Genomic DNA, 71,080 nt, shown 5'->3' on the forward strand with positions numbered 1-71,080 from the left:
ATATCAGAAACCATTTCAGCTTTTCTCTCAAGCACGTAGACCAGAGTGAACTTTCTGTCACCCCGTGAGAAGAGGCCTACAGGATGGGCTATTGGAATGTGTTAATTGGGCTGGTTGGGACAGGAGATGTACTCCCTCGTACCTGTCCGCCATCTTGTTGATAAGGCTTTGTTTTTCCAAATTTAATTGAGGATTTCTGTAATTGGATGCCCTGGCGTCAGACTGTTTGGCTAAAGGTATAAAGATACTAGGATTGATTGTATTAGCAGCTTTACTGGGCCCGGCTTTGCTGGGACCACGTTTGGCTCATGCTGTGCTTTATTAATTAATAAAGCTGTTTGTTAGCTGCCTAAACAGAGAGGAGCGTGGTTTTTTTTTTTTTTTTTTTTTTTTTTTTTTTTTTGCTTCAACAAAGTGTCAGCACTCATAGACACCAATGTGTTGAAACCTCTTTTGGCAGACTGTAAGAAAATATGAGGTCCTGAATTCTTAAGTAGGATTTCATTACCAGATGAGTGGGCTGAAACTAACTGTCAATTTTTACTCAGTCAGAGGTTACAGAAAGAAGCTGAAGGGATTGAAGTGGTCTCAAGAGGAAGAAGATCAGTGCAAATTCCACCTGGCACATCCAAAACAGTGCCAGGAATTCTGAAATTTGCTGTGGATAAATTAGAGAATGTTGTAATGCTGGAAGATCTGGTGGGCTAGCAGTTTCCCCTCAATTTTTTCCAGTCACTGGCTCGGATATGAGAATAGGAGTACAGATCAAAAACCTAACAAGGAAGGATGTTATCTTGAAACCTAACACTGTCTTTGCAAAGGGACAGGCAGTGGAGTGTATAAAACCAGTGTCAACCCAGGTTTCAGCAGCAATGACTAAAGAGAGAGACGGTATCATACTGCAACTTGACTTTGAAGGATCCCCTCAGTGCTGTGGAGAAGAAGAGGGTCACTGAAACTATTAGTAAAGATGCTTATAAGGCTTTTGCTGTCCATGACCTAGACTTTGGAAGAGTTTCAGGAGTGACACAGAATTGAGCTTACAAATAATGTACCTTTCAAAGAAAGAACTAGAAGGGTATCACCTTCAGATTTTGAAGATCTACGTCAGCATCTATGTGAGTTGGTGGCCCTTGGAGTGATTGAGAGGACCTGCAACCCATATGCATCACCTGTGTTGCTGGTGCATAAGAAGACAGGTGCTCTTAGGATGGTGGTGGATTATAGGAAACTGAACAGCATTACCAGAAAAGATGCCTATCCATTACCCAGGTTAGAAGAAACCTTTCCTTTATTGGCAGGATCTAAATGGTTTTCTGTATTGGATCCAAAGAGTGGATACTACCAAGTCCCAGTAGAGCCCAGTGACTGTCCGAAGACAGCCTTCACTACACCATTTGGTAACTGGCAATTCAAAATGATGCCTCAAGGTCTGACTAATGCTCCAGCTACCTTCCAACAAATGATGTAATGTGTTATGTCTGGTATGACTCTAACAGAAGTTGTGGCATTCTTGGATGACTTAATAATATTTTCAGCCACTTTGAAAGAACACGAGGAACATCTCCTAAAAGTTTTAAAAAGACTTCAGGAATATGGTTTAAGACTTGCACCATCAAAGTGCAAGTTATTTCAAAATTCAGTGAAATACCTGGGTCATATTATTTCTCAAGATGGGATCTGTCCAGATAAAGGGAAAACTGATACAATCATCAGTTGGCCAGTTCCAACTACTCTCAGAGAACTTCATAGATTCTTAGGATTTGTGGGTTATTACCGAAGATTTGTAGAGAAATATTCTATCATTGCAAAACCTTTGAATTCTCTCCTTGCTGGTGCTCCTAAAGGAAGTTGATGGAATAGAAGTCAGTCACTTGAGAGTAGATGGGATGCAGCTTGTCAAGAGGCCTTTGAAACCTTGAAACAAAAATTGACTACTGCTCCAGTCCTTGAGTTTGCTAATTGGAAGCTACCCTATATTCTTCATACAGATGCCAGTACTACTGGATTAGGTGCAGCGTTGTATCAAATACAGGATGGGAAGGCACAAGTTATTGCTTATGCCAGTAGGGGATTGAGCAATAGTGAACGTAATTATCCAGCTCACAAATTAGAATTTCGAGCCTTGAAGTGGGCAGTCTGTGATCAGTTCCATGATTTCTTGTATGGAGCTCATTGTACGGTGATGACAGATAACAACCCCCCCCCCCCCCACTTACATCCTGAAGATTGCAAAATTGAATGCAACTGGCCATAGATGGGTGGCAGCCTTGTCCTTATATAATTTTGATATAGTTTATAAATCCGGCAAAGCTAATGTTGATACTGATGGTCTTTCTTGGCGGCCACATGGTATCCCAGGGGTAGATAAAGATGACATAGAGCAGACAGCAATAATTGTTAAAATGTTCTCTAAAATTCAATCTAGTTCAGATGAATGGGATGAGTGGGATAAAGAGATCTGCAATGCTGTTATGAGAGTTTACACAGTACTCCACACATCTCATGAGCAATTTGGAAGCCAAAGGAAAAAGATTAGTAATTGTTGCTCCAAATTTTCTAGAAACCTTGCCTAGTACTGCAGAAAGCATACCACCAGAATTTCAGCATCCAGATCCTTGGCCAGGAAGACCAACTGCTTCAGTTCCTATTGACTGGAAACCACTACCGAAGTACCAGTGGAACCTCGCAGGACTAGTAGAATTAAAAATCATCCTGTTAAGTACAATGATTATGTTCTTGACTTCCCCGCTATTCAAAAAACAACAGACTCTCAGTTGATACAAGCCTATTGTACATACCTCTCCTCATTACTTGCCTGTGCAGAACAACAGAGGCAAAATATTTTGGATTGTGACTCAGGTGATTTACAATCCCGGCAGTGATTTAAGCAGGAGAGAATGTAACCCATGCACCTAATATGAAGCTATCTCTTTAAGAGACCCCTGTGTGGGAGGTAGGAGTGAGTTGAGTGTCGCTGTTGCTGGGCAGATTTAGCACTCCACCCAGAAGTTTCAGGAGTTGGGTTTAGTAGTTTAGGGTCAGACGCCATGACTAAGCAGGCAGGGCAGATGCTTCTCTAAGGCCTGTGAGAGCTGGGAGAAGATGAGCCAGGAGCAGAGAGCAAACTGTTGTTCCTCACTCTGCAGCACTTTGCAGCAGGGTTCTTTAAGCCTGTTCACTTGTGAGCTAACTAACTAGTTAATCAGTGAGCTGGCTGCCTAGCAGTGACCCACAACAGAGGAAGAGGCTGCCTGGACTTCAACTGAGTATTCCCTACAAGCAAGTGGAGCGATGGGTCAGACTCAGCAGCTGGTGCAGATTTGATGATCAGAGGCACAAACTGAGGCTTTGGTGAACTGAATCTAAGCTTTTGGGACCTCTGGCTCTTACTGTGCTTGTGTGGACTGAACTATTCAAATTTTACTTTGTTTCCTTTTTTATGTTTACTGTAATTATGGACAGTATCTCTGGGTTATAAAATAGCTGTGCTCTGTTGTAAGAATTAGATTTGGTTCTTCATAAGATTTTATAAAGTTATTTAATTAAATTCATTTCTTTAGTTTCTTTTGGAACATGAATGCAGGGAGGCTGACACTGGGCAATCCTTGCTGAAATTCCTTAGGGTATATCTACACTACCCTCCTAGTTCGAGGAGTAATGGTAGTTCGAACTAGGAAGCCTAGTTCGAACTACCTAGTTCGTGCCCCGTGTAGCCGCGGGGTTTTAAAAATGGCGGCTCCCCGCTTATGCAAATGAAGCCCGGGAAATTCAAATCCTGGGCTTCATTTGCAAGTGTGGTATGCATACATTACCCCGCTAGTTTGAACTAGCGGGGTAGTGTAGACATACCCTTCCAGACTGAACTCTAGGTCTCCAGTACTGCTGTGGGAGTGGGTTTTTTTAAGACACTGGAGAAGGGCAGTGAAGTCTAGCCCACCCAAGGTTACACAGGGTTGCAGGGGGATATGAGACAGATCCAGACCAGCTGGCTGCCACACACTAATGGAGGGAAGACATGCTGGGGCCCTGGGTAAACAATTTTTTCTTCCCTGAGTAACCAGGGCCGAGCCTAGTGCAGCACAATTAGGAAGGCACCTGGAGTTAGTTTCCAGCAAGCTCTAATCAAACACCTGCAGACAATTAAAGCCTGGGGGGCTCCTTTAAAAGGTCCCCCCGCCCCAGGTAAGGAAGGGGGAAGGAAAAGAGTGAAGGACTAGGAGGAGGAAGTGCATTGCTGGAGACATGTGTACAGGCTGTGAGGTATGTAAGAGAGAGATGAGGAATGCCTTGGAAGGGCTCATTTGGGGAAGTGGCCCAGGGAAAAAAGCTGCCAGACTGGGAGTAAAAGTAACCCTGTCTGTTGCTAGTGCCTTAGCGGCCCTGGGCCGGAACCCAGAGTAATGGGAGGGGCTAGGTTCCCCCCAACCCTCCCCATGCCATCATAGAGTCTCCCCCTGAGAGGGGAGACCAGGACTATGGAGGGGTTTTCACCCCAAACTGTGGACTAGCCTATGATGAGTATCAGGGGTAGCCGTGTTAGTCTGAATCTGCATAAACAATGAGAAGTCCTGTGGCACCTTATAGACTAACAGATTTATCGGAGCATAAGCTTTCATGGGCAAAGACCCACCTTGTCAGATGCATGTAGTGGAAATTCCAGAGGCAGGTATAAATATACGGGTACATGAAAAGAAAAGGAGTACCAATAAATCTGTTAGTAAATATGGGTATGTCTACACTACAAAGTTAGTTCGAACTAACGTATGTTAGTTCGAACTAACTTTCATAGGCGCTACACTACCGCTCCACTAGTTCGAACTGAATTCGAACTAACGGAGCGCTTAGTTCGAACTAGGTAATCCTCATTCCACGAGGATTAAGCCTAGTTCGAACTTACTAGTTCAAATTAAGGGCTGTGTAGCCCCTTAATTCGAACTAGTGGGAGGCTAGCCCTTCCCAGGTTTCCCTGGTGGCCACTCTGGCCAGCACCAGGGAAACTCGTCTGCCCCCCTCCCGGCCCCGGCCCCCTTAAAGGGGCACAGGCTGGCTACGGTGCCTGTGCCAGGTGCAAGCCTGCCAGCACCCAGCCAGCAGACCCTGCACCTGGCACGGATCGAGCCACCCACCCGATGCCCCCCAGCCCTCCCCCTCTTCCCGGGACCAGGCTGGCGGCACCCGGGAGCTTGCCCGGGACCGCAAGAGGCGGGCACCCGCCTGGGCTAGTGCGGACATCGTGGACCTCGTCCACGATCTCCGCACTAGGCACAGGAACGTGGCCAGCTAGGGCAGGAGAGCTGCTAGGCTGGCCACCCAGGAGCAGGTGTGCATGAAAATCAAGGGGGTCCACTGAGACCCCCGACCCTGAGCCCTGAGCTTACAATGGCCGTCCTGGGTCAGACCAAAGGTCCATCTAGCCCAGTAGCCTGTCTGCCGACAGCGGCCAACACTAGGGAGCCTGGAGGGGATGGACCAAAGACAGTGACCAAGCCATTTGTCTCGTGCCATCCCTCTCCAGCCTTCCACAAACCTTGGGCAGGGGCACCACTCCTACCCCCTGGCTAATAGCACTCCATGGACCCAACCTCCATGACTTGATCTTACTTCCCTTTAAACTCTGTTCTAGTTGTAGCCTTCACAGCCTCCTGCAGCAAGGAGTTCCACAGGTTGACTCTGTGCTTTGTGAAGAACAACTTTCTGTTACTAGTTTGAAGCCTGTTACCCATTCCAGTCCTTTGGTGTCCTCTAGTCCTTCTTTAGGGGAACTAATGAAGAACATTTCTGTATGCACTGTCTCCACCCAACTCATGCTTTTAGAGACCTCTATCCTATCCCCCCTCCGTCTCCTCTTTTCTAAGCTGAAAAGTCCCAGTCTCTTTAGCCTCTCTTCATATGGGACCTGTTCCCAACCCCTGATCATTTTAGTTGCCCTCCCCTCTCCCAGCCTCTCTTCCTCTCTCACACCTCCTTTTCCCAGTCTCCCCCAGTTTTGTTCAATAAAGACAGATTCAATTTTTGAACACAATTGTCCTTTATTTTGTACATCAAGAAAAGGGGCTAGGGAAGGGTAAGTGGAAGGAGGTGAGGAAGGAATGGGGTACACGCCCCCGATGGGGAGGACTGGGCTGGCTCTGTGGGCTTTTGGGGTGGAAGCTCTCCTGCAGCCCCCCGATTGCCCCCTCTCCCCAGATGGCAGCCTGGGGCAAGTGCAGCCGGTCTGATGGCTGAGTGGTGTGATGTGCCCAGTGTGGGTACTCCGGGCACTCCAAGCCAGGACTGCTTTTTGCAAGCGGGGCACCCCTGAGAACTGTCTGTCCGGGGTGGGGGTCGGGACCCTTTAAGCACAGCCCTTGGCTAGCCTGAGACAGCATCTCCACGCTCTTAAGTCTTCCTCTGATGCCCTGCCGGCACTGCTTCCGGCCATCCTTAAGCCCGGTTCAGGGTCCACTTAATGTGGACATGCTAGTTCGAATTAGCAAAACGCTAATTCGAACTAGTTTTTTAGTCTGGATCTGTTAGTTCGAATTAGCTTAGTTCGACTTAACTAATTCGAATTAAGTTAGTTTGAATTAACGTTGTAGTGTAGACGTACCCTAAGGTACCACAGGACTTCTCTATGATGAGTCTGGCTCAATAGGCTGTGACCCTTTGCCTCTAGAAAAATAAGAGGTCTTGTGGAGGGGCACAGTGTTTCACGAGGCATAAGGGAGCGGTTGACAAAGCGGTTGATATTTAAATCCCGGGCTTCATTTGCAAGTTCGCTTGCCTACATTAGCCACCCTAGTTCGAACTAGGGTGGCAGTGTAGACATACCCTTGCTGATTAATCAAGTGGCCTCTGATCGAGCCCTCATCCATGAAGTGCTGGACCAACTAAAATCTCTTATCCTCTGGTCTCCTGAGCCTGAAGTAATGAAAACCCTGAGGGCTATGGGCTGTCTGCCAAAGATGATGTACAGAGATGATGTTGAGGCTTATCTCCTATCCTTTGAGAGAACCGCTCAGCAAGAGGCATGGTCCGAGGAGCAATGGGCCAACATACTTGCCCCATTTCTATTTTGAGAAGCCCAGAAGGCCTACTATGATTTGCTGGCCGAGGATGCAGCTAATTGTCCTCAGCTGAAGGAGGAGATTGTCAAGGCTGTCACTCTGAATGCAGAAGGTGGGGTCCCACGAGATAGCTTCAAAACCTCACCTCTACAGGCACTGGTTACAAGAACTTCCCCCCAGAATCACAATATGCAGATTTTGGGGAACTTGCTGCCACCATCAAGTGCTTTTTGATCCCTAAAAAAACCAGGGGGTGAACACTTGAAATCACCCCCAGGGTTACTCTAAGCTCTTTTGCCCCCAAAAAGCATGAAAAACAAGCTGCAGTCTCTGGTAGCTGACCCCTCAGTCTGAGGCCTGCAGATACCCACAGACAGACCTTCCAGGACACAAGAATCAAATCATCACCTTAAAAGAAGTGGTTTTTATTACAAAACACAAGCTAAACTTGAGAAAGCAAACTTGGTTGCTAGATGTTACAGAGCAACTAAGGAAAACAAATTTAAAAAATAGAGAAAAGTCTCTGGGCCCAATGCTTAGATGGTAGTAAATGGGGAGGGGGAGACATAGAATCACACAAAGTAGTTCAAACCAAACCACAAAATAAAGAAAAAATACCCTGAATGCGACTGGACTCACATTTCCCTGGTCCTCACTTCTAATTTTCTCTTTGTTCAGTCAGATCCCATGCCCTGAATTTCATGGGGGGCAGGGGGCATGGCAGTGCTGCCTGGGTTTAAATTATTCTGTCTCTCTCAACTCCTGGTTTATTTCTCCCACACAAAGAAAGCAGGCAGGGAACCTATATCCAATTCAAATTTCAATGCTCTTTCTAGTGGCCCAATCCTCCAATTTGTCATTAATAAAGATATTGAACAAAACCGGTCCTAGAACTGAACCTTGGGGCACGCCGCTAGAAACCGACCACCAACTGACATCGAGCCATTGATCACTACCCGTTGGGCCCAGCCTTCTGGCCTTCTAGCCATCTTACCGTCCATTTATCCAATCCACATTCCCTTAACTTGCTGGCAAGAATATTGTGGGAGACCATATCAAAAGCCTTGCTAAAGTCAAGGTATATCAGATCCACTGACTTTCCCATGTCCACAGAGCCAGTTACCTCATCATAGAAGCTAATCAGATTGGTCAGGCACGACTTGCCCTTTGTGAATCCATGCTGACTATTCCAAATCACTTAAAGTCTCTCTTATCCCAATTAAATCATATTTCTTGGACTGGGCCAGGGCCTCCAGTTCTTCCTGTTTGTTGCCCAGGCTTCTCGCATTAGTGTCAAACACTTCAGGTAACCAGTTGATCGCCCTATCTTCTCCATTCGAAACAGGGGTCCTCCTTTCTTGCTCCTTCCTCTCTGCATTTCTTCCCGGTATCCGACTTTCCCACTTCCCTCAGGGTTTTGGTCACCGTCCCCCGACAAACCTAGTTTAAAGCCCTCCTCACTAGGTTTGCAAGCCTGCCCATGAAGATGCTCCTTCCTCTCTTCGTTAGGTGGATCCCATCTCTTCCTAACAATCCTTGTGCCCAGAACAGAGTCCCATGGTCGAAGAAACCAAAGCCCTCTCTCCGACACCACCTGCGCAACAACACATTTACGTCCTCAATTCGACAATCCCTGCCCAGTCCCTTCCCTTCAACAGGGAGGATGGACGAGAACACCACTTGCACTCTGAATTCTTGGATCTTTCTTCCCAGCGCTACATAATCCGCAGTAACCCGCTCAAGGTCATTCTTGGCCGTATCGTTAGTTCCCACGTGGAGAAGCAGGAAGGGGTAGCGATCCGAAGGTTTGATCAGCTTGGTAAGCCTCTCAGTCACATCCTGAATGCGAGCTCCCGGTAAGCAGCATACCTCTCGAGATTCCAGGTCCGGACGGCAGAGGGATGGCTCAGTCCCTCTTAGGAGGGAGTCCCCGACCACCACCACCTGTCGTTTTCTTTTGGGGGTGGTGGCCGTGGAACCCCCATCCCTAGGACTACGCATCCCATGCCTTCCAGTAGATGGTGTTCCCTTCTGGTTTCTTCCTTGTGAGGTCCCTTCCAAAGCTTTCAGCACTGCAGAGCCTGTGGCGAGAGCTTGAAAGCGATTACTTACCTCTATAGCATTGGGGGATTCCCGTGTTGGCCTTTTCCCCTTCTAGAAGTTACATGCTGCCACTTCTCTTCTTGGTCACGTACTGCCCTCACTGGCTCCTCTGCCTGCCATGCTTGAAGGATTAAATGCTGCCTTCTATTGAGGAAGTCTTCATCCTCTCTGATTGAACGTTGGGTCGACACTTGGGCCTCCAGTCCTCTAATTTTTTCTTCCAAAACGTCGACCAGCTTGCACTTAGTGCAGATGAAATCCGTTCTTTCTTCCGGGAGGAAGACAAACATGGCACACGCTGTGCAGGTAACAGCAGCAGACCCATCACCATCCATCGCTGCTGTCCTGGAAAAGGGATTTAAAAAGAAAGGCAAGAGAACCTCCCGCCCTTCCCTCTCCCCTTCCAAACCCGCTCTCTAAACTCCCTGTTAGCACTCACCTGTTCACAAGCTCCTTGATCGCTTGCCCACTGCCTTATAAAGCCCTGGAGTGCCTGAAAGTCCCTCCCCCTACCAAGGCTCAGCCAATCAACAGAGTCTTCTAGAATTCAAACTTTATTTAGAAGCCAACAGTTTCCACCTGCCAATCACAGCACCTACCAATCATAGCCAATCACAGCACAAACTCCATCAAGGGGAGGGGGAGGGCAAAGGGGGGCAAAATGTTCCCATGAAGGTGATGCAGTTTGGCCTATTGATTAGCGAGTTTAATAAGTAAACAGGTAGGGACCATCAAATCGTGAAAGTAAATCCGTGGTTGCGCAGGTGTTATTTGGTTTCTTCAACCATGGGCCTCTGTTCCGGGCAGAAGGATTGCTAGGAAGAGCTGAAATCCACCTAACCAAGAGCGGAAACAGCATCTTTGCGAGCAGGCTTGCAAACTGAGTGAGGAGGGATTGAAACTAGGTTTGTTGCGGCATGGTGACCCCTGAGGTAAGTGGGGCAGTCGGACACCAGGAAGAAAGAAGGAAGGAGTAACAAAGGAGCCCCCCCCCCCCACATTCAACTGCAGAAGGTAGAGCAATCAAATGGTTCTCTAAGGTGCTTGTACACAAATGCAAGCAGCCTGGGTAGCATTAGCAGCCCAGTAAAAGAACTATGATTTAATTGGCATAATGGAGACTTAGTAGAATGACTCGAGCACTGTCATGGAAGGGTAGAACGAGGGGGTGGAGGCGTTGCATTGTATGTAAGTAAGCAGTATGCTTGCTCACAGCTCCAGTATATAGAGAGTCTGCATACAACATTATCCAACAATTATCATAGCTGTCAACACGTTGCATACAGGCAGTCCCCGGGTTACGTACAAGATAGGGACTGTAGGTTTGTTCTTAAGTTGAATCTGTATGTAAGTCGGAACTGGCGTCCAGATTCAGCCGCTGCTGAAACTGACCGCCAGTTCTGACTTACATACAGAATCAACTTAAGAACCCCAAGCGTCCCCAAGTCAGCTGCTGCTGAAACTGATCAGCAGCTGATTCCAGGAAGCCCGGGGCAGAGCAACTCTGCCTCGGGCTTCCTGTAGTCAGCGCAGGTCAGTTTCAGCAGCGGCTAAATCAGGGCGCCTGGGGCAGAGCAGCTGGGGTGCTGCTGGGTTGCTCCAATAGCGCCGCTCCTCGGCACTACTGGACCAACCCAGCAGCACCCCATCTGCTCTGCCCCAGGCGTCCTGATCCAGCCGCTGCTGAAACTGACCAGCAGCGGCTGAATCAGGACCAGAGCAGCTGGGGTGCTCCTGGGTTGGACCAGTAGCGCCCAGAGCGGCACTGCGGGACCAACCAGCAGCACCCCAGCTGCTCTGCCACAGGCGTCCGGAGAAAAGCCTAGTCTGCTGGGGGGGGGAGGCGTACTAGCTGCGCCCCACCCCAGCAGACCAGGAAGACACGGGCGGTGGACCGAGACGCACCGCGGTCCCACCGCCTGGGTCCTCCGCGGCTTTGCTCCCAGTCTCCCTGGTCTGCTGGAGACCAGCAGACCAGGGAGACGAGGACGCCGGCAGCGGGACAGCCGCGGGGCGTCTGGGCTGTCCCGCTGCCCGAGCCCCCCCCCCCCCTCGGCTTTGCAAAGCCGCAGGGAAGCCGGCAGCGGAGCAGTCCAGGCGTGCCTGGGCTGCCTCGCTGCCCGAGCCCCCCCGCAGCTTTGCAAAGCCGCGGGGAAGCCGGCAGCGGAGCCTCGCTGCCCGAGCCCCTCCGCAGCTTTGCTCTGCGTCTTCCTGGTCTGCAGACCAGGGAGACGCAGAGAAAGCCCCAGAGTACACGGGCGGCAGGACTGCGAGATCCCGCAGTCCGTGTACTCTGGGGCAGCCCCATTCGTATCTGCGGATCCGACGTAAGTCGAATCCGCGTAAGTCAGGGACTGCCTGTACTTACTTAGCCGCCGCTTTTGCGCAAGAGACTCTTGCGAAAAAGGAGCTGTGTACACTGCTATGTATACTATTCTTATACTTATGTGATTTTTTTTGCATTTAAAGTTTATATGGGCTCTCTATGGATGCCCCTTGCTTCTAATATATTTATAGAATGTCTTATTGGTTCTGTTGGGATTTTGTGGTTCCCAGAGTGTCAGGTGCTGGGCAGAATCAAGGGTCTTCCATACTTCAATTCAATTCAATTCTTTATTCAATGTGCACAAGGGGAGAGCCCCTGGTACTAAAATCAGCCAGAGCCCCTCGAGCAAGGAGCCCCTCCCCTTGCTGTTTTATAGCACATGGCAGTTACATAACAAGTTATATAACACAAACTGAATATATAACAATCAACTGAAGACCTGTGGCCTAATTTTCAAACCGCCTGATCATCTTTCTTTCTCACGGCACTAAAAGGGAGTTACACATGTTCAACTGCACTGGAAAAAAAAAAGGCTAGTGGAGTGATATATGAGGGTTGCATTCATAGGGATCTGTTACATGGGTGGGGGAAAAGCCTGCTCATTCATCATGGTGAAGAGCTTCAGAACGTTAAAGAGCCAAGAATGTATGTTAGTAGAAGAGAGGCGTTCAAGGAGTTAGTAAAGTGCAACATGTCATAATCAGAGGGTGCATCTTAGTTCAGGTGCAGAACATACATACTAGGAAAGAAATGGAAAGAAAAGCAACAAAGATTAGTTTGTTTAATTAAATTAAGAAATGTGTTAGTATCAGGTGAGCGAGAGCTCTGGTGACTTAAAAAGGAAATGAAAACCTTTTGTTAGTAAAGTCATTCTAGGATCCCTAGTCAGCAACAGAATCCAGATGCGGATTACAGTCAAAAACACCTCTGAAAAATCAGCCCGTCCTCTAGTTACCTGCCAAGACCAGCTGTCAAGGCTGTTCCCCACTCTGGTACGATGAATGCAGAAGTGGGGGCCCGCAAGAGCACTCCAAAGTCTTGTCTCTACAGGCTCTGGTACAAAAACTTCCCCCCAAAATCCTAATACACAGCTTTTGGGGAATCCGCTGCCACCATCAAGGGTTTCACGAGGCATACCTGCGCCAGTCGACAAAGGCTTCCTTGTCGACCGCGGCGCGTCCAGACTGCCCCGATCTGCCGACAAACAGCTGATCATCAGTTGGTCGGCAGAGCGCAGCAGCCATTTAAATTTAAACAAAGCCGCGAGTATTTAAATCGCGGCTTCATTTCTTTCTGCCAATCAGCCTAATCTACATGGCTCCATCGATGGAGCCATGTAGTTTAGACAGAGCCCAAGGGTATTGTATATTGTGCCTATGCTTAGGAATGTATGTGTTTTATGCAAAGGATCATTTAGCCGGTACGTATGTGTGGGGAAACCCGCTGAGCTCAGCGCCCCCCCCCCCCCCCCCCCCGGGTAGTTAATCAATTTCTGGAACATCTTCTCTTTATTCTCGGAGAGTGTCTGAGGGGAGGGTGAGCTCAGCAGATGGAGGGTCAAGGCACAGGTATGTGATAAACAGGTTTATCTATGGGAATGTTAAACTTGATCGGTTAGGCTGAGTGTAAAGAATGTGACGAGACTGGACAAAGGTTCATGTGAAGCAACCACTCTATGCTATAAAATACTGAGGAGGGGACTTGCCCCTCGGAGAGAACCTGTCTGGTTTTGTACTGGGGTGGTCACCCTTTGTGCACATCAAATAAAGCTTTCGACTGAATGCCTCTTGAGTCTGGCAAACACCTGACTCATATGGTTGCCATTGGGTACCACAAAAATCCCAAAATGACCCAACACCTTTGGGACTATACAAGGTGGTGGCTAGGGCCTGAACAAAGGTCTAGTGCACAAATAACTGAGGCGGTAGTAGTGGAACACTTCACTCACATCCTCCCAGCTGGAGGATGTCAGGTAGTGGGCAGGCCACACACTGTGTTTGGGCTGTGGGTGACCCCTACTGGCCTGTATCTGTAAGCACTGAACAGCAGGGGGCACTGCTTGAGGAGCCTAGGGTCACGTAGACAATGACCAAACCGGTTCTTACGTGTTGAGGGCAGAGACTGAACAAAGGCAGTGAGTGTATGGGAAGAGTCAGTTTTGGACTAGGGGAAACCATGAAGGAGCCAGACAAAGCAGGAGGTTGGGAGTCCAGGGGCCTAGGCACCCCCAGCTCAGGACATCCTGGCCCTGACGCCTGTAGCCACATCAGGTTTATGCTGTGTTCTACCCTGAAGACGCAATAAACCCTCTCTATTTTACTGGCTGGAGGAGACTGTTCTGGCTGCTACGGGGGTGCATGATCGGGGGGAACCCCGACACGCCATCACATAAGGAAAGAGTGGGTACGCAGACATCGGCCCACAACCCTTTTAGAAGCAGTGGACCTGATGGAGGATTTTATGGCAGTGGAACCTCTGGACCACCATTCCAGAAAGCCGGAGGAACCAGCAAGGAAGGCCCAGCTCCCCCAGATGCAGCCCCTACTGATTCCTCAAGGAGACTTGCAATTGAGGATTGTTCAGTGTAAGTCAAAAGATTTTTATTATAACTCTCCTACCTTTAGGGGTCCTGCATGGTGAGAGGAGGTTACCCCGCTCCCCCCCATGGGAGCTGAGCGACCTGACCACCAGTGGGGGACAGGATCGTTGTTTCGAGTGTGGTCAGGAAGGACATTTCCTCCAGGCTTGCCCATTTATGGACTGAAGGGGTGGGTAGCGGGATCTCGAGTGTGAAGGAGAGGCCCGGAGGCACTTAGAGTCCCGGTGGTCATGGGGGGGGTGGGGCGGTGTCACCATGACAGCACTCATAGATTCTGGGTGTAGTTAGCCCTTGATCCAGAGTGACTTGATACCTGATTCGACACAAAAAGGAACCCCATTTATGTGCAGTGCATCCATGGGGACCTCCACTGCTAGGGTGAACTGTGTAATGGGGATCCAGCCAGCCTTTCCAGCGGAGTGGCACCCAGGCTGGCTTACCCAGTGACGTGGGGGGGGCGAGATTGGCCCTGGTTCGCTGAACTAGTGTAAAGGGCTGCCCAGGATTTTCAAGCCAGGGAAAGAGGGCAGGCAGTGCAATCAAGGCTGTTGAGGAAAGACCAACGGGCAGAAGACCATGGGGAGGGGACCGCCAGGACAACAGTAATCCCGCCAGACCCTTGGTAGAGGAAGCTCAAAGGGCACTTGAAAGAGAGGGAGGGACTGTGTACGGAAGCAGAGAGAAGAGCCTACCCTCAAACAAACACGCCTGGGAACAAGCCTCGGGGGGCAGGGGAAATCAGGCTGGAGGGAGTAATACTCCAACAACTCAGGGCCCCCACTTTGAAATTTGGAATGACCACCTTGTGGCGGCGCGTCGTAGTTCCCTCGCCTCCTGCACCCCCCCTCCCCCCGTAGTGGCACCAGCCAGTAGAATAGAGGAAGTTTATTGCTTCTCCAGGATACAGCACAGCACAGATGTCATCTGATTGCAGAGCAGGCCTAGGATGCCTCAGCCCCCTTGAGATGGGGGAGACTGGGCCCTTAAATCCTAGGCTGCTTCCTCCATGCTACCAGACAGAAACTAAACACGTCCCTTCCAGCCCTGCCCCCCAGCCAGGGGCTGACCTCCCCTCCTTCCTTTGTTTTGCTCCCTGGGAGGTAACCGGTCGAACAGGTTACCTCCCTGTCCCATCAGCTACTCTGCTGGGCCATGGTAAAGAAAGCAGCCAGTGGGGGGGGGTGGTGGTCACCCACAGCCCACTGCCCAGCATAGCAACCAGCAAGGTACCAACACTACATCACACGCCTCTATTGGGGTACATCTACACTACAACGTTAATTCAAACTAACTTAGTTCGAATTAGTTAATTCGAACTAAGCTAATTCGAACTAACGGATCCAGACTAAAAAACTAGTTTGAATTAGCGTTTTGCTAATTCGAACTAGCGCGTCCACATTAAGTGGACCCTGAACCAGGCTTGAGGATGGCCGGAAGCAGTGCCGGCAGGGCATCAGAGGAGGACTTAGAGCGTGGAGATGCTGTCTCAGGCTAGCCGAGGGCTGCGCTTAAAGGGTCCCGACCCCCACCCCGGACAGACAGTTCTCTGGGTGCCTCGCTTGCAAAGCAGTCCTGGCTTGGAGTGCCCAGAGTACCCACACTGGGTACATCACAGCACTCGGCCCGGCTGCACTTGCCGCAGGCTGCCATCTGGGGAGAGGGGGCAATTGGGGGGCTGCAGGAGAGCTTCCACCCCCAGAAGCCCGCAGAGCCAGCCCAGTCCTCCCCATGGGGGCGCGTACCCCATTCCTCCCTCACCTCCTTCCACTTACCCTTCCCTAGCCCCTCTTCTTGATGTACAAAATAAAGGACAATTGTGTTCAAAAATGGAATCTGTCTTTATTGAACAAAACTGGGGGAGACTGGGAAAAGGAGGTGGGAGAGGGGAAGAGAGAGGGTGGGAGAGGGGAGGGCAACTAAAATGATCAGGGGTTGGGAAGAGGTCCCATATGAAGAGAGGCTAAAGAGACTGGGACTTTTCAGCTTAGAAAAGAGGAGACAGAGGGGGGACAGGATAGAGGTCTCTAAAAGCAGGAGTGGGGTGGAGAGGGTGCATACAGAAAAGTTCTTCATGAGTTCCCATAAAGAAGGACTAGAGGACACCAAAGGAAAGGAATGGGTAGCAGGCTTCAAACTAGTAACAAAAAGTTGTTCTTCACAAAGCAAAGAGTCAACCTGTGGAACTCCTTGCTGCAGGAGGCTGTGAAGGCTAGAACTGGAACAGAGTTTAAAGGGAAGTGAGATCAAGTCATGGAGGTTGGGTCCATGGAGTGCTATTAGCCAGGGGGTAGGAGTGGTGTCCCTGCCCAAGGTTTGTGGAAGGCTGGAGAGGGATGGCACGAGACAAATGGCTTGGTCACTGTCTTTGGTCCATCCCCTCCAGGCTCCCTAGGGTTGGCCGCTGTCGGCAGACAGGCTAGTGGGCTAGATGGACCTTTGGTCTGACCCAGGACGGCCATTGTAAGCTCAGGGCTCAGGGTCGGGGGTCTCAGTGGACCACCTTGATTTTCATGCACACCTGCTCCTGGGTGGCCAGGCTGGCAGCTCTCCTGCCCTAGACGGCCACTTTCCTGTGCCTAGTGCGGAGGTCGTGGACGAGGTCCACGATGTCCGCACTAGCCCAGGCGGGTGCCCGCCTCTTGCGATCCCGGGGAAGCTCCCGGGAGCCGCCAGCCTGGTCCCGGGAAGAGGGGGAGGGCTGGGGGGCATCGGGTGGGTGGCTCGATCCGTGCCAGGTGCAGGGTCTGCTGGCTGGGTGCTGGCAGGCTTGCACCTGGCACAGGCACCGTAGCCAGCCCGTGCCCCTTTAAGGGGTCCGGGGCCAGGAGGGGGGCAGACAAGTTTCCCTGGTGCTGGCCAGAGTGGCCACCAGGGAAAGCTGGGGAGGGCTAGCCTCCCACTAGTTCGAATTAAGGGGCTACATAGCCCTTAATTCGAACTAGTAAGTTCGAACTAGGCTTAATCCTCGTGGAATGAGGATTACCTAGTTCGAACTAAGCGCTCCGTTAGTTCGAATTAAGTTCGAACTAACGGAGCACTAGTGTAGCGCCTATGAAAGTTAGTTCGAACTAACGTCCGTTAGTTCAAACTAACTTTGTAGTGTAGACATACCCTTGTAGAGTCGAGGAGCCCCAGACGCGAGCAGTCCTGCAACAGTTGTTGGTTCCCCAAAGGTTATGCCCAGGACTTCTGCACCTTGCCCATGCGATAGCCTGGGCAGGATACATGGGAAGGACAAAAACACTGCTAGCCAGGGAGTCACCAGGGGTATGTCTACACTACCCTCCTAGTTCGAACTAGCGGGGTAATGTAGGCATACCGCACTTGCAAATGAAGCCCGGGATTTGAATTTCCCGGGCTTCATTTGCATAAGCGGGGCGCCGCCATTTTTAAAACCCCGCTGGTTCGAACCCCGTGCCGCGCAGCTACACGGGGCACGAACTAGGTCGTTCGAACTAGGCTTCCTAGTTCGAACTACCGATACTCCTCATTCCACGAGGAGTAACGGTAGTTTGAACTAGGAAGCCTAGTTCGAACTACCTAGTTCGTGCCCCGTCTAGCCGCGCTGCACGGGGTTCGAACGAGCGGGGTTTTAAAAATGGCGGCTCCCCGCTTATGCAAATGAAGCCCGGGAGATTCAAATCCCGGGCTTCATTTGCAAGTGCGGTATGCCTACATTACCCCGCTAGTTCGAACTAGTGGGGTAGTGTAGACATACCCCAGGAGATGAGGAACTATTGTGCATCGTGCCCAGAATGCCAGCAGGCAGGCCCAAAGGGAGTAGCAAAAGCCCCTGTCATACCCCTCCCGGTGGTTGACACCCCATACGAGCGGATAGGATCCGTTAGAAAAGAGTGCTGCAACACTATAGTAAAGGAGCTAGACTATGAAATTTTGAATCAGGTGACCGTGTCCTGATTCTGTTGCCTTCCACTGAATCTAAACTGTTAGCCAAGTGGCAACGCCCTTTTGAAATTACCCGAACCAGTGGATTACAAGGTTCGGCTACCTGGCTGACGTCACAAGACCCGAACATATCCTGTTAACTTACTTTAACCTTGGAGGAGCCGGGAGGCCTTATTGATTGCAGGTGTCCGGGATAGGGGTGAACCGCGCCAAGTACATGCCCGTGCTCGCGGCTCCATGAAGAAGCCGCCAACTAATGTCCCCAATGGGCCACGGAACTAGGGTTGAATACACGCTGTCCCATCGGGGTTCCCCACCCTCTACAGGTCTTAGATAGTCCCGCTACTTGGTCTTTGGGCAGGACAAGAGGGTGGGGAAGTGTAGGGTGTGGAGCACAAGCATGTACAGATGTTCTCTGGGCGCGGTTCGAAAGCAGACCGGCTGCAGATTTTGCAGCTGGCTGAGGGTCCATGGATGAGGAGGCCAAGGGAGGGGCCACGCAACAGGGGCCCGATAAAAAGAGATGGAGGGTTTGCAGGAGGGGAGGGGCGGGGCGTCCCCTCTCACAGGGCTCTCTGTAGGAAATCGAGAGCAGGCCGCGGCAAAACCACCTTCACCTCCTGGAGTAGGTGCAGGGGAGTTCGGGGGGTGGAGAGCCCCATGCGTTGAGCGAGTGCTCAGGGATCCACCCAGTCCCCCCTGTCGTAGTTCAGGAGGTCTCCGACCTTGGTGGCTTCTGCCAGGATCAGACTCCGGCGCACCGAGGGAGACTCCTCTCTCGGAGGCCACAACAGACCTGGTTGCCGAAAAGAACTTCCAGGTCTGGAGGAGGTCCTCGTAGAATTCCGGCAGCTCTGAGAGGTCTCGCGGAAGACCCCTCGGGTGTATAAAAAAGAGCTGCAGGTCATATCGGAGCCCTTGGAGGTGGCGGAGGATGGCGTACCCCAAAGTGCTCCATGCCGGACTACCTGCACTAAAAAGGAGTCTCTGCAGGGCCTGGACGCAGAAGGTCCAGATGTGGCTGTGCACGCAGACCAGGCCCTGGCCCCCCTCCTCCAGGGGAAGAGACAGAACCTTTGCAGAGACCCAGTGCAGTCCTGGCCAAAAGAACTCCAAAGCTGTCCTCTGCAGCTTGGCCAGGACCTCCGGGGCCGGGCTCAGGGTGTTGAGCCGGTGCCAGAGCATGGACAGGACCAGCTGATTTAATACTAGTGCCCTCCCGCGAAGGGAGAGACACCGGAGCAGTCCTGTCCATCTCCGCAGCCGCTCACCCACCCTGGCCTCCAAACCCTGCCAGTTTTCTGGCAGAGACAGATGCGTGGCGGATAAATAGACGCCCAGATAGAGCAGCGGACCCGCGCTCCACCTGATGGCCTGAAGCGTGGGTGGGAGGGAGCTGGCCCACCACCCGTACCCAACCAGCAGGCCAGAGCTCTTGAACAAGTTGACCCGGGCGGAGGAGGTTGCCGAGTAGACGGCTTGGCAAGCCTCCACCTGCGCCAGGACGCCCGGGTCCTGGACCACGAGGAGCACGTCATCGGCGTACGCCGACAGGACCAGCCGCAGCTCCAGCTCCCGAAGCACCAACCCCGTCAACCTCCTACGGAGGAGACGGAGGACGGGCTCGATCGCCAGAGCGTACAGCTGGCCCGACAGCGGACACCCCTGACGTACCCCCCGTCCGAAGCTGACCGGCTCGGTCAGGGTCCAGTTGAGCCTGACCAAACACTCCGCGAGGGCGTACAGCACCCGGAGAAAACCCACAAACCGGGGCCCGAAGCCGAAGGCCTGCAGGGTGCCCGGGAGATACCCGTGGTCCATCCTGTCAAATGCCTTCTCCTGGTCCAGGGACAGGAGGGCCAACGACAAACCATCCCTACACCCGAGCTCTAAGAGATCCCGGACCAAATACAAGTTATCGAAGATGCTATGGCACGGGACGGTGTAGGTCTAGTCGGGTTGGATCACGTCCGCCAGCACGGACCGCAGTTGCAGCAAGATGGCTTTTGCTACGACCTTGTAGTCTATGCTGAGGAGCGAGACGGGATGCCAGTTCCGAAGGTCGCGTAGGTCCCTCTTCTTCGGTAGCAAAGCGAGCACGGCTCCCCTGCACGACAGAGGGAGGACCCCGCTCTCCAAGGACTCGGCCAAGACGGTGACGAGGTCTGGGCCGCAGACATCCCAGAACACGCGGTAGAACTCCACGGTCAGCCCGTCCATGCCCGGGGTTTTATTGTTGGGCATGAGACGCAGGGCTTCCGAGAACTCGGCCAGAGTGAGAGGCAGCTCCAGCCGGTCCCGGTTGCCTGCGCTGACAGTCAGGAACTCGGTCCAGAGCGCCCTGCAGGCGTCGGCTTCGGTCGGATCCGGGGAGAACAAACTGGCGTAGAAGGCCCTGGCCCTTCCACGCATCTCCGCCGGATCCGTGATGGGGGTGCCGTCCTCTGCCAAAAGGCGGGTGACGTGCTTTTTAGCCCCCCTCTTTTTTCCAGAGCATAGAAGAAGCGGGAGCCGTGATCCATCTCCCGAAGGAGGTGGATGCGAGATCGAACGAACACACCCCGGGCCCTGTAATCTTCCAGGGCCCAGAGCTCCTCCCGCCTCTCCCGGTACGCCTCGCGGAGGGGTGGATCCTCAGGGTCGGATACCAGGCGCCTCTCAAGCTTCAAAACCTCCTGGTCCAGCTGTTCTATCGCCGCATCCCTCCGCCGGCTGGCGCCCTGTGAGTAGTCACGGCAGAAGAGCCGGGCGCGCACCTTCCCCACGTCCCACCATCGCCGCTGCCCCCGCCAGGCCTGCCAGAACTCCCGGAAAGATGCCACGAAGCCCACATCCTCCAGCAGGCTATTGTTAAAGTGCCAATAGGCCGGTCCCAGCCTCTCCGAAGTCAGAGAGGCTTTCACGGCCACCAGATGGTGGTCCGTGAATGGGGCCGGCCGGATGCTGAAGGAGTGGGCTCGTGCCAGATGGAAACGGGAGAGGTAGATGCAGTCCAACCGGGAGTGGCTCGACACCTTCGTCCAGGTAGAGGACGATAGGAAGGTGGTGTTGTCGTCCCGGTGGTGGTCTCGCCAGACGTCCACCAGGGAGTGATGGTCCACGATCTCCCTGAGGACGCCTGCTGCAGCCTGGCAGTTCGCGAGTCCTACACGGTCCCGGTCATCGAGGGTGGTGTTAAAGTCCTCGCCCAGGACCAGGCACTCGCGAGGATCCAGAGTGCCGAGGAAGGTGGCCGCCTGCCGATAAAAGGTGACCTGGTCCGGGCCCGTGTTCGGGGCTTAGACGTTGACCAGGTTCAACGTCAGCCCCTCCACGCCGGCCTGGACGTGCAGCAGGCAGCCCGGGACAACCTCGGCGGTCCCCAGCACCTCGGGCCGTAGGGCAGGAGAGAACAGGGTGGCCACCCCGGCCGAGCGAGCGCCGAGGTGGCTGAAATGCACCCCGTCCCCCCATTCCAGCCGCCAGCCAGCCTCGACAGCTGGAGTCATGTGGGTCTCCTGCAGGAAAACCGAGTACCCCCCCCCCCCGAAGGAAGGAGAGCACCCGGCTCCTGCGGAGACCCGCCCTACAGCCCTGGGCGTTCAACGTTGGTGTAATTCATGATGAGGAGTGGAGTGGTTCCTCACGGGCGGGGTGATCATCAGCCTCCCGCAGGCCCCGCAACAGGCCGCTCCCCGACCCGAAGGCGAGGAGAGCGTCACGGAATTTGCGGTCCCGCCGGTAGGCCGTGATGTCCTGCCTCTTGGTCCCTCTCCCCTCCTGCAAGAGGGCCCTTGTGGCCCCCAAGATGGAATGGCAGTCCCCCCAGCGCTGAAGGGCGAGCTCCACCTTCCCTTTAGCCCCGCGGGTTTCCACAAGGAATTGGCGGAGCTCGGTCCCCAGCGCTGAGGGGATACTGGGCGTTTCCTCCGTCTGGGCCCCCTGAAGGACCTCGCGGGCCACAGAGATGGGCAAACTGGGGTTCGAGCTCCGGCGCGGCGCCAAGAGCGACGGCGCTGCACTGCCCGCTCCTGACCCCGGCAGAGGAAGGGGTGGCGGAGGGAACAGAGCAGCCCCTATGGGACTGGGAATTGGGGACACAAATACCACCCCCTGAGAGGGAGATTGCGGGGGAGCGGCTTCCACAGCAGGGGCGGGAAGAAGGGCGGGCTCAGTGCCGGGCAGTGGGTCAGGGGTAGGAGAGAGAACACCAGTAACGGTTGGGGAAGGATCGGGAACGGTGTGACAGACCAGGCCGTGTCTGGGCACCGCTGAGGGCGTCCGCTCAGGGCGAATTGCTCAAATTCGGGGCTCCTTATAGCCCCCAGACTGGTGACCTCTCCAAACAGGCCACAAACCAGTCCCACAGAGCACTTCAGCAGCCTGCCTGAAGCCTCATGAGCAAAACTCCTCCTACACCCCAGCAATATCCGTGCCCCAGATGGCCCCGGGCCTCATACACAGGTGGGGGGTCCTAGCACCCAATCCCACCTACCCCGAACAAGTCCTGTCCGGTTCCAAGAAACCAGCCACAGATCCCTGGTCAATTTACCCTCTGGATCTTACCCACAAATCACGCTGGGCCAATCCTTTAGCATCTAACAACTAAAGGTTTATTATTCCAATAAAGAAAAGCATGAGAGTAAAGTTGTTAAAGAATAGTACGTTACATGCACCGAATCTCCCAGTTCTCGATGCAGGCTCTAGCAGAGATGTTGCAGCTGCTGGTTTAAAAGTTCTTGTTGCGCATCCTAGGATCAGGATGGGTCCACAGGTCTTTCGCGCTCTTCGATCCCTGCAATGCTGCCTCTGGGATGAAGTGCTGAGCCGAAGACAAGATGGAGACCACCACATGGCCTATTTATCCCTCCTTCCTCGTCTCTTCTTGGCTATCGCAGGTCACCTGGTCCCCGGCTTATTCCTGTGTTCACTGCTGGTAGCCCTTAGGTATGAGTCACCACTCCTTCTTTAGGTGTGTCCTTGGCCCATTGAGTGCCATTGTCCCACAGGGCCTTGCTGATTAGCATGTCCATAGGCCGGTCCCTGCCCAATGCTCAACCACATGCAGGGAAATATTCAGTATCCATACAAGTACATGCTTATAATTGCACACACAGACATTATACAAACACATAAACAGCGTACATAGGATTAGCAGACAGTGAGCTTCTATTCAACATCCCACATGGCCCCCCTTTTATACCATTTTCTGGGGCCAACACCCCCACCTATGGGTGCAGCAGCAATCTGGCTGTTTCCCTCAAAATCCAGTAACGTGACAAACGGGAAGAGACTCGGGGCTGGAAACAGGTTCATAGAGGGCAGTGTTGGGACCAAGGGTGTGAACGGGAGGGAGAGAAGGTTCAGGGCGGGAGGGGGAATGGGCACTTTGGACAGGGTCAGAGGGAAGGTCCCACGAGTGTGGGCCACCGATCTGCGGTGCCTCCCTAGTGGGAACCAGGGGGCCAGGAGCAGGAAAGGTGGATGGTCGTCCTGCCCCATCCGCAGAGGAATGGGTGTCCCCAAGCTTCAGACCCGGCCGCTCGGCACCGGTCGGCACCCCTAAGGGCTCGGCGGTTTCGGCCCCGGTGCTCGAGTCGGCCGGGCTGGTAGGTAGCACCAGGGGCGCCCCGAGTGTGAGGACGGGGTCAACCACCTGGGGCTTAGGGTGAGGATCAGGGTCAGGGAGACGAGGGGGCAGCACCACAGAGGCGCCGCCCAGACCGAGGCCCGCTGGCAGAGGGTCGTCATCCCCCTGGGTAAGCGGGGTCAGACCCAGGGCCTCGATTGCCTCGAAGATGGAGCTCAATTCCATCACCTCGGCCCGGGAGCCTTCCCCGCCGGCCGCCGAGGCAACACTTACCCCTGCGGTGACGGCGGGGGGCTCAGCTGGTACCAGGGCTGGGGGAGCTCCACCCGAGGCCTTCTCAGGAGCAGGCTCCGCAGGGGGGACGATGCCGTCCCCCCTCGCTGCCACGGCATCCTCAGCCGGCACCTCCTGCCAGCACTCGTCGGGGGCGATCTCGGCAGTGCTGGCCCCCTCGGGATCTTACAGAGGGGGGCCTTCCCACCCTCTGCACCTCTCCCCCAGCCCCCTCTTGGTGTCTCAGTCCACCACCACCCTGAGAGCAGATGAAATGCTCAGTCCCAACAAACCAACCCCCTCCACAGTCCAACTAGCAGTCCTCGTCTCCCTTGGTGGGGTGCAGGTGGTAAGGCAGTAGCAGCAGCAGCGGGCGGGCAGCATCCAGGTGGGGAAGCCTCTGGATGGTGGGTGCTGGTGGGGTCCTCTTCCTCCGGAGCAGAGGAAGGGGGGGGCAGCCGGCAGGCCCCCCCTCCCCTCAGACAGTAGGAGCAGCTGGTGGTGGCTGTAGGCGGCAGCAGCAGCGTTGTCCAGGGGGAGCAGCCTAGCAGCGTTGGGTTTTCAGCAGGCAGGCAGGGAGTGACTGGGTGGGGTGGGGTGGGGAGGACTCAGGAGCAAAGGGGAGAAGGAAGAGAGCAGCACCTGCTGCCTCTCCTCCTTCTCTGGAGTGGGCACCCACTGATGTGGAGGTGGAGGAACCCCTCCGGGAGCCATTTTGGGCACAGAGGAGCCCCTCCTCGTCACCGGACCAGAAGTCAGTGGGCGGGGCTTGGACTATAAATAGCCATGCTGCGAGCTCAGTTGGGGCCCAATCTCTGGAGGAGCAAGAAACCTGCATAGAGCTCCCTGCCTAGGAGGCCGAGACCTGGTTGGGGCCTCCAAGTGCCTCTGACTCAGAGGCCTTCTCAGAACTCCCTGCCTGGGAGGCAGAGACTTGGCCCGGGCCTCCGAGAGCAGCTGCCCCGGAGGACTTCCCTGAAACCCGACTGCAGCCTGTATCCCGGAACCGTGGGAGCCCGCAAGGACAGCCAGCTGGACCGGAGCCTGAGGACCAGCAGAGCCCGAGGATGAGCCCACACACCGCCACCTGCTGTGGTCAGAGCACTAGCTGGAGCCTCTGGACCTGAAAGAGTCTGAGAGCTGGGTAGGACTGCCGGGACCCCAGCTGGATGAGACTGACTTTGACTCCCCGAGTGACCTGCTGGAAGTCCAGGTACCTACTGAGGGGGAGAAGGGAAGTGGTCTGGGGGTAGTGAGGGCTGTTAAAGGCCTTAGGCCAGCGAGTTGCGGGCTGGAGCCCCTACTGAGCCTGCAGCTACTTTGCTGCTTCTAGGGCCCTAGGCTGGGGTGCAGTGGAGTGGGTGGGCCTGTGCCGCCCCCCCCCCCCACCTACCGGGTGGCAGTCTCCCCCTCCCCGCTACCACAGGCAAACAGCCTGCCACCCTCCTGAACAAGGAGGCCCCAAACCTGTGTCTGTTTGTTGCCTCACCTTAACCTACGGCCGGGGCTCCCTAGACTGCTAAACTAGGGTATGTCTACACTACAAAGTTAATTCGAACTAACAGACATTACTTTGAATTAACTTTGATAGGCGCTACACATACAAACTTAATTCAAGCTAGCGGAGCGCTTAATTCAAACTAGGTAAACCTCATTCCACGAGGACTAACACCTAGTTTGAATTAAGGGGTGTGTAGCCCCTTAATTCGAACTAGTGGGAGGCTAGCCCTCCCCAGCTTGCCCTGGTGGCCACTCTGGGCCAAGCCAGGGAAACTCTTCTGCCCCCCTCCCGGCCCCAGAGCCCTCAAAGGGGCACAGTCTGGCTACGGTTCTCGTGCCAGGTGCAAGCCTGCCAGCACCCAGCCAGCAGACCCTGCACCTCGCACTGCTCGAGCCAGCCACCTGCTGCCACCCAGCCCTCCACCTTTTCCCAGGACCAGGCTGACAGCTCCCAGGAGCCTGCCCGGGGCCACAAGAGGCGAGCGCCCGCCTGGTCTAGTGCGGAGATCGTGGACTTCATCCTGGTCACGGGGGGAGGCCTCCAACGTCCACAATCTCTGCACTAGGCACAGGAAAGTGGCCATCTAGGGCAGGATAGCTGCCAGCCTGGCCACCAAAGGCCACATGCAAACCCAGGAGCAGGTTTGCATGAAAATCAAGTTGGTCCAGTGAGACCCCCAACCCTGAGCTTAGAACATAAGAACATAAGAATGGCCGTACTGGGTCAGACCAAAGGTCCATCTAGCCCAGTATCCTGTCTGCCGACAGCGGCCAACACCAGGTACCCCGGAGGGGGTGGACCGAAGACAATGACCAAGCCATTTGTCTCGTGTCGTCCATCTCCAGCCTTCCACAAACAGAGGCCAGGGACACCATTCCTACCCCCTGGCTAATAAAGTCATGGAGGTTGGGTCCATGGAGTGCTATCTAACTTCTCTTTAAACTCTGTTCTAGTTGTAGCCTTTACAGCCTCCTGTGGCAAGGAGTTCCACAGGTTAACTATTTGCTTTGTGAGGAAGAACCTTCACTTATTAGTTTGAAGCCTGCTGTCCATTCATTTCATTTGGTGTCCTCTAGTCCTTCTATTATGGGAACTAATGAAGAACTTTTCTTTATGCACCCTCTCCACACCACTCATGATTTTATAGACCTGTATCATATCCCCCCTTAGTCTCCTCTTTTCTAAGCTGAAAAGTCCCAGTCTCTTTAGCCTCTCTTCATATGGGACCTGTTCTAAACCCCTAATCCTTTTAGTTGCCCTTTTCTGAACCCTTTCCAAGGCCAAAATAGCTTTTTTGAGGTGAGGAGACCACGTCTGTACACAGTACTGAAGATATGGCGTACCATAGTTTGATACTTCCCCTCCTCCTTCTTCCCCTGGCTTCCCCCTTCCAGCTCCCTCCTCCCAGGTTTCCCCCTCCCCTCTCCCACCTCCTTTTCCCAGTCTACCCAGAGGTTAATCTCCTCCCCCCCCCCCCAGTTTTGTTAAAGAGAGTTTCTATTTTTGAACACCCGTGTCCTTTATTTTGTACATCAGGAAGGGGGGCTAGGGAGGGGTAAGTGGAAGGAGGTGAGGGAGGAATGGGGTACGACCCCCCGATGGGGAGGACTGGGGTGGCTCTGCGGGCTCCTCGGGGTGGAAGCTCTCCTGCAGGGCCTCCTGGATCCTGACAGCCTCCTGATTGACACCCCCCGCCCCCCGGATGGCAGACTGCGACAAGTGCAGCCGGGCTGATGTACCTCATCAAGGTAGACAAGCAAGCGGAAACCCCTGAGAACTGTCTGTCCGGGGTGGGGGGGTCGGGTCCCTTTAAGCACAGCCCTTGGCTAGCCTGAGACAGCAGCTCCATGCTCTAAGTCCTAATCTGATGCCCTGCCGGCACTGCTTCCGGCCAGCCTTAACTTCGGTTCAGGGTCCACTCAATGTGGACATGCTAGTTCAAATTAGCAAAATGCTAATTCAAATTAGTTTTTAGGTCTAGATGCACTAGTTTGAATTAGCTTAGTTTGAATTAACTAATTTGAATTAAGTTCGAATTAGTGCTGTAGTGTAGACACACTCATATGCACTCACACATGCAGGGTATATGTGAGTGGGGGTATGTCTACACTACCACCCTAGTTCGAACTAGGGAGGTAGTGTAGACCTACCCTGTGAGAGTGAGTGTGAGTTAGTGCCCCTGAGAGAGAGAATGAGTGAGACAGAGAGCAAGTGTGTGAGTGTGTGACGGAGCGTGAGTCAGTGTGAATGTGAGAGAGCATGTGAGTGTGTGTGTGAGTGAGAGCATGAGACTGAGAGCGGGTGTGAGTGAGTTTCAGAGTGAGTATGAGAGTGTCCGTGTGCCTGAGAGTGAAAGTGAGTGAGCGTGAGTGTGTGTGCACGTGAGACAGTGAGAGTGAGACAGAGCGAGTGTGTGTGAGTGCATGTGAGTGTGTTAGAATGAGTGAGTGACAGCGTGATAGTGAGTGTGTGTGTCAGTGTGAGCGTGAGTGTGAATATGTGAGTGAGAGCAAGAGTGAGCGTGTGAATGTGTGAGTTTGAGCATGAGTGAGAGAATGCGACAGAGCGTGAGAGTGAGTGAGCATGAGAGTGTGTGTCAGTGCGAGAGTGTGAATGTGTGGGTGAGCATGAGTGAGCATGTGAGAGAGTGTGGGTGTGAGAGGGAGTGTGTGTGAGACCATGAGAGTGAGTGGGTGTGAGTGAGCGAGAGAACATGAGAATGTGAGTGAGCATGAGAGAGAGCGCATGAGTGTCAGTGTGAGCATGAGTGTGTGACTGTGGGTGAGCATGAGAGTGAGAGGGAGTATGTCAGAGTGAATTTCAGAGTATGAGAGTGAGTGTGAGTGTCACTGTGCCCGTGAGAGTGAGTGAGACAGGGTGAGGGTGAGGGCGTGTGTGAGTGTGCGTGTGAGTGAGACGAGTGCGAGTGTGTGTGAGTGAGTGAGCGTGAGTGTCAGTGTGAGCGTCAGTGTGAATATGTGGGTGAGCGTGAGTGAGCGTGTGAATGTGTGAGTGCAAATGAGCATGAGAGCATGAGTGACCGAGTGTGTGTGACTGTGTGACTGAGCGAGTGTGAGTGAGCGTCAGTGAGTGTGAGTGAGAGCGTGTGTGTGAGTGAGCACATGTGAGTGAGAGCGAGTGTGAGAATGTGTTTGAGAGCGAGAGCAAGTGTGTGTGTGTGTGTGTGTGTGTGAGCGAGAGAATGAGTGAGTTTGAGTGTGTATGAGAGTGAACGTGAGTGAGTGAGAGTCAGCATGAGTGAGCATGAGAATGAGTGACTGCATGCATGTGAAAATGAATGCATGTGAGTGAGCGTGTGAGTGAATGTGTGAGAGGGAGTGTGAGTGAGCGTGGCAACTAAAATCTGTAACAGATGCAGGAGTCAGTGGGAATCAACGCTGTGTTTACAAAACCCCAACTTCTCCATAGTAAGGGACAAAGGCATAAATGTAGCAGAATACCTGAACGTAGATGGAGAAATACACGACTGTCTCATAGACAAGGAAGAGGAGGTGTTAGGAATAGTCTAGGAAGAACCCTTAGAGAATGCAGACATGATTTTGTATATTGATGGGTCGCGGAAGTGTGAAGATGGGGTGCCAGGCAGTGGTAGTCAGTGATGGGATGGTGATAAAGGCTGGATAGCTGGATGGTTCAAGGTCAACTCAGGAGGCAGAATTAACAGCCCTCACTATAGGCTCTAAGGGTGGGAGAAGGCAAACGACTTACAGTGTACACGGACAGCAGGTATACTTTTGGGGTAGTGCACAACTATATGGATGTATGGTCATGCAGAGGTTTTATAACAACTGGCAAGCCCATTAACAATATAAATGCAGTAAAGGAATTGGCAGAAGCGGCCAAATTACCCTCCGAACTAGCAGTAGTCGAAATAAAAGCACATCACAAAATCTCAAGCGAAGAACAAAAAGGAAACTATTGGGCAGACAGATGAGCTAAGGAAGCTGCACAGGCAAAACCAGCAGGGGTCAGCACAGCCTCAGTAGCCGAGGAGGTGGATCTGAAAAGGTTACATGAAACCTTAAGCCCAGAGGAAGAAACTAGGTTAAAAGAGCAAGGCTGTAAATATAAAAATCACCTATGGTACAGGCCAGGGGGTGAGCAGTTAGTGGCCCCCCAATACATACAAACCCTGCTGCTCCATGCCATCCACTCCCCAGCCCACCTAGGATGGAGGCAAATGAAAGCTGCGCTGGAGCAGTGGTGGTGGCCTTCCATGGAAAAGGATGCCCAGCAATTTCTTAAAAGATGTGTAATATGTGCTCAAGTGAATGTAGGAAGGAGGAAGAAAATACCCCTGAACCATCAACCAAGGCCAAAGGACCATGGCAAAATTTTCAGATTGATTTTACTGGACCCCTGTGTAGGCCAGTTAGGCTGCCCGGAGGGGTGCCTTCACCTCTGGGCCAGTGGCTGGCCAGTCGGCCCCACTGCACAAAAACCCTAAATAAACCCTTAAGTCAATAGCTGCAAACACCCGGCCTGGTCCAGGTCGAGGCGAGAGGCAAAGAGTCCTGAGCCCAGCCTTGCTTCAGGCTGGGCGAGAGGCAAAGAGTTCTATAACAGTTTGTCCGGCACAAAGTCCTTGTCCTGGTGCAGGGTGGACAGCAAACAAACATACCCAGTTATCCCACAGTCTAGCAGGCCCAGCCTTACTTCAGGAAGGCCGTACCCAAATGCCCTGGTAAGTAGTCCAGTCCCTGGCTCAGGGCGAATAGTTCACAGCCCCCCGGGTTACCAGTCTTAGGGTATGTCTACACTGCCACCCTAGTTCAAACTAGGGTGGCTAATGTAGGCATTCGAACTTGCAAATGAAGCCCAGGATTTAAATATCCCAGGCTTTATTTGCATGTTCCCGGGCGCCACCATTTTTAAATGCCCGGTAGTTCGGACTCCCTGCCCGTGGCTACACGCAGCATGGACTAGGTAGTTCAAATTAAAGCTCCTAATTCCAACTACCATTACTCCTCCTGCAATGAGGGATATTTAAATCCCGGGTTTCATTTGCAAGTTCGAATGCCTACATTAGCCACCCTAGTTCGAACTAGGGTGACAGTGTAGACATACCCTTAGGAGTCCTGCCTCTGATGCCAGCAGGGCTACAATACACCCAGTTTCAGCGTCCCTGGCCCTAGGTCAGGATGGGCAATAATAAACAGTTTACCAGGTTTCAAAGGTCAAGCCTGATCTCAGGCAGAGCCAATAATCCCTTAATTAGGAAGGTCTAGCCCTGGTTCAGGGCAGGCCACAGGTAACAAGATATAAATTCAATTAGCCCTGGCCCTAGGTCAGGGCGGGGCAGCACACACACAGGTTTACCATTTCAGAGGCCTAGGCCTTGTTCCAGGATGGGCAACAATTAAGCAGTTTAACAGTCTGAAGGGACCTGTTTTAGGGCGTGGTAGCAAACAAACCAGGTTGGGGGGCTCCTTGTTCAGGAGGATGGCAGGCAGTTCGTCTGCAGTAGCAGTGAAAGGGAGACTGCCACCCGGTAGGTGGGTGGCAGGGGGGGCACAGGCCCGCCCACTCCACTGCACCCCAGCCCAGGGCCCCAGAGGCAGCAGAGTAGCTGCTATGGGCTCAGCGGGGGTTCCAGGCCGCAACGCGCTGGCCTCAGGCCTTTAACAGCCCCCACTAACCCCTGGGCCACTTCCCTTCTCCCCCTCAGCTGGTACCTGGACTTCTGGCAGGTCACTCGGGGAGTCAAGGATGGTATCCTCAAGTCCTCCGCTGCTTTCAGCACCGGGTCTGCCCCGTGGAATAATGGCCTCCAAAATGTAAGGCCCTTTACCGGGTCCGCCACCACGGCCGAGGCCCCCACCACCCTCACCAATGCCCGCACGTAGGTTTCGACGTGGGGCGAGGCAGCGACCAGGAGGCAACGGACGCCGTGCCTCCTGGTCACAGTCTGGAAAGGGCCCCGGCCACCAGGGATGGAACCGGAGGCGGCAGTTGGGGCAGATGACACAGCACATGGGGGGGCGACAGCGGCCACCTGGGCATACGCTCTGGGGGCTGTAGGTGGATCACCCCCAGAGCCGGTGGGGGGGAACAGCAGGGGAAGGAGGGGCTGCGGCAGATGGCTGGGCCATAGTGGGCGGGGCGGCCTCGGCCGCGGGAGGTTTGGCCTTCTGGGCTGGGCTTTTGCCCTTCTTCCCACCCCAGCCTTTCTTACCGTCCGAGGTAGAGGGCCCGCCCATATGTCAGTCGATGGTCAGGGCAGTGCGTGCGTGTGTGTGTGTGTGTGTGTGTGTTATACACCCGAGTCTTCAACTGTTGGGACACAAGGTCCTGTCGCAGCGGGTGGCCTTAAGGAAGACCGACGGGTGCCCCGAGAAGTTTAATGTCCGTGTCTTTGACCGCTAGGACCGGGTCCCGTTGCGGCGGGCAGCCAACAGGCTGACAGACGCCCCACAGTTTACAGGGAGAGCTTATTACACCTCAGATTTTTGACTGCTAGGATACATGATCCCTTCGCAGCGGGCAGCCTAGGGAAGGCTGAGAGATGCCCCATGGATCTGTCCTCTGGAAGCGACACGATCCAAATGCCCAGCTCTGCCTGTATCTGTCCCTTATGACCGGCTGAAGTTCTTTTAAATTGTTCTTGGTTCTGATACAGCAACTGAAGGAGTCAGGTTAAAACTTAACCAGTTACAGGTTTATTAAAAGGGCTTATAAAGCATGTGGTTACAATGGCTATTGCTCTACTTCTTAACTGCTAGCAAATATAGATCTTAAAATGGTTACAAAGGAAAAGGAAGATAGGAAATAATGGTACCAAGTGACAGCTTAATCTTTAAAGAGCTCTAACACTATGTATATACTTAAACAAAGGGACACATACAGGTACAATTTTTACCCCCTTCTGTGCCTCTCGACTCCAGCGGGTCAGGCCAGGGCCGGTCCCTCAATTCCTAGGAAAGACGAATACGAGGTGGACGTCCCCATGGAACCTCGGGAGGTCAAACACCTAACCCGACCAGCAGATAGATGGTAGATTGACGCTCAGAGTAAGTGTGCTGCTGGACCTATCTATATACCCCTGGGGGCCCGTATCCTCTTTCTTATCTAAGATGCCAAATTGTGTTGGTCTGTCTTTGTGACGCCAGTTCTTACAAGGGAGTTTCAAATAATTTACACTTGTAAGAGAGAGAACTAAATTAGGAGTACTGGACATTCTTTGCTGGGTGGGAGATTCCTCCCCCCCCGGACAAGTGTGTGATCGTATCAATATAGGTTTCAGTCAAGGGCACTCCTTGGCAGCCTCTTGGTCAGCGATTAGTTTGACCACCCTCTTATCTCTGCTTACAGTTGTCCAGGGTCACTTGTGAGCTGGCATATCTGGGCTGGCATATCTGGGCCTCCTGTCAAGGCTTCAAAGACTATGCTGATTTTACTGCTCTGTGTGCCCTGTATGCTTCCAGGCAAGCAAAGATGGATGTTACAGGGGGGGTTCATGTCTGGCTACGTTCCACCCCCTGATACGACACACCACGTCCCAGGATACAAGATGGCGGTGATGCCAGCACCTTTTGCCCACCTTGGGGGAATCTAAAAGTGCCTGATGGTCTGATTAGGGGGTTCAGGATCGAGGAATTGGCTGGGATCCTTTCCTAGTGCTGTATATCGAATGTGCACAGAAGAGATAGCTACATTGACTAGGCGTTTTACAATACATAAGGTTATGTAGAAAATGATTACAGCAATTACAATAGTTAAAACAGTGGTTATGATGGAATGTAAGAAAGGAGTTAGGGAAAGTCCCAACTGTTGGGCTAACCAATTTAGCCATGAGATTTCCCCATCCTTGGTTACAGCATGTAGCACTTTAACTGCATCCTTTATAGCAGACACGTCTTGTTCAATCTGCCCTGAATGGTTCACATAGAAACAACAAGATTGATTAATCACAGCACATACTCCTCCTTTCTGGGCTAAGATGGCATCTAATGCTAGTCTATTCTGTAGGGCAAAGCGGGCCACTGATTGGATCTGTTTGTTGAGTAGGCCCAGGGCATCTGCAGTGTGGTTAATGCTATTTCTAGTTGCCCTGACACATTTACTATGGCTTGTTCAAGCTCAGCTACTCCAAGCCAGGGCAAGAATGCACGGGTAAATCGATGGAAACCTGTAGGACGTCTCACAAGAGGGTTAATAGTAAATTTCCTCTTGGATCGGTGCAAGAAGCTTCCAAGGTTTGTGATACCTGGAGCTGTAATGTGTGGGTGTACCGTTAATCCTCCAGGCACAGCATGTCCCAGAGAGCACCCAGAGGCTACTGGCAGGTATTTGTAGGCCTTAGTCCCACAGATGAAAAATAATCCAGGCTCTTTGTTAAGGATAGGGGAATATGATCCCTTATACCATCCCCTTCCTGTGTGTCTCTCCTTTGGGGCATGGTACACAGCACAGTAACTACTATTAGTGAAATAGTGATAGAAATGTAGCCGTGTTATTCTGGTGATAGAGCACTGGAGAGCGAACAGCAGATCTTACAGGATCTGGTCTGGTGGCAAGAGGTTTGCCTTAGCACACTGGTCAGGCAGCAGGCTACTGCCATTTACCAGTGTAGGGTTGTAAATGTATCCAGTGCTAGGGACTATAAAGAGGGAATTATTGTACCAGGCCCTGCTTTCCTGGTACTGGCTAAAATTCAAGGGGATAATGACAGCATTGCTAATGCCAAACAGGGGTCTGTGACCAAGGGAGACATTAATAACATTTCCCCAGCAATTTAGTGTTCCCTGATGTGTGTCCTGGTCTGAATAAATATCCCAGGCTCCTAGTTTCTTATTGAAGGTTGCAATGTGGGTACACTGGTGGTCCTCAAAGCTACCCAGCTGTCCACTGCCTTCCTTACTTTCAAAACAAATGGGGTACATTTCTTTGGAGGTTCCAGTTACATATTCTACTGGTTTGCTCCATACCGTCCGTTGCCACGTCCAGTGCCACCCCTTTAACCTCCCCCCAGAGTCATTTTGAGGATTGCGGTGGTCGCTGTCATCGAACCATACCGGTCCCCATCGGAAGATGTCGCGCTTGTTCCACCAGTCGTTTGGGCTGAGAGGGACAAACTCAATTCCCAGTCCGGTAGAGGAATCCAGTAGGGTGCACATCCAGCAATCTGTGGCGGCAGCAGCAGCAGAAACAATGGTTTGAATAGCACCTTTGAGCGGATGTTCTGGTACAGCAGTAGCAGTTGGAATGAAAAGGAGACCTATGGCAAGTGGGAGTGCCACATCTCGCTTCAATAGTCTATGACTAATGATGATTACAAACACTACGACAGCAAGCTGTGTGTGGGGTGTGTGTGTGTATGTATGTATGTGTGTGTATGTATATATATATATATATATATAGTTCATAATGGCTTTCTGACTTCAAACAGGCGTTGGGAGGGATGCACCCTACCGGAGCACTGTTCGGGGCCATTGCCTCAGTTTCCTGTAATAAAACATAAGGTTTGCCGGTCTTGGATACAATCCAAGCCTCAGTAATGGCTATTGGTGTTAGCCCAGCGTCTGCAGTGGTCCAGACTCCTTTTCCCTTGTAGGAGTGCAGTACGTAGGTTTGCATTCCCAAACTGGGGTGTTTGATTACCACAGTGTCTTCAGGTGCATATTTAGAATCTTTAAGTGGTACAGTGGGGCTAGGAGGGGTTCTCCCTGTAGGGAAAAATCCTTTGTTGATCAGTGTAAGGCACCCCAGCGGAGAAGGGGGGGGAACCCCCTCCCCTCGATAACCCTCCTCTCTGGTCGCCCCTCTCGTCCCAATATAACTCCAATTACGCCTGGTATCGTTGCGCCTCTCCAGGCCCAGGCCGCGCACCAACCTACCCGTCTGGTTGGGGGGAAGGGGGTCCGGGCCCGCCCTCGCTCCGGACCCCGACCCAGGGCCCTAGAGTCAGGACGCCTGTCCTCACTCAAAACGGGGGGGGGTCTGGGAACCCTAAACTCCCCCGCTCACGGGTTCCGCGGCCCCGCCCTGGGCCGCTTCTTCCCCCCCCAGCCAGAGTCTACCTCTAGCCCTGACCCCCCGGGTTAAACTGCACCCAGGGCCGCCAGTACCTGGTTCCGTCCGCCTCCGCCGGGGCCGCTCCTCCCTTCCCCAGGCCTTCCCCTTTTCCTGGCCCGGAGTCCATTTTTAAATTCCCCGCTGGGCGCAGGGGAATGACGGGCTGCCCCACGTCATCGGCCTGCGTCCTGCCCCCGGGGCGCGCTGGTGACATCACCCCCGGCACCGTCCCGAATGGGTGCCCGCCCCCCCCGGAGTCCCCGCGTCCAGGTCCGGGTGCCGCTATCGCCCGTCCTGGCTCGGCCGGGGCTTCCTGCCCTGGTACGGCTCCGGCTCCGCACTCGGGTTGCCACGGGCCCGCGGCGGTTTCCGGGGCTGGTGGGGCTACCCCGCCACACACCTTCCCCCTCAAGTCTTGTGCTCTCCTTACCGTATCGCCCCCCGGAGTCTCGGCTATTCGTGACAGGCACTCCGCATTGCCATTCGTGGTTCCTGCCCGATGCGTCACCTGAAATTGGGATGTGTGTAGAGTAGTGGTGGTTGGAGACTCTCTTCTGAGGGGAACGGAGGCACCCATCTGTCGCCCTGACAGCTCATCTCGAGAGGTATGCTGTCTGCCAGGGGCCCGTATCCGAGATGTTACGGAGGCATTGTCGAGGATTATCCGGCCCTCTGACTACTACCCCATGCTACTCATCCACGTGGGCACAAATGATACTGCCAGGTGTGACACTGAGCGGATCAAGTGTGACTACAGGGCTTTGGGAGTACGGGTGAAGGAGTTTGGAGCGCAGGTGGTATTCTCTTCTATCCTTCCTGTCAAAGGTAGGGGCCCGGGCAGAGAGAGGTGCATTCTGGAGGTGAATGCCTGGCTGCGACGATGGTGTCGCCAGGAGGGATTCGGCTTCCTTGATCACGGGGTGCTCTTCCAGGAAGGACTGCTTGGCGGAGATGGAGTTCACCTTTCCAGGAGCGGGAAGGCCTTGTTTGGACACAGACTGGCTAACCTTGTGAGGAGGGCTTTAAACTAGGTTTGTCGGGGGCAGGTGAGCAAAGCCCACAGGTAAGTGCTGAATGTGCGGGACTGGGAGATGGGTTGGAAATAGGGGGGACTACGGCCTATAATGGCAAGGAGAAAGGAGGGTCAGGGCACAACAGGGAGGCAAGATCAAATCAGTATCTTAGATGCCTATATACAAACGCGAGAAGTATGGGTAATTTCAGGTGTAACCCTCTTCAACTCCCCTGTCTGCAGTCCCCTGTCCGCTTCGCTCCCCTGGTCGCACTGCTCTGGCTTTTTAAAGCCTGCTTGCCTAGGTCAGGCCTGCCCCCTTCTGAGTCACACAGGGGAAGGCTGAGCCTGAGGCTAATCAGAGGCAATCAAGGGAACAATGGCAGGCTCTCAGTCCCAACTGCCACAGAAGCTGAAACTGAAACTGCTAGCACTCACCTGGAATCAGACTCAATTCACACCACTTCAAACTGTAAAATTCAAACAGTCAGGCACACACACACACACTCACACCACAGCTTGTACTCTCACCGGGTAGCCTCTTCGGCGGTGGGGTCGCTTTGCTCTCCCTCTTCAACTCCCCTGTCTGCAGTCCCCTGTCCGCTTCGCTCCCCTGGTCGCACTGCTCTGGCTTTTTAAAGCCTGCTTGCCTAGGTCAGGCCTGCCCCCTTCTGAGTCACACAGGGGAAGGCTGAGCCTGAGGCTAATCAGAGGCAATCAAGGGAACAATGGCAGGCTCTCAGTCCCAACTGCCACAGAAGCTGAAACTGAAACTGCTAGCACTCACCTGGAATCAGACTCAATTCACACCACTTCAAACTGTAAAATTCAAACAGTCAGGCACACACACACACACTCACACCACAGCTTGTACTCTCACCGGGTAGCCTCTTCGGCGGTGGGGTCGCTTTGCTCTCCCTCTTCAACTCCCCTGTCTGCAGTCCCCTGTCCGCTTCGCTCCCCTGGTCGCACTGCTCTGGCTTTTTAAAGCCTGCTTGCCTAGGTCAGGCCTGCCCCCTTCTGAGTCACACAGGGGAAGGCTGAGCCTGAGGCTAATCAGAGGCAATCAAGGGAACAATGGCAGGCTCTCAGTCCCAACTGCCACAGAAGCTGAAACTGAAACTGCTAGCACTCACCTGGAATCAGACTCAATTCACACCACTTCAAACTGTAAAATTCAAACAGTCAGGCACACACACACACACTCACACCACAGCTTGTACTCTCACCGGGTAGCCTCTTCGGCGGTGGGGTCGCTTTGCTCTCCCTCTTCAACTCCCCTGTCTGCAGTCCCCTGTCCGCTTCGCTCCCCTGGTCGCACTGCTCTGGCTTTTTAAAGCCTGCTTGCCTAGGTCAGGCCTGCCCCCTTCTGAGTCACACAGGGGAAGGCTGAGCCTGAGGCTAATCAGAGGCAATCAAGGGAACAATGGCAGGCTCTCAGTCCCAACTGCCACAGAAGCTGAAACTGAAACTGCTAGCACTCACCTGGAATCAGACTCAATTCACACCACTTCAAACTGTAAAATTCAAACAGTCAGGCACACACACACACTCACACCACAGCTTGTACTCTCACCGGGTAGCCTCTTCGGCGGTGGGGTCGCTTTGCTCTCCCTCTTCAACTCCCCTGTCTGCAGTCCCCTGTCCGCTTCGCTCCCCTGGTCGCACTGCTCTGGCTTTTTAAAGCCTGCTTGCCTAGGTCAGGCCTGCCCCCTTCTGAGTCACACAGGGGAAGGCTGAGCCTGAGGCTAATCAGAGGCAATCAAGGGAACAATGGCAGGCTCTCAGTCCCAACTGCCACAGAAGCTGAAACTGAAACTGCTAGCACTCACCTGGAATCAGACTCAATTCACACCACTTCAAACTGTAAAATTCAAACAGTCAGGCACACACACACACACTCACACCACAGCTTGTACTCTCACCGGGTAGCCTCTTCGGCGGTGGGGTCGCTTTGCTCTCCCTCTTCAACTCCCCTGTCTGCAGTCCCCTGTCCGCTTCGCTCCCCTGGTCGCACTGCTCTGGCTTTTTAAAGCCTGCTTGCCTAGGTCAGGCCTGCCCCCTTCTGAGTCACACAGGGGAAGGCTGAGCCTGAGGCTAATCAGAGGCAATCAAGGGAACAATGGCAGGCTCTCAGTCCCAACTGCCACAGAAGCTGAAACTGAAACTGCTAGCACTCACCTGGAATCAGACTCAATTCACACCACTTCAAACTGTAAAATTCAAACAGTCAGGCACACACACACACTCACACCACAGCTTGTACTCTCACCGGGTAGCCTCTTCGGCGGTGGGGTCGCTTTGCTCTCCCTCTTCAACTCCCCTGTCTGCAGTCCCCTGTCCGCTTCGCTCCCCTGGTCGCACTGCTCTGGCTTTTTAAAGCCTGCTTGCCTAGGTCAGGCCTGCCCCCTTCTGAGTCACACAGGGGAAGGCTGAGCCTGAGGCTAATCAGAGGCAATCAAGGGAACAATGGCAGGCTCTCAGTCCCAACTGCCACAGAAGCTGAAACTGAAACTGCTAGCACTCACCTGGAATCAGACTCAATTCACACCACTTCAAACTGTAAAATTCAAACAGTCAGGCACACACACACACACACTCACACCACAGCTTGTACTCTCACCGGGTAGCCTCTTCGGCGGTGGGGTCGCTTTGCTCTCCCTCTTCAACTCCCCTGTCTGCAGTCCCCTGTCCGCTTCGCTCCCCTGGTCGCACTGCTCTGGCTTTTTAAAGCCTGCTTGCCTAGGTCAGGCCTGCCCCCTTCTGAGTCACACAGGGGAAGGCTGAGCCTGAGGCTAATCAGAGGCAATCAAGGGAACAATGGCAGGCTCTCAGTCCCAACTGCCACAGAAGCTGAAACTGAAACTGCTAGCACTCACCTGGAATCAGACTCAATTCACACCACTTCAAACTGTAAAATTCAAACAGTCAGGCACACACACACACACACTCACACCACAGCTTGTACTCTCACCGGGTAGCCTCTTCGGCGGTGGGGTCGCTTTGCTCTCCCTCTTCAACTCCCCTGTCTGCAGTCCCCTGTCCGCTTCGCTCCCCTGGTCGCACTGCTCTGGCTTTTTAAAGCCTGCTTGCCTAGGTCAGGCCTGCCCCCTTCTGAGTCACACAGGGGAAGGCTGAGCCTGAGGCTAATCAGAGGCAATCAAGGGAACAATGGCAGGCTCTCAGTCCCAACTGCCACAGAAGCTGAAACTGAAACTGCTAGCACTCACCTGGAATCAGACTCAATTCACACCACTTCAAACTGTAAAATTCAAACAGTCAGGCACACACACACACACACCACAGCTTGTACTCTCACCGGGTAGCCTCTTCGGCGGTGGGGTCGCTTTGCTCTCCCTCTTCAACTCCCCTGTCTGCAGTCCCCTGTCCGCTTCGCTCCCCTGGTCGCACTGCTCTGGCTTTTTAAAGCCTGCTTGCCTAGGTCAGGCCTGCCCCCTTCTGAGTCACACAGGGGAAGGCTGAGCCTGAGGCTAATCAGAGGCAATCAAGGGAACAATGGCAGGCTCTCAGTCCCAACTGCCACAGAAGCTGAAACTGAAACTGCTAGCACTCACCTGGAATCAGACTCAATTCACACCACTTCAAACTGTAAAATTCAAACAGTCAGGCACACACACACACACACTCACACCACAGCTTGTACTCTCACCGGGTAGCCTCTTCGGCGGTGGGGTCGCTTTGCTCTCCCTCTTCAACTCCCCTGTCTGCAGTCCCCTGTCCGCTTCGCTCCCCTGGTCGCACTGCTCTGGCTTTTTAAAGCCTGCTTGCCTAGGTCAGGCCTGCCCCCTTCTGAGTCACACAGGGGAAGGCTGAGCCTGAGGCTAATCAGAGGCAATCAAGGGAACAATGGCAGGCTCTCAGTCCCAACTGCCACAGAAGCTGAAACTGAAACTGCTAGCACTCACCTGGAATCAGACTCAATTCACACCACTTCAAACTGTAAAATTCAAACAGTCAGGCACACACACACACACACTCACACCACAGCTTGTACTCTCACCGGGTAGCCTCTTCGGCGGTGGGGTCGCTTTGCTCTCCCTCTTCAACTCCCCTGTCTGCAGTCCCCTGTCCGCTTCGCTCCCCTGGTCGCACTGCTCTGGCTTTTTAAAGCCTGCTTGCCTAGGTCAGGCCTGCCCCCTTCTGAGTCACACAGGGGAAGGCTGAGCCTGAGGCTAATCAGAGGCAATCAAGGGAACAATGGCAGGCTCTCAGTCCCAACTGCCACAGAAGCTGAAACTGAAACTGCTAGCACTCACCTGGAATCAGACTCAATTCACACCACTTCAAACTGTAAAATTCAAACAGTCAGGCACACACACACACACTCACACCACAGCTTGTACTCTCACCGGGTAGCCTCTTCGGCGGTGGGGTCGCTTTGCTCTCCCTCTTCAACTCCCCTGTCTGCAGTCCCCTGTCCGCTTCGCTCCCCTGGTCGCACTGCTCTGGCTTTTTAAAGCCTGCTTGCCTAGGTCAGGCCTGCCCCCTTCTGAGTCACACAGGGGAAGGCTGAGCCTGAGGCTAATCAGAGGCAATCAAGGGAACAATGGCAGGCTCTCAGTCCCAACTGCCACAGAAGCTGAAACTGAAACTGCTAGCACTCACCTGGAATCAGACTCAATTCACACCACTTCAAACTGTAAAATTCAAACAGTCAGGCACACACACACACACTCACACCACAGCTTGTACTCTCACCGGGTAGCCTCTTCGGCGGTGGGGTCGCTTTGCTCTCCCTCTTCAACTCCCCTGTCTGCAGTCCCCTGTCCGCTTCGCTCCCCTGGTCGCACTGCTCTGGCTTTTTAAAGCCTGCTTGCCTAGGTCAGGCCTGCCCCCTTCTGAGTCACACAGGGGAAGGCTGAGCCTGAGGCTAATCAGAGGCAATCAAGGGAACAATGGCAGGCTCTCAGTCCCAACTGCCACAGAAGCTGAAACTGAAACTGCTAGCACTCACCTGGAATCAGACTCAATTCACACCACTTCAAACTGTAAAATTCAAACAGTCAGGCACACACACACACACTCACACCACAGCTTGTACTCTCACCGGGTAGCCTCTTCGGCGGTGGGGTCGCTTTGCTCTCCCTCTTCAACTCCCCTGTCTGCAGTCCCCTGTCCGCTTCGCTCCCCTGGTCGCACTGCTCTGGCTTTTTAAAGCCTGCTTGCCTAGGTCAGGCCTGCCCCCTTCTGAGTCACACAGGGGAAGGCTGAGCCTGAGGCTAATCAGAGGCAATCAAGGGAACAATGGCAGGCTCTCAGTCCCAACTGCCACAGAAGCTGAAACTGAAACTGCTAGCACTCACCTGGAATCAGACTCAATTCACACCACTTCAAACTGTAAAATTCAAACAGTCAGGCACACACACACACACACTCACACCACAGCTTGTACTCTCACCGGGTAGCCTCTTCGGCGGTGGGGTCGCTTTGCTCTCCCTCTTCAACTCCCCTGTCTGCAGTCCCCTGTCCGCTTCGCTCCCCTGGTCGCACTGCTCTGGCTTTTTAAAGCCTGCTTGCCTAGGTCAGGCCTGCCCCCTTCTGAGTCACACAGGGGAAGGCTGAGCCTGAGGCTAATCAGAGGCAATCAAGGGAACAATGGCAGGCTCTCAGTCCCAACTGCCACAGAAGCTGAAACTGAAACTGCTAGCACTCACCTGGAATCAGACTCAATTCACACCACTTCAAACTGTAAAATTCAAACAGTCAGGCACACACACACACACACTCACACCACAGCTTGTACTCTCACCGGGTAGCCTCTTCGGCGGTGGGGTCGCTTTGCTCTCCCTCTTCAACTCCCCTGTCTGCAGTCCCCTGTCCGCTTCGCTCCCCTGGTCGCACTGCTCTGGCTTTTTAAAGCCTGCTTGCCTAGGTCAGGCCTGCCCCCTTCTGAGTCACACAGGGGAAGGCTGAGCCTGAGGCTAATCAGAGGCAATCAAGGGAACAATGGCAGGCTCTCAGTCCCAACTGCCACAGAAGCTGAAACTGAAACTGCTAGCACTCACCTGGAATCAGACTCAATTCACACCACTTCAAACTGTAAAATTCAAACAGTCAGGCACACACACACACACTCACACCACAGCTTGTACTCTCACCGGGTAGCCTCTTCGGCGGTGGGGTCGCTTTGCTCTCCCTCTTCAACTCCCCTGTCTGCAGTCCCCTGTCCGCTTCGCTCCCCTGGTCGCACTGCTCTGGCTTTTTAAAGCCTGCTTGCCTAGGTCAGGCCTGCCCCCTTCTGAGTCACACAGGGGAAGGCTGAGCCTGAGGCTAATCAGAGGCAATCAAGGGAACAATGGCAGGCTCTCAGTCCCAACTGCCACAGAAGCTGAAACTGAAACTGCTAGCACTCACCTGGAATCAGACTCAATTCACACCACTTCAAACTGTAAAATTCAAACAGTCAGGCACACACACACACTCACACCACAGCTTGTACTCTCACCGGGTAGCCTCTTCGGCGGTGGGGTCGCTTTGCTCTCCCTCTTCAACTCCCCTGTCTGCAGTCCCCTGTCCGCTTCGCTCCCCTGGTCGCACTGCTCTGGCTTTTTAAAGCCTGCTTGCCTAGGTCAGGCCTGCCCCCTTCTGAGTCACACAGGGGAAGGCTGAGCCTGAGGCTAATCAGAGGCAATCAAGGGAACAATGGCAGGCTCTCAGTCCCAACTGCCACAGAAGCTGAAACTGAAACTGCTAGCACTCACCTGGAATCAGACTCAATTCACACCACTTCAAACTGTAAAATTCAAACAGTCAGGCACACACACACACACTCACACCACAGCTTGTACTCTCACCGGGTAGCCTCTTCGGCGGTGGGGTCGCTTTGCTCTCCCTCTTCAACTCCCCTGTCTGCAGTCCCCTGTCCGCTTCGCTCCCCTGGTCGCACTGCTCTGGCTTTTTAAAGCCTGCTTGCCTAGGTCAGGCCTGCCCCCTTCTGAGTCACACAGGGGAAGGCTGAGCCTGAGGCTAATCAGAGGCAATCAAGGGAACAATGGCAGGCTCTCAGTCCCAACTGCCACAGAAGCTGAAACTGAAACTGCTAGCACTCACCTGGAATCAGACTCAATTCACACCACTTCAAACTGTAAAATTCAAACAGTCAGGCACACACACACACACTCACACCACAGCTTGTACTCTCACCGGGTAGCCTCTTCGGCGGTGGGGTCGCTTTGCTCTCCCTCTTCAACTCCCCTGTCTGCAGTCCCCTGTCCGCTTCGCTCCCCTGGTCGCACTGCTCTGGCTTTTTAAAGCCTGCTTGCCTAGGTCAGGCCTGCCCCCTTCTGAGTCACACAGGGGAAGGCTGAGCCTGAGGCTAATCAGAGGCAATCAAGGGAACAATGGCAGGCTCTCAGTCCCAACTGCCACAGAAGCTGAAACTGAAACTGCTAGCACTCACCTGGAATCAGACTCAATTCACACCACTTCAAACTGTAAAATTCAAACAGTCAGGCACACACACACACTCACACCACAGCTTGTACTCTCACCGGGTAGCCTCTTCGGCGGTGGGGTCGCTTTGCTCTCCCTCTTCAACTCCCCTGTCTGCAGTCCCCTGTCCGCTTCGCTCCCCTGGTCGCACTGCTCTGGCTTTTTAAAGCCTGCTTGCCTAGGTCAGGCCTGCCCCCTTCTGAGTCACACAGGGGAAGGCTGAGCCTGAGGCTAATCAGAGGCAATCAAGGGAACAATGGCAGGCTCTCAGTCCCAACTGCCACAGAAGCTGAAACTGAAACTGCTAGCACTCACCTGGAATCAGACTCAATTCACACCACTTCAAACTGTAAAATTCAAACAGTCAGGCACACACACACACACACTCACACCACAGCTTGTACTCTCACCGGGTAGCCTCTTCGGCGGTGGGGTCGCTTTGCTCTCCCTCTTCAACTCCCCTGTCTGCAGTCCCCTGTCCGCTTCGCTCCCCTGGTCGCACTGCTCTGGCTTTTTAAAGCCTGCTTGCCTAGGTCAGGCCTGCCCCCTTCTGAGTCACACAGGGGAAGGCTGAGCCTGAGGCTAATCAGAGGCAATCAAGGGAACAATGGCAGGCTCTCAGTCCCAACTGCCACAGAAGCTGAAACTGAAACTGCTAGCACTCACCTGGAATTAGACTCAATTCACACCACTTCAAACTGTAAAATTCAAACAGTCAGGCACACACACACACTCACACCACAGCTTGTACTCTCACCGGGTAGCCTCTTCGGCGGTGGGGTCGCTTTGCTCTCCCTCTTCAACTCCCCTGTCTGCAGTCCCCTGTCCGCTTCGCTCCCCTGGTCGCACTGCTCTGGCTTTTTAAAGCCTGCTTGCCTAGGTCAGGCCTGCCCCCTTCTGAGTCACACAGGGGAAGGCTGAGCCTGAGGCTAATCAGAGGCAATCAAGGGAACAATGGCAGGCTCTCAGTCCCAACTGCCACAGAAGCTGAAACTGAAACTGCTAGCACTCACCTGGAATCAGACTCAATTCACACCACTTCAAACTGTAAAATTCAAACAGTCAGGCACACACACACACTCACACCACAGCTTGTACTCTCACCGGGTAGCCTCTTCGGCGGTGGGGTCGCTTTGCTCTCCCTCTTCAACTCCCCTGTCTGCAGTCCCCTGTCCGCTTCGCTCCCCTGGTCGCACTGCTCTGGCTTTTTAAAGCCTGCTTGCCTAGGTCAGGCCTGCCCCCTTCTGAGTCACACAGGGGAAGGCTGAGCCTGAGGCTAATCAGAGGCAATCAAGGGAACAATGGCAGGCTCTCAGTCCCAACTGCCACAGAAGCTGAAACTGAAACTGCTAGCACTCACCTGGAATCAGACTCAATTCACACCACTTCAAACTGTAAAATTCAAACAGTCAGGCACACACACACACTCACACCACAGCTTGTACTCTCACCGGGTAGCCTCTTCGGCGGTGGGGTCGCTTTGCTCTCCCTCTTCAACTCCCCTGTCTGCAGTCCCCTGTCCGCTTCGCTCCCCTGGTCGCACTGCTCTGGCTTTTTAAAGCCTGCTTGCCTAGGTCAGGCCTGCCCCCTTCTGAGTCACACAGGGGAAGGCTGAGCCTGAGGCTAATCAGAGGCAATCAAGGGAACAATGGCAGGCTCTCAGTCCCAACTGCCACAGAAGCTGAAACTGAAACTGCTAGCACTCACCTGGAATCAGACTCAATTCACACCACTTCAAACTGTAAAATTCAAACAGTCAGGCACACACACACACTCACACCACAGCTTGTACTCTCACCGGGTAGCCTCTTCGGCGGTGGGGTCGCTTTGCTCTCCCTCTTCAACTCCCCTGTCTGCAGTCCCCTGTCCGCTTCGCTCCCCTGGTCGCACTGCTCTGGCTTTTTAAAGCCTGCTTGCCTAGGTCAGGCCTGCCCCCTTCTGAGTCACACAGGGGAAGGCTGAGCCTGAGGCTAATCAGAGGCAATCAAGGGAACAATGGCAGGCTCTCAGTCCCAACTGCCACAGAAGCTGAAACTGAAACTGCTAGCACTCACCTGGAATCAGACTCAATTCACACCACTTCAAACTGTAAAATTCAAACAGTCAGGCACACACACACACACTCACACCACAGCTTGTACTCTCACCGGGTAGCCTCTTCGGCGGTGGGGTCGCTTTGCTCTCCCTCTTCAACTCCCCTGTCTGCAGTCCCCTGTCCGCTTCGCTCCCCTGGTCGCACTGCTCTGGCTTTTTAAAGCCTGCTTGCCTAGGTCAGGCCTGCCCCCTTCTGAGTCACACAGGGGAAGGCTGAGCCTGAGGCTAATCAGAGGCAATCAAGGGAACAATGGCAGGCTCTCAGTCCCAACTGCCACAGAAGCTGAAACTGAAACTGCTAGCACTCACCTGGAATCAGACTCAATTCACACCACTTCAAACTGTAAAATTCAAACAGTCAGGCACACACACACACTCACACCACAGCTTGTACTCTCACCGGGTAGCCTCTTCGGCGGTGGGGTCGCTTTGCTCTCCCTCTTCAACTCCCCTGTCTGCAGTCCCCTGTCCGCTTCGCTCCCCTGGTCGCACTGCTCTGGCTTTTTAAAGCCTGCTTGCCTAGGTCAGGCCTGCCCCCTTCTGAGTCACACAGGGGAAGGCTGAGCCTGAGGCTAATCAGAGGCAATCAAGGGAACAATGGCAGGCTCTCAGTCCCAACTGCCACAGAAGCTGAAACTGAAACTGCTAGCACTCACCTGGAATCAGACTCAATTCACACCACTTCAAACTGTAAAATTCAAACAGTCAGGCACACACACACACTCACACCACAGCTTGTACTCTCACCGGGTAGCCTCTTCGGCGGTGGGGTCGCTTTGCTCTCCCTCTTCAACTCCCCTGTCTGCAGTCCCCTGTCCGCTTCGCTCCCCTGGTCGCACTGCTCTGGCTTTTTAAAGCCTGCTTGCCTAGGTCAGGCCTGCCCCCTTCTGAGTCACACAGGGGAAGGCTGAGCCTGAGGCTAATCAGAGGCAATCAAGGGAACAATGGCAGGCTCTCAGTCCCAACTGCCACAGAAGCTGAAACTGAAACTGCTAGCACTCACCTGGAATCAGACTCAATTCACACCACTTCAAACTGTAAAATTCAAACAGTCAGGCACACACACACACACTCACACCACAGCTTGTACTCTCACCGGGTAGCCTCTTCGGCGGTGGGGTCGCTTTGCTCTCCCTCTTCAACTCCCCTGTCTGCAGTCCCCTGTCCGCTTCGCTCCCCTGGTCGCACTGCTCTGGCTTTTTAAAGCCTGCTTGCCTAGGTCAGGCCTGCCCCCTTCTGAGTCACACAGGGGAAGGCTGAGCCTGAGGCTAATCAGAGGCAATCAAGGGAACAATGGCAGGCTCTCAGTCCCAACTGCCACAGAAGCTGAAACTGAAACTGCTAGCACTCACCTGGAATCAGACTCAATTCACACCACTTCAAACTGTAAAATTCAAACAGTCAGGCACACACACACACTCACACCACAGCTTGTACTCTCACCGGGTAGCCTCTTCGGCGGTGGGGTCGCTTTGCTCTCCCTCTTCAACTCCCCTGTCTGCAGTCCCCTGTCCGCTTCGCTCCCCTGGTCGCACTGCTCTGGCTTTTTAAAGCCTGCTTGCCTAGGTCAGGCCTGCCCCCTTCTGAGTCACACAGGGGAAGGCTGAGCCTGAGGCTAATCAGAGGCAATCAAGGGAACAATGGCAGGCTCTCAGTCCCAACTGCCACAGAAGCTGAAACTGAAACTGCTAGCACTCACCTGGAATCAGACTCAATTCACACCACTTCAAACTGTAAAATTCAAACAGTCAGGCACACACACACACTCACACCACAGCTTGTACTCTCACCGGGTAGCCTCTTCGGCGGTGGGGTCGCTTTGCTCTCCCTCTTCAACTCCCCTGTCTGCAGTCCCCTGTCCGCTTCGCTCCCCTGGTCGCACTGCTCTGGCTTTTTAAAGCCTGCTTGCCTAGGTCAGGCCTGCCCCCTTCTGAGTCACACAGGGGAAGGCTGAGCCTGAGGCTAATCAGAGGCAATCAAGGGAACAATGGCAGGCTCTCAGTCCCAACTGCCACAGAAGCTGAAACTGAAACTGCTAGCACTCACCTGGAATCAGACTCAATTCACACCACTTCAAACTGTAAAATTCAAACAGTCAGGCACACACACACACTCACACCACAGCTTGTACTCTCACCGGGTAGCCTCTTCGGCGGTGGGGTCGCTTTGCTCTCCCTCTTCAACTCCCCTGTCTGCAGTCCCCTGTCCGCTTCTCCTTCTGCCCTTCCTGTGCTCTTTTCAGGTTCCCTTGAGCCCACCCCGCCAATTCGTGCAGGGTTTTCTTTAGCTTACTCACGTACTGGGCGGTCCCTAGGGTGGTGGAAGTGGTGGCTTCCCACCCTTCTCTCACGAGGTCCAGAATTCCTTGAGGTCGCCGTCTGTATAGTAATTCGAATGGGGAGTATCCCAGGGACGCCTGGGGTACTTCCCACACAGCAAACATCAGGGCCGGGAGTAACTTGTCCCATTCGCGAGGGTCGTCCTGTGCGAACTTCCGCAACATCCCCTTTAGGGTGCGATTAAAACGTTCCACTAATCTGTCCATTTGAGGGTGGTACACTGATGTCCGAAGTTTTCTGATCTGCAAAACCTTATATAAATCTGTCATCACCTTGGACGTTAGGTTCGTCCCTTGATCTGTTAATAATTCTTTGGGTAACCCGACCCACGAGAACAGTTTTACCAGTGCCTCTGCTTTCTTCAAGGGAATCGCCTCCGGCCAGCGCGTGGCATAGTCCACGACAACTAAGATGTAGCTATGCCCCCACCCTGATATATCAAGGGGCCCCACCAGGTCCAATGCGACCCGATCGAATGGGGTCCCGATCCCCGGGGAGAGGGACCTACGGGGCCGGGGGTGTTCGACTCATGGACGTCTTCTGGCACTGTGGGCAGGAGGTGCAGAAGCTTTTAATTTCTTGGTATACCCCGGGCCAGTAAAACCGCTGTAATACCTTCTGTTGAGTCTTTTCCGTCCCTAAATGCCCAGACCACGGGTGTTCGTGGGCTAATTCCAGGACCTTCCATCGGTACGGCCGCGGGTTAAACTGCACCCAGGGCCGCCAGTACCTGGTTCCATCCGCCTCCGCCGGGGCCGCTCCTCCCTTCCCCAGGCCTTCCCCTTTTCCTGGCCCGGAGTCCATTTTTAAATTCCCCGCTGGGCGCGGGGGAATGACGGGCTGCCCCACGTCATCGGCCTGCGTCCTGCCCCCGGGGCGCGCTGGTGACGTCACCCCCGGCGCCGTCCCGAATGGGTGCCCGCCCCCCCGGAGTCCCCGCGTCCAGGTCCGGGTGCCGCTATCGCCCGTCCTGGCTCAGCCGGGGCTTCCTGCCCTGGTACGGCTCCAGCTCCGCACCCGGGTTGCCGCGGGCCTGCGGCGGTTTCCGGGGGTGGTGGGGCTACCCCGCCACAATCAGACTGCCTGTAGGGGTCTGCCGATCGTTTAATCTTTGCACCACAGTATCTAATCTGTTTCCCCATTTGCCATCTGTGGGCCTCAAGTGGGCTTTCAACAGTTCATTCCAGCGTTCGACCATGCCATTAGACTGAGGTCGGTACAGGAGGTGAAAGGTCCATCGGACTCCGTTGCAGAGGGCCCACTCATTTACCAGTTTGTTTCAGGAATTGCTTTTGCTTACCCAACCCGATGGGCAACAGGGTTGTCTACGATCATGGGACTAAACCACTTAATAGCCCTTGTCCCAACACCCCAGGAAATCCAGTCTGACAATGGCTCACATTTTAAGAACAATTTCCACTCCCAGTTAAAACATACTTCCACCCTTGTTTACTGGGGTATAGGGGACCAATATAATCTACTTGCCAAGTTGCCCATAGTACTTTCCCACCTCTTAGCCTGGCAAACCATTGTCCTTCTGTTATGTTTCCTGAATCCAGCACAGAGGGTTCAAGCTTGTACCAGATCCCTAGCTTGTTGGTAAGTGATAGGCCACCCCCTGGCATGTGCCTGCCGCACCAGCTCATCGCTTCCTGTGTGTCCAAAGAAAGCAAGCAAGAAAGAAAGAATAGAAACAGTGGACAGACAGAAAGAAAGAACAAAAAGGACAAAGAAAGAAAAAAAAACGACAGAACACAAACATGGACAGAAAGAAAGGATGGACAGCGAGAAAGAAGGAAAGAACACAAAAATGGACAAGAAAGAAAACACAAATGTAAAGAAAGAAAACGAACAGAAACAATGGAAGAAAGCAAGCAAGAAAAGAAAACTGGATGAAAAGGACAAAAAAAACACAAATGGAAAACGAGAAAGAAAGGAACACAAAAATGGACAGAAAGAATGAACAACAGAAACAATCGACAGAATGAAAGAGATCAGAAAAATGTAAAGAAAGCACGAAAGACAGAGAAAGAAAAAGAACACAAAAATGGACAAAGAAAGAAGGGTATGTCTACACTACAAAGTTAGTTCGAACTAACAGACGTTAGTTCGAACTAACTTTCCTAGGCGCTACACTAGGGCTCCGTTAGTTCGAACTTAATTCGAACTAACAGAGCGCTTAGTTCGAACTAGGTAAACCTCATTTTACGAGGATTAAGCCTAGTTCGAACTTACTAGTTCGAATTAAGGGCTGTGTAGACCCTTAATTCGAACTAGTGGGAGGCTAGCCCTCCCCAGGTTCCCCCTGGTGGCCTCTCTGGGCACAACCAGGAAAACTCTTCTCCTCTCCCCCAGCCCCGGGCCCTTAAAGGGGTAGACTCTGGCCAGACGGCACTGGAGTCAGACAGCCCTGCCAGCAGTCTCTGCCCCTGAGCCAGTGGCCCCACCATGAGCCAGGCAGCCAGTGGCAGCGAGCCGTCCCCTGCCCAGTCCCCGAGCACCCAGGGGCCGTAGACGGCGCACGGCCCCCTGGACTAGTGTGGAGGTCATGGACCTCATTGAGGTTTGGGGGCAGGCCCCCAATCTCCAAGATCTCCGCACTAGGAGGAGGAACGCGGCTGTCTATGGCCGCATAGCAGCCGCCATGGCCCGCAAGGGACACAGGCGCACGCAAGAGCAGGTGCGAATTAAGTTCAAGCAGCTGCGGCAGGGATACGCCAGGGCCACAAGGGGCGGCGCCGCTGCAGGGGCTGCCACCTGCCCCTACTTCGCTGCCCTCCACCAACTCTTGGGGGGCAGGGCGGTCCGTGCCAGCCCGGGGGACAGCGAGCCGGGACCAGAGGGCCCTGACCTGGGCACACCGGAGGGGCCACTGCCAGCTGTTCCAGCAGGGTCGTCCAGGGAGACCGTACCGGGGAAGTAGTTTGAATTAAGTAGTTCGGGGGGGGGAGGGGGGAGGGAGACCAGAGACTGCGCGCGTGGGCCATGCCTTCCACGGATCACGCAGACACCTGTGCACGTGTGGGCACATGCCATGCCACCCTTGGGCAGGTGGCTCCAGCTGCGTGACACCCAGGGGCCATTGCCCAATAGGCACATGCTTGTGCAAAGAGACGTGACATGCTCCCGACCCCGGGGCAGGACCCAGCAGGATGCTTTTCCCTTCACATATCCCCTCTACACGGAGGCAGGGGACATCTCCCCCTCCCCCCTGCCGCCCCGGCCACACTATACATGGCACAGGGACATGGGTGCGGTCTTGGGGCAGCTCCCAGTCCCGGGGAGAGCCAGACATCCTGACCATGGCCTCTGTACAAGCACAGCGGCTGTGACGGTGCAGGACATGGTCACCCTCACGTTGCGGGGTGGGGGAGGGGGCTGGGCATCATCCTCTGCGTCCCCAGGGAGAACTGACCACTTCTCTTCTTTCTCTACCAGCTGCACCAGCTGCTCGTGCAGGGCGCACCACCCCGCCCGGGACATGCTCCCGCACCCGCGGCCTGCTCCGGACCGCCAGCACAGAGCAGGAGTACCGGGACCAGCACCTGGGGGCCCTGAGAGCCGTGCACCGCACACTACAGGCCTGGATGCGGGAAGACCTGCAGGTCCGCCACGAGCTGCTGGCTGAGCTCCGAGGGCTGAGCACCAACCTGCAGCTCCTGCTGCAGAGCATGGTGCCCCGTGCTGGTCCTGCGCCTGCTGGCCCCCCAACTGCTGTCCCTCCTCCCACTCCTGCCCCCCCTCCCACCTCTCCCTCCTCAACCCCCACAACCTCTTCCTCAATGTCCACACCCCCCACCTCAACCTCCGCACCCTCCACCCCATCCCCCCGGGGACGCCGAGGCCCCCTCCCTCGCCGTGCTGGGAGGCGGTTGGTCCGGCGAGACCCCCACCCCTAATCCTTCAGTTTCCCCACCCCCTCCTTTCCCTTGCTTCCCCCTTTCAGCTCCCTCCTCCCAGTTTTCCCCCTCCCCTCTCCCACCCTCTCTCTTCCCCTCTCCCACCTCCTTTTCCCAGTTTCCCCGAGTTTTGTTAAATAAAGAGAGTTTCTAGTTTTGTCCACACGTTATCTTTATTTTGTACATCAAGAAGAGGGGCTAGGGAAGGGTAAGTGGAAGGAGGTGAGGGAGGAATGGGGCACGAGCCCCCGATGGGGAGGACTGGGCTGGCTCTGCAGGCTTCTGGGGGTGGAAGCTCTCCTGCAGCCCCCCAATTTCCCCCTCTCCCCAGATGGCAGCCTGCGGCAAGTGCAGCCGGGCTGATGGCCGAGTGGTGTGATGTGCCCAGTGTGGGTCGTCCGGGCACTCCAAGCCAGGACTGCTTTGCAAGCAGGGCACCCCTGAGAACTGTGTATCTGGGGTGGGGGTCGGGTCCCTTTAAGCGCAGTCCTGGGCTAGCCTGAGGCAGCATCTCCACGCTCTAAGTCCTCCTCTGATGCCCTGCCAGCACTGCTTCCGGCCATCCTTAAGCCCGGTTCAGGGTCCACTTAATGTGGACATGCTAGTTCGAATTAGCAAAACGCTAATTCGAGCTAGTTTTTTAGTCTGCATCCGTTAGTTCGAATTAGCTTAGTTCGAATTAACTAATTAGAACTAAGTTAGTTCGAATTAACATTGTAGTGTAGACGTACCCGAACAAACAAACAGTGGACAGAAAGAAGGAAAGAGAACAGAAAAATGGACAAAAAGGACAAAGAAAGAAAGAGAAAAAAGACAGAATGAACACAAAAATGGACAGTGAGAAAGAAAGATAGAACACCAAAATGGACAGAAAGAAGGAAAGAAAGAAAAAACAAAACTGGACATAAATTACAGCGAAAGAAAGAACAGAAAAAGGGCAGAAAGAGGGGGGAAAAAAGAACACAAATGGAAGGAAGGGAAAGAAAGAAAGAACACAAATGGAAAGAAAGAAAGAACAGAAAAATGGATAAAAGGGACAAAGAAAAGAAAGGAAGACCACAAAAATGGACAGAAAGAAAGAAAAAAGAGACAACTACCCAATGCCATTGTGGAGGCAGGAAAAGGGAATAAGGGAATTTGTGTGCAGCCATCTTGGTCTTGTTAACAAGAGAGCAAGAGTCAGGCTAAGTCTGTGGCCTGACAACGCGAGATCTGTAATTAGACGCTGCCTTCGCCTCTCGCCTCCATACGGAGATAAGGATAGAATGCTGACTCTGGCAGGGACCTTGAGATAAGGAGCATCTGGGTGGAACTAAATAACTGTTAGCCATTGGTGTTTGTAATGGGAAGGAGACTAATTGTTATTGTTATTATATCTAATAGACAGTATATAAACTGCTTCATAATTGCTTGTATTCGAAGATCTGCCTCGGGGGGGGGGGCTTCCCCCCTGTCCGAACCAGTTTTTCCCTTGCTGCAGCTCGTAATAAAACTGCCTCTGGCTACTTGTTGCTTACAAACTCAGAGTGAGGACAATGTTTTCTTCCACACCATGCACAGATGAGCTATTGGAGAAAATGGGGCATGCCCAGTTCATCTCCTCCCTAGACTTAACCAAGGGTTACTGGCAGGTATCTCTGGAGGAAGCAGCCAAGGAAAAGTCAGCCTCATTACACATGCAGGGCTGTATGAGTTTAATGTTCATCCTTTCGGGCTGCACAATGCACCTGCAACCTTCCAAAGGCTTGTGGCTGATCTACTAGCTGGATTTGGGGAATTTGCACTGGCCTATCCGGACGATCTTTCCGTATTCTCAGATTCATGGGCAGAACACCAGCCGACAGAGGGATGCGGTGATAGAGCAGTTGGAATGGGAGGTTTTGAAGCTTGAGGGGCACCTGGCATCTGAATCCGAGGATCCACCCCTCCGCGAGGTGTACCGGGAGAAGCAGGAGGAACTCCGGGCCCTCGAGAATCATCGGGCCTGGGGTGCCTTTGTTCAATCCTGCATCCATCTCCTTCAGGAGATGGAGCGCGGCTCCCGCTTCTTCTATACTCTGGAGAAGAAAAGGGGGGCCAAAAAGTACATCACCTGCTTGTCGAAGCAAAAGCCTCACTCAGTTTACGTGGCTAAACAGACAGCTTTATTGATCAGTAAAGCCAAGTGAGCCAAACATGGTCCCAGGAGAGCCGGGCCCAGTAAGGCTGCTAATACAATCAATTCTAGTATCTTTATACCCTTAACCAAACAGTCTGACGTCAGGGCATCCAATTACAGAAATCATCAATTAAACTTGGAAAAACAAAGTCTTATCAGCAAGATGGTGACAGGTACGAGGGAGTACATCTCCTGTCCCAACCAGCCCAATTAACACATTCCAATAGCCCATTCTGTAGACCTCTTCTCACGGGGTGACAAAGTTCACTCTGGTCTACGTGCCAAAGAGAAAAGCTGAAATGGTTTCTGTTATACAAGATGGCTTCTAGCTAAGTATGAAATGGTTTCTACAGCTTCTACATGCTTTTTGGCAGATTACAGCACCCCCCCCCCCCCATCACAGATCCGGAAGAGATGCGTGCAAGGGCCAGGGCCTTCTACGCTACTTTGTTCTCCGCGGATCTGACCAAAGCCGATGCCTGCAGGGTGCTCTGGAGTGAACTCCCGACGATCAGCGCAGGCAACCGAGAGTGGCTAGAACTGCCTCTCACTCTGGCCGAGGTCTAGGAAGCCCTCCGTGTCATGCCCACCAACAAAACCCCGGGCATGGATGGGCTGACCATGGAGTTCTACCGCGTGTTCTGGAACGTCCTCGGCCCAGACTTCGTCACTGTCTGGGCCATGTCCTTGGAGAGTGGGGTCCTCCCTCTGTCGTGCAGGCGAGCAGTGCTCGCCTTGCTGCCAAAGAAGGGGGACCTCCATGAACTTCGGAACTGGCATCCCGTCTCGCTCCTCAGCACGGACTACAGGGTCGTAGTGAAAGCCATCTCGCTGTGGCTGCGGTCCGTGCTGGCGGACGTAATCCATCCCGACCAGACCTACACCGTCCTGGGCCATAGCATTTTTTATAATTTGTACTTGGTCCAGGATCTCTTAGAGCTCAGGTGTAGGAAAGGTCTGTTGTTCGCCCTCCTGTCGGTGGACCAGGAGAAGATGTTCGACAGGATGGATCACAATTATCTCCTGGGCCCTCTGCAGGCCTTCGGCTTTGAGCCCCGTTTTGTGGGTTTTCTCCGGGTGCTCTACGCCTTCGTGGAGTGTTTGGTCAGGCTCAACTGGACCCTGACGGCACCGGTCAGCTTCGGGCAGGGAGTACGTCAAAGCTGTTCAGTGTCAGGCCAGCTGTATACTCTGGCCAGCGAGCCCTTCCTCCGTCTCCTTCGCAAGAGGTTGACGGGGTTGGTGCTCCGAGAGCCGGAGCTGCGGCTGGTCCCGTTGGCGTACACCGATTATGTGCTCCTCGTGGTCCAGGACCCAGGTGACCTGTCATGGGTGGAGGCCTGCCAAGCCGTCTACTCAACGGTCTCCTACGCGTGGGTCAACTGGGTCAAGATCTCTGGACTGGTGGTACAGGCCGGGTGGCAGGCAGGCTCCCTCCCACCCACGCTTCAGGCCATCAGGTGGAGCGCGGGTCCTCTGCTCTATCTGGGTGTCTTTGTATCCACGATGCATTCTTCTCCGCCGGAGAACTGGTAAGGTTTGGAGGCCAGGGTGGGTGAGTGGCTGCAGAGATGGACAGGACTGCTCCAGTGTCTCTCCCTGTGTGGGAGGGCCATAGTGCTGAACCAACTAGTCCTGTCCATGCTCTGGCACTGTCTCAACACCCTGAGCCTGGCCTCGGAGGTTCTGGCCACACTCCAGAGGCATACCCCTGGAGTTCTTCTGGCTAGGAATGCACTGGGTCTCTGCAGGGGTCCTGTGTCTTCCCCTGGAGGAGGGGGGCCAGGGCCTGGTCTGCGTGTACAGCTAGGTCTGGACCTTCCGCCTCCAGGCTCTGCAGAGACTCCTGTATAGGGCAGGTGGTCTGGCGTGGAGCCTTTTGGCACACACCTTCCTCCGCCACCTCTGAGGGCTCTGATATGACTGGCAGCTCTTTTTCATCCATCTGACGGGTCTTCCGCGAGACCTCTCAGAGGTGCCGGAATTCTACCAGGAACACCTCCAGACATGGAAGCTGTTTTCAGTGACCAGGTTTTTTGTGGCCACTGAGGAAGCAGACTTCCTCCCGGACGCCGCCCTTGCTCACCGCCCTCACGATGCACTCACAGCACTCATGCTGCTCTCGCGCTCAGCCCTCCACGGCGCCCTCACGCGCTGCCCTCGCTCGCTGCCTTGACACTGTTAGGCCCTAGAGAATTGGGCCTAGTGCAGTTATGTTAAGACAGATCAAGGAAAGAGGTTAACAAAGGTTTCTGGGTAGTCCCTGAGCAGAACTAGAGACATGGTTCAAGCAAGGGGCGCTTCCTACATACTTGCTTGAGTTGCAGAAGTAAAATAAGTGAAAGGCTGCATTCCTATACCGGTTGTGATGGGAACAGCTAGTTTGAGAACTGATAAGGTAACTCCCTGTTTCTGTTCTCACCCTGATCTTAACGAACTGTCTCTGCCCTCTGTTTGTTTTAACTCCCTGTCTCCTTGTTGTTTGGTACTTGCCTTCTGGGCTGATAAGAAAGCTGTTGACGCATTATGAATTGCTTAAGGCCATGAAGTATATGCATTAACACTAGAAGCTTCTAACTAATTAAGGGGGGCTGAGATGCTTGGGCAAATGTTTTATGACGTGACGGAACTGTCTATATAATCTTACTTGTTACTGAAATCGTGGCTGGTTCACTTGGGAGATGGGCTGCTCTCTATTGTAATGCGCACTATTCAATAAAGAGCTTGTGATTGGATCTTGCTGGTGTTGCCTGTCTCTTTGTGGTCAGACAACGAACGGAGGCCATCCGGGTTCGAGTCCCCGACAATGCCGCCCTCGCTCACTGCCCTCACAATGCACTCACAGAGCTCACGCGGCCCTCACTCTCAACCCGCCACGCGGCCCTCGCTCACGGCCCTCGCTCGCCACCCTCACGATGCACTCGCCACCCTCGCTGACTGCCCTTCACAGTTCCCTCGCTCACAGCCCTGACACTGCCCTCACTTGCAGCCCTCACTCTGCCCTGACGCAGCCCTCGGTCACTGCCCTGATGCTGCCCTAGTGCCGCCCTTGCTCACCACCCTCACGCAGCTCTCTCAGCCCTCGCTCGCCGCCCTTGCTCACCGCCCTGATGCCACCCTCACTCACCTCCCTCACGATGCACTCACAGAGCTCACGCTGCCCTTGCTCTCAGCTCTCCACGGGGCCCTCGCTTGCCTCTCTCTTGCCGCCCTCGCTCACCGTCCTCACGCCGCCCTCACTCTCAGCCCTCCACGGTGTTAGGATTGAAAGTTTTATTCTTTTTTATATTTGTATTTTAGGTTTAGTAATGTAAGGTGATATATATATATATATATATATATATATGTCAATCATATTTAATATTGTAGTAAGTCAAATCCGTTAAGTATATATCTCCCATATTTCCTTGTTCTAAAGTTTACTAAGTAAAGAGACAGGATCTCATATTGTGACTATGTTAATGAGATTAGAAATATTGAAGGCCCAGGCCTTCGATGTGAATTGTTTTGATTTTGATTTTTCTTAATATAAAACAGTACTGTTTACTTTTGAAGGATTTTGTGAAAGACTGTTTGTATGAATGAGATACAGTGTGAAGGTCATTGTTAGAGCCAGATGGTCAAGAGAGAAGGGGAAGAATGCAGGGTGAAAAGAAACATATCAGTGTCCGAAAAACCATCAGTGCATACCCACGGTCAAGAATTGATCAGATTGGCAGAATTAAGGGCTCTAAAGGTGAATGTGGGGTGCTAGTGTGGGGGGTGGGACCCTGTCACAGGGGCCCAGAACTGGATGCAATACTCCAGATGTGGCCTCACCAGAGCTGAATAAAGGGGAATAATCACTTCTCTAGATCTGCTGGCAATGCTCCTAGCCTAATGTAGCCAAGAAAGCGAATGGAATATTAGGTTGCAAGGGCACACTGTTGACTCATATCCACCTTCTCATCTACTGTAATCCCCAGGTCCTCTTATGCTGACCTGCTACTTAGCCATTCAGTCCCCAGCCTGTAACAATGCTTGGGCTTCTTCCGTCCCAAGTGCAGGACTCTACACATGTCCTTGTTGAACCTCATCAGATTTCTTTGGCCCAATCCTTTGATCTGTCTAGGTCACTCTGGACCTTATCCTTGCCCTCCAACATATCTATCACTCCCCCTAGCTTTGTGTCATCCGCAAACTTGCTGAGGGTGCAATCCATCCCCTCAGCCACGTAATTAATAAAGATGTTGAACAAAACTGGCCCTAGAACCCATCCTTTGGGCACTCCACTTGAAACCGATCGCCAACATGACATTGAGCCATTGATCACTACCCATTGGGCCCAACATTCTAGCCAGCTTTCTATCCACCTTACAGTCCATTTTTCCAATCCATACTTCCTTAACTTGCTGGCAAGAATATTGTGGGAGACCGTATCTAAAGCTTTGCTAAAGTCAAGGTATACCACATCCACTGACTTCCCCATGTCCACAGAGCCACCAGTTACCTCATCATAGAAGCTAATCAGATTGGTCAGGCATGACTTGCCCTTCGTGAATCCATGTTGACTATTCCTGATAACTTTCCCCTCTTCCAAGTGCTTCAAAATGGATTCCTTGAGGATCCCCTCCATGATTTTTCTGGGGACTGAGGTAAGGCTGACACGTCTATAGTTCCCTGGATTGTCCTTCTTCCCTTTTTTAAAGATAGGCGATACATTTGCCTTTTTCCAGTCATCCGGGATCTCTCCTGATCTCCACATGTTTTCAAAGATAATGGCCAAAGGCTCTGCAATGACATTTGCCAACTCCCTCCGTACCCTTGTGTCACGGGGCTGCCTTTTTGGCCACTCTTGGAGGGCAGGGATAGGACCCCGAGTCCCTATAGAAAGTCATGTTGACACAGGGCCCACCGGCCCGAGCCTCTCCGCAACGTCACCAGGGTGGCCCCTTTAAGGCAGGGCCCGGCAGCCAACCGGTCGGAGTCTTTGTGCAAAGTTAGTGACTGTCTCTTTAACACAGGGCCCACTGGCCCAAGTCTCTAGGCACAGCCACCAGTTGGCCCTTTAAGGTAGGGCTCACTGACACAAGTCCCCACGCACCGTCACTGATCAGCCTTTTATGATGGAGCTGCAGGGGCTGTGACGGCAGGTCACTGATGGGTTGAGGCTGCACCCCTGGTAGGGGGACCCGGGCCCACCCTACTCCACCGGGTCCCTGCCAAGGGCCCTGTGAGCGGCAGGACGGCCCGCCACTCCCTCGGTGGGGGAATCCCACGAAAACGCGCCAAGGTTCCCGGGGCAGGAGAGGCTGCTCCTGCACCCTCCCTGGGCCACTTCCTACCTTGTCAGACAGGGTCTCTTCTCACGTACTCGTGAGGTCATCCACATTCCCGGGGGCGACTTCTCCTCTGTGGACGACCGCGGAGACGTCCCAACTGGCCCCGGCGTCTTCGCTGGCTTCTCCTGGAGTCGCGGGCTGATGCTGGTCAGCAGCTCCCTTCCTATGTCCTTCCCCTCCAGCCGCCAGCCTAGACTGAGCCTCTCCTCAGGCTTTTATAGCTGAGCTGCAGCCTGGGCATGCTCGGTAGGGCTGTGGGGACAGGGCCTCTGCAGCCAGGTATCCCTGGCTGAACCCTGGGAGTTCAGTGCGGGGCTGCTTCACCCTGTCACACACCCTCCCCCTTAAGAGGGTTGGCAAGGGGGGGCGTTGCCGCACCGTCTTCACCAGTCCTTGAAAAAAGTCTGTGACGGACCCGGCGGGGTCCGCACTGGTGGCCGGGGGAGAACCCCCCCCCCTTAGCCGGAAAAGCGGCCGCCGCGGCCGGCGAGCACACCGGCGCGGCGGCACCGGAGTTCGGACGCCCGGCCGCACTGACAGGGACCAGGAGCGGGAGGTGGGGCAGAACGCGCGCGGCGGGGAAGCGGCCGGCTCTGCCGCCTCGGCTGACGCTCCAACGCAGGGCACGGGAGCACGTCGGGGCCGCCGCGGGGGTAGGGACGCCGCGGGGGCGGGGCCCACCGCCCAGACGTCATCCCCCAGTGACCACAAAGGCCGGGGACGACCCGGCCTGGGGGGGGGGGGAGTGCAGCGGCAGACGCCCTGGCGTCCAAGAGCCCCAAAACCCCGACCCCCCTGGGCGACGAGGAAAAACAGGCTCGGCAGTTGGCGGCTCGCCTTGGGACTGCCCGGCGACTTCGACGTGGTGAGTGACCCCAGCCGTGCTCCGCTACCGGGGCAAGCCAGCGGGGAGTGGAAGGAGCCCGAGGCAGGGCCCTTTTGGCGCCCGTGGGCGGGCGAGTTGAGGGCAGCAGCCCCGTCCGCCGTGGAGGGCGACAGCTGGTCGCCAACCGCCACTTAGGGCCTCGGGCTGGGACCCGGAGGAGAGAGAGGAACCGGGTCCCCCACTCCCCTTTCCCCTCGTCATCACTACCTACAAGCAATTCCCCTGAATCCTTAAACCCGTGGGGCCAAGACCGCAGGAGGACATTGGTCCAAGGTCAGGCCCCGCGCCGACACTGTGACCCCCCCTCCCCTCAAATCCGAGGAGGGGGGGCCCGACGAAGGGGTTGCCGAACCCCCTCAGCCATTAGGGGCAGAGGGGTGATCGCCCCCTCACCCGGACGTCAACCCTCGGACCCAGGTAGGGGTCAGAGAGACAAGCCCAGACGGTGGGTTCGCAGGGCCCCGCCCCCTCCCCAGACTTACTCAAGAGCTGAAGGGGGAGAGAGCGAGGAGCTCGCACCCGCAAAAATCCGTCACAGTCTGCATTAGCGTGGGCTTTTCCTGGGCGATGCACCACCTGAAAAACAAAAGGCTGAAGCGACAGGTACCAACGCATGACCCACATATTAGAGTCTTTCATGGCATGGAGCCATTTCAGTGGCGCACGGTCAGTGACCAGTGTAAATTGACTCCCTAAGAGGTAACACCTCAGGGTCTCTATGGCCCATTTTACTGCGAGGGCCTCCTGTTTTATCGTGGAGTACCTGGTCTCCGTGGGAACAGCTTACGACTAAGATACAAAATGGGGCGTTCTTCATCTTCAACCACTTGGGCCAGAACAGCCCCCAATCCTACCCGCGAGGCATCAGTCTGCAAAATAAATGGTTTATCAAAGTCCGGCTGGATGAGCACAGGTTCCTGGGCTAGCTTCGACTTCAAGGTCCGAAAGGCTGCATCACAGTGTGGAAGAAAACATTGTCCTTACTCTGTGTTTTGTAAGCAACAAGTAGCCAGAGGCAGTTTATTCGAGCAATATTGCAAGGGAAGCCTGATTTGGATAGCAGGGGGGGAGAGACCCCCCCCCCAGGCAGATCTTCAAAATACAAGCAATTATGAAGCAGTGTATATATACCTTCCCATTACATATACCAAGGCTAACATTTATCTCTTAGTTCCTTCCTCCCAAATAGTGCCCTATCTCAAGGTCCCTCCTGGAGTCAACATATAGAGAGTACGCTTATTAAGTTTGCAGATGATACCAAACTGGGTGGGGTTGCGACTTCTTTGGAGGATAGGGACATAATTCAAAATGACCTTAGCAAGTTAGAGAAATGGTCAGAGGTAAACAGGATGAGGTTTAATAAAGAGAAATGCAAAGTGCTCCACTTAGGAAGGAACAATCAGTTCCATACATACAAGATGGGAAGCGACTGTCTAGGAAGGAGCATGGCGGAAAGGGATCTAGGGGTCATAGTGGACCACAAGTTGAATATGAGTCAACAGTGTGATGCTGTTGCAAAAAAAGCAAATATGATTCGAGGTTGTATCAACAGGTGTGTTGTAAGCAAAACTCGTGAAGTCATTCTGCCGCTCTACTCTGCACTAGTTAGGCCTCAGCTGGAGTACTGTGTCCAGTTCTGGGCGCCACATTTCAAGAAAGATGTGGAGAAATTGGAAAGGGTACAGAGAAGAGCGACAAGAATGATTAAAGGTTTAGAGAACATGACCTATGAAGCCAGGCTTTATGAACTGGGCTTGTTTAGTTTGGAAAGAAGAAGATTAAGGGGGGACATGATAGCGGTTTTCAAATATCTAAAAGGGTGTCACAAGGAGGAAGGAGAAAATTTGTTCCTCTTGGTTTCTGAGGACAGGACAAGGAGTAATGGGCTTAAAGTGCAGCAGGGGAGGTTTAGATTGGACATTAGGAAAAAATTCCTAACTGTCAGGGTGGTCAAATATTGGAATAAATTGCCAAGGGAGGTGGTGGAATCTCCCTCTCTGGAGATATTTAAGAACAGGTTAGATAGACATCTGTCAGGGATGGTGTAGACGGAGCTTGGTCCTGCCTTGAGGGCGGGGGGCTGGACTCGATGACCTCTTGAGGTCCCTTCCAGTCCTATTATTCTATGATTCTATGATATCTCCTAAAGCGAAGCGGAGACAGTGTCTCTACAAATATCGTGCTGTCAGGCCTCAAAGTTAGCAGCAGAGCAAGAGTTAGGCTAACAAACCTAAAATGGCTGCATACAAATCCCTTTTTCTATTCTCTGCTTCCACACTCCCCCCCTTTTGTGCTTTTAGCACAACTAACTTTCTAAACCTCTATTTTCATTAGGCACTGTATTTCTATTTCCAGATCAAGGGGATCTTCCCTACAAATTTTGGTCAGTTATAATGACAATACATGATTAACATAAAACTATTTCTATTACTACATCTTTTACAACAACAAAATATTCCTAGTATCAGAGGGGTAGCCGTGTTAGTCTGGATCTGCAAAAGACCTACGTAAAAGAACAAATGGACACAAATCAAATATTAGGAATGGCAATATACAAAAACCTGTAGGAGAACACTTCAGTTTCCCTGGACACACAATAGCAGGTCTAAAGGTAGCCATCCTACAGCAAAAACACTTCAGGACCAGACTCCAAAGAGAGACTGCTGAGCTACAGTTCATCTGCAAGTTTGTTTAATCCTGAGCTGATGGTGTCAAAGACTGTGAATGGCTAGCTAACTACAAAAGCAGCTTCTCCTCTCTTGCTATTCACACCTCCAGATCAGCTGCCAGAAGTGGGCCTCATCCTCCCTGATTGAATTAACCTTGTTATCTCTAGCCTGATTCTGGCCTGCATATTTATACCTGCCTCTGGAAATTTCCACTACATGCATCTGACAAAGTGGGTCTTTGCCCACGAAAGCTTATGCTCCAATACATCTGTTAGTCTATAAGGTGCTACAGGACTCCTTGTCGCTTTTGCAAAATATTCCTACAGTAAGCGAAAGCAATAAAATTATTAATATCCCCAATATAATTCTATGATGGTGTTGTTTCATAACCTTAGTAACATAACACAATATATCATAATTAGTACACAAGCGAGATATTCTATAGGCTGTATGGAAAGCATGTTTCTCAATTTGATATGTATTTTGGAGTACATGAATTTGACCTTGCAATTCAGAGATGTTCTGGACCTCTGGTAGGAGTGAAAGCAGATTTTGGAATCGGTCGGATACTAAGGTAATCCAATTAAAGGGTATTTGGAACCTAAGGGTTAATTGCATCTAAAAGCCAATTCTGGAGGGCAGTACATGCTGATGGTACCTGTCCATAAGCATAGAGTCCAGACCCTGGAAGAAACCCAAACCACCACTCAACATCACATTCCCAAGAACGGTCCCCACAAGTCTCTCCTTGGCAATATACAATACTTGGCCTCTTCCACCAGGGCCAGTTCTTAATGTCTTTTGTAGTCAGAAATCTCTGGGCTTTGGTGGTGTCAGCGGAGCGGACATTTCTTTTTTTTTTTTCCTGAAACAGTCGTGGTTCAGCATCATGCAGGGGAGAGGTTACTAGCACATCACCCTGTAACATTTTGGTTCTTCTGGCAGATACAGAATGTATGGTAATACTGTCAGTGGACAAGGGAGAGGTTACTAGCACTTCACTTTGTTTGTGTCTCCTGCTGTATAGACTTATCAGCAATTGGGGTAGGATCATTTCGAGATGGAGGGGTCTTTTTGCAATGAGAAGCATGGGTCCAGGCCGTCAGTACTTGGCACTTTACAGCAGTGTTGGTGGTTAGCAGAACTTGGTAAGGGCCTTTCCAGCATAGGCTAGAGTGGTCTTTCACTGATGGATATAAGAACCTCTACCATCTGAGCTAAAAGCCAGCTGGCTCCTTCTGATCCAAGCTTATTTTCTAGGAATAAAGAAGATAGTGCGAAAAACTTCCACACGGTTTGTTATGGTACCAGCCACTCTGATAAGGCCCTGTTGGAATGTGGTTGTCAGGGAAACCAGGGTCAAGTTTAGCTGTTTGTGTGTTTCCCAGACCTCAAATTTAGGATTTGAGTTGAAAGTTCTCAGCAAGATACCATGGAGTGCCTCAGTTTACCCCTACAGTGCCTTCCTCTTGACTTTAGGGTTCTTTAACCTGCCAGGTTAAATCCAAAGTAAATTAAAACCCCTGAAACTATTGTAAGTGCCGGTACAGCACCAGCACTATTATAAATGTTATAATTGAAACTTCCCACATAATTTGGCAAAACACTACCCAAATCCATCCCCAAGGTATTTCGTCGCCAGTAAAGGCACTGCCCATGATTATAGATTTGACCTCTACTGCCTGGTTGAGTGCTGCAGAATGGAGTGTTTTGGCATGGTCCACGGCTTCCCCTATCTGCGTGTACCTCAGACAGCCAATCCCGATATGCCTTTGGGCATCGGCCACCAACTCCTCGATGTTCACCTGCTGGGCCAGTAGACCCTCCTCTAGGTACTTACTTCCGCCATGCCACTCAGGATCCCATGTTAGGTTACCCGTCATTGCTGAAGTGCGATAGAGCCGCATCCCGTCAACGGTCAGGATCGCCCTGCGAGGGACCGTTATGCACACAGATAGATATTGTAGAGGGGCAGGACCTTCCATTTAGTTCAATGGAGTGATCTGTCTGGGTAGTCAAACACCAGTAGGTACCGTTTATTTGGACCAGCTCGGTGTGCAGTTGTTTCTCTGTGACGACCACATCAAACCTAGATAGATTCGTCATGATGTTATATGGGCAGGTACATAAAATTTCCTTATTAGAGTGGGTGCAACAGTCCCTGGGGTACAGGGAGGCCCCTACACCTTGGCTACGTCTACACTGGCCCCTTTTCCGGAAGGGGCATGTAAATTTCAGCAGTCGTCGTAGGGAAATCCGCGGGGGATTTAAATATCCCCCGCGGCATTTAAATAAAAATGTCCGCCTGTAGTGGGGTGGAATGGCCACCCACTGAGCCGGAGGCGGAGGAACCCCTCTGGCGGCCATTTTGGGCCCGGCCTAGCCCCGCCCCCTCACCTGACCGGAAGTCAGGGGGTGGGACTAGGACTATAAGAAGGTTGCCTGGGAGCTCAGTCAGGGCCCAGCCTCCGAGGGAGCCGGAGGCCTGGCTGGAGCTCCTGCCTGGGGAGGCTAAGACCCGGGCTAGGCCGCCCTCAGCCACCTTCCCAGAGGCCGGCCAGGGCCTCCCTGCCCGGGCTACTAAGGCCTGGTCGGGCCTGCCAGCTGAACCACTCGCGGACCCAGAGGACGGGACCGAGCCGCTGGACCAGCTGGACCCCCGGTGGGTACGAGAACGCCGGGCCGGACCGGCCCCGCGGAACACCCCAGAGCTCCGACCTCTTGACCCCTGGATTGGACCACCGGCCCCTGCGGAGACGACGCGGGCTTTAACTCCCCGACCTCTTGACCCCTGGATTGGACCACCGGCCCCTGCGGAGACGACGCGGGCTTCAACTCCCCGACCGGCTGCTGGGGCTACAGGTACTGGGGAAGAGGGAAGGGGGAGACAAGAGGCGGCCCAGGGGGTAGCGTGGGCTGAGAACCGCCCTAGGCCAGCACGTTGCGGGCTGGAGCCCCTGCTGAGCCCGTAGCAGCTGAACGGCTGCATCCAGGGCCCCTGGGCCGGGGCGCAGTGGAGTGGGTGGGCCTGCGCCCCTGCCACCCACCAACCGGGTGGCAGTCTCCCACCCCCTTGCCACAGCTGCAGCTGCCCTGCGTGCCCCGCCCTTGAACTAGGAACTCCTACAGACCTGTGGGTTTGTTTGCAGCCCGCCTTGCGTTGGGGGCCTGGCCGCCAGCTGCTGCCCTGCCCTGCTCGAGGGCTTGGGCGTCCGTATGAGGGGTTTGGCACCCGGCCACGATCCGGATCGGACCTTTAAAGGGCCAGGACTCGGACTTCTTTAAGGCCCAGTAGGGCCATAGGACGGGCTAGCCATCCACTGTACCAGGGCGGAGGATCCGCCTCCTAAAGGCCTGCCGGCCTACAACGAACCATCCCCCGGAAGGGGACAGCTTAGAGGCTATGGTTGTCACTGCCGGAGGGCAGTGACCAAAAGGGCGACGAGAGCCACACGCTACAGATGGTGGAGAATGTGGGCACTGCGACCCCGACCCTGACGTAAGGGACGGAACGTGTGCCTCAGTTTGTCAAAAAAAAAAAAAAAAAAAAAAAAAAATTTTTCCTTTTGTTTTCCCCCGCTGTGGGGACTGTTTACCTAGCGGACAGGGAGTTTCCCCCGTTTCCCCAAAACAGGATGGAACTGGACCGAGTGGTGAGAGCAGTGACGGAGCGCCAGCAGTTGGCCGTCCAACACTGGCAGATGGCTCAGCAGTTGGTACAGCAGCTGGGCCTTCAGCTCCAGCATCTCCAAGCACTCCAGCAACTGGACCTTCAGCAGCTATTCAGGTGCGGGCCCCAACCTGCCGGGCCAGGGCCGGGACCAGCCCAAGAACCCGCCTACTCAGCCGGGGGGACGTCACCCCCAGGGGAGGGACTGGAAACCCTGCTGGAAACCTATATGGGGCAGAGGGACAGACGTGGACCCAGGGATTCTATGGGGCTGAGGTCGGGGGCCCCGACACCCGCCAACCCCTACATTCTGCCGGTCGACCAGGGGGAGTTGCTGATCCAGGCACCGAAGGACTCCGAAGGAGTGGCCATCTTTCTGGACTCCGGCTGTATGCAGACCCTCGTGCGGCGGGATCTCCTTCCGGAAGACCTGAAGCCAGAAGGGGAGCTGTACCTGCGGTGTATACATGGCGATGTGAAGGCCTATCCCCGAGCAAAGCTCCGACTCACAATCCGAGGGCGGTCCGCCGAGATGGTTGTAGGGCTCGCCACGACGCTCCCCTACCCTATCATCCTGGGAAGAGACTGGCCCGGATTCGCAGACCTAGTGCGCGAGGTAACCCCCAGGCCTCCGGCTGACCAGGAGCAAGTGGGGACCGAGCTTCTGGGAGAGAGACCACCAGAAGATCGGTCCAAAGAGGCACCTGAGGGTGAGCAGCCTCGTGGAGAAAGGGCAGGGGAGGGGCCCGATGAACCCCAGGCCCCGGCAGAAGCCAATGCCCAGACCCTTACCCTGGCCGACTTTCCGCGGGACCAGAGGGAAGACCCCACACTGAGGGCGGCCTATGAACAGGTGGCCGCGGTTGATGGTACCGTAGTAGACCCCCAGAAGGCAGCCCAGTGGCCCCACTTTGAAGTGAAAGGCGACCGCCTCTATCGGGTCATGCAAGACCCCCGGACCCAGGAGGTCAAGACCCAGATCCTCGTCCCGGACTGTCATCGCCGGGCGGTGTTGCGACTGGCCCATGACATTCCGGCAGCTGGCCACATGGGGACAGAAAAAACGCTGGCGAGAGTACTGTCCCGGTTCTTTTGGCCTGGAGTATACCAAGACGTTCGGGACTACTGCCGGTCATGTCCAAACTGCCAGTTAGCCTCCGACTCAGGAGTGCCGAAAGCCCCGTTAGTCCCCCTCCCGGTGGTGGGGACCCCTTTTGAAAGGGTGGCCATGGACCTAGTCGGCCCGCTGCCCAAAAGTAAGGCAGGGTTCCGCTATATCCTGGTTGTAATGGACTATGCCACCCGGTTTCCAGAAGCCATACCGCTGAGAAACACCTACGCCCGAACCATTGCTTCGGAGCTGGTAAAAATCTTCGCTCGGGTGGGGCTTCCCCGAGAACTCCTGACGGACCAAGGGACTAATTTCACATCACAACTGTTCCGACAGGTGTGTACAATACTAGGGATACATAAACTACAAACGTCAGTATACCATCCCCAAACCGACGGCTTAGTGGAGCGGTTCAACCGGACCTTAAAGGGGATGTTAAGGCGGTTCTCCCCAGCAGAACTGCAACAGTGGGACCTGTTACTGCCTCCACTGCTGCTTGCGGTCCGGGAGGTGCCACAAGCATCCACTCAGTTTTCCCCTTTCGAACTCCTATATGGATATCGCCCTCGGGGGATCCTGGATCTCGTGAGGGAAACGTGGGAGTCGACCCCTTCACCGTCACAAGGCCTCCTGCAATATGTTTTCCAGCTCCAGGAGCGATTGAGACAGGCCGGAGCCCTGGCTCGGGAAAATCTACAACTAACCCAGACCGCCCAAGAACGGACCTATAATCGACAAGCCCAGGAAAGAAGTTTTAAACCAGGGGACCTGGTGGTACTTCTGCTCCCCTCAGAGGAATCCAAACTCCTGGCCCGCTGGAAAGGGCCCTATGAGGTCATTCGACAGGTCGGGCCGGTGAACTACGAGATCTATCAACCAGATCGGAAGAAGAAAACCCAAATATTTCATGTGAATTTCCTGAAGCACTGGCGAGAACGGGAGGCCCTGATGATTACCCCCTACCCAGCGGAGCCCCCTTTAGGGCCGGAAATACCTGATCTGGGGGAAGAAAAAGAACCACAGCTGGGAAATACCCTCTCTGCAACCCAGGTGAAACAAGCACGTCATCTCATAGAGACATTTCGAAAGACCTTCACAACCCAACCCGGCTGTACTGGGGTAATAACACATACCATTTGGACCCCTCCAGGCCAAGTGGTACGAGAAGGTACTCGGCCTCTCCCCCGCCGGATGCGGAAGATAGTCGAGGAGGAAGTCCAGTCAATGCTGCAACTAGGAGTGATAGAGCGCTCCCAGAGCGAGTGGCGTAGCCCAATCGTCTTGGTGCCGAAGCCCGATGGCAGTGTCCGCTTCTGCATCGATTTCAGACGAGTAAATGCAATTTCCAAATTTGACGCCTACCCCATGCCGCGAACAGATGAACTGTTAGAACGCCTGGGGAGAGCCGACTTTATAACCACCCTGGATCTTACAAAGGGTTATTGGCAGATCCCCCTGGACCCCGAATCGAGAGAAAAAACTGCCTTTTCAACTCCCTCGGGGTTGTTCCACTTTAAAAGGATGCCGTTTGGACTCCATGGGGCCCCTGCAACATTTCAGCGAATGATGGACCGCTTGCTATCACCGCACACGGCATATGCGGCCGCGTACCTAGATGATGTGGTAATTTACAGCCAAGATTGGGAGGAACACCTCGAGCGGGTAGCGGCCGTAATGCGGACATTGCGGGATGCCGGCCTGACCGCCAATCCCACGAAATGTAAAATTGGCTGGCAAGAAACCACCTACCTCGGGTACCAGCTGGGGCGGGGCCTAGTCCGGCCCCTAGTAGGGAAGGTGGAGGCGGTCCAAAACTACCCGGCACCCACCTCGAAGAAGAAAGTAAGACAGTTTTTAGGATTGGCAGGTTACTATCGCCGGTTTGTGCCACACTTTGCAACCCGAGCCGCGCCTCTCACGGCGCTCCTCAAAAAAGACAGTCCTCAAAGGATCCGGTGGTCGCCGGAATGCGAGACTGCTTTTCAGGACCTAAAAGCCGCTCTGTGCAGCGAGCCGGTCCTGTTCAGCCCCGATTTCTCCCGGCCCTTCATTGTCCAGACGGACGCGTCAGACTGCGGACTGGGGGCAGTGCTGTCCCAGGAGATTGAGGGAGAGGAACACCCAGTGCTGTATATCAGCCGAAAACTATTTCCCCGAGAGCGTCGCTACGCCGCAATTGAGAAGGAGGCCCTAGCAATAAAGTGGGCCATCGAGGCGCTGCGATATTACCTCCTTGGAGACTCTTTTATTCTTTTCACAGATCATGCCCCCCTGCAATGGCTCCATCAGATGCGGGACACCAACAGTCGCATCATGAGATGGTACCTGTCTCTCCAGCCGTATGTATTCACAGTGAAACACCGAGCGGGGAGGGACAATGCAAATGCCGATGCCCTGTCCCGCAGGGAGGAAGAGCCGAAGCCCAGTCCCGGAGATCGGGAACTGGACTTAAGGGGGGAGGAGTGTAGTGGGGTGGAATGGCCACCCACTGAGCCGGAGGCGGAGGAACCCCTCTGGCGGCCATTTTGGGCCCGGCCTAGCCCCGCCCCCTCACCTGACCGGAAGTCAGGGGGTGGGACTAGGACTATAAGAAGGTTGCCTGGGAGCTCAGTCAGGGCCCAGCCTCCGAGGGAGCCGGAGGCCTGGCTGGAGCTCCTGCCTGGGGAGGCTAAGACCCGGGCTAGGCCGCCCTCAGCCACCTTCCCAGAGGCCGGCCAGGGCCTCCCTGCCCGGGCTACTAAGGCCTGGTCGGGCCTGCCAGCTGAACCACTCGCGGACCCAGAGGACGGGACCGAGCCGCTGGACCAGCTGGACCCCCGGTGGGTACGAGAACGCCGGGCCGGACCGGCCCCGCGGAACACCCCAGAGCTCCGACCTCTTGACCCCTGGATTGGACCACCGGCCCCTGCGGAGACGACGCGGGCTTTAACTCCCCGACCTCTTGACCCCTGGATTGGACCACCGGCCCCTGCGGAGACGACGCGGGCTTCAACTCCCCGACCGGCTGCTGGGGCTACAGGTACTGGGGAAGAGGGAAGGGGGAGACAAGAGGCGGCCCAGGGGGTAGCGTGGGCTGAGAACCGCCCTAGGCCAGCACGTTGCGGGCTG

At 53.9% G+C, this 71,080-nt stretch overlaps 1 pseudogene across 1 annotated transcript; it reads right to left on the reverse strand.

Annotated features, from left to right (window-relative positions):
• Positions 1 to 32,020: 32,020 nt before the first annotated feature.
• Positions 32,021 to 60,272, reverse strand: LOC142823926 (endogenous retroviral envelope protein HEMO-like; annotated as a pseudogene). The gene is made up of 3 exons (XR_016348245.1): positions 59,640 to 60,272; positions 35,792 to 35,869; positions 32,021 to 35,012 (listed from the first exon to the last, which is right to left on the reverse strand). The product of XR_016348245.1 is annotated as an endogenous retroviral envelope protein HEMO-like (transcript).
• Between the last annotated feature and the right edge of the window lie 10,808 nt (positions 60,273 to 71,080).

This window comes from Pelodiscus sinensis, chromosome W, assembly GCF_052426305.1.
Source record: "Pelodiscus sinensis isolate ZL-2025 chromosome W, ASM5242630v1, whole genome shotgun sequence".
Lineage (NCBI taxonomy): Eukaryota > Metazoa > Chordata > Testudines > Trionychidae > Pelodiscus > Pelodiscus sinensis.